The 72,089-nt window shown below is 45.1% G+C and overlaps 1 protein-coding gene across 1 annotated transcript; it reads left to right on the forward strand.

Annotated features, from left to right (window-relative positions):
* The first annotated feature begins 3,156 nt into the window (after positions 1–3,156).
* LOC139326240 (vomeronasal type-2 receptor 26-like) lies at positions 3,157–14,504 on the forward strand. The gene is made up of 5 exons (XM_070956397.1): positions 3,157–3,379; positions 3,572–3,684; positions 10,670–10,796; positions 11,854–12,710; positions 14,241–14,504. The coding sequence occupies exons 1-5, from the start codon at positions 3,157–3,159 to the stop codon at positions 14,502–14,504; spliced, it is 1,584 nt and encodes a 527-aa protein (XP_070812498.1).
* The last annotated feature ends 57,585 nt before the right edge of the window (positions 14,505–72,089 follow it).

Consider the following 72,089-nt stretch of genomic DNA (forward strand, 5'->3'; position numbering starts at 1 on the left):
ATCCCATCTCAAGACAATTTTTGGAATCTGGAGGAGATACAGCTTTTCGACTCCTTTCGCGCACTTCCACAACCAGAAAGGGCCCAAATTATAAAGCGCCTGTCTGCAGTTAAATCGAAGCTTTGGAGTCTTTCACTACCTGATAAGGATCCCCCTGGACCCCAGGGAGTCCACATCAATTTATCAGAGGCAGTTCCCTCGGCCCTCCCTCCAGAATGTCCAACTTGTAAACTTGAAGATCCAGGGCTACTCCAAACCCCGTCTGTTGATGTCACCGAATGCTTGCCAGGTAAGCAACCAATGAACGATAGAAGCATAAACTGGACTGCGTGTAGAGCCCTACAGCCTCATGAACAAGGCTCGCCTCCCTTCCACTTTTCTTTGCCTTTATCTCCCAAAAGGGTGACACTTCCATCGAATAACGGCTGTATTTTTTCGGATTTGAAGGGCTCTCTGGAAAAAATTAATTATACAGAATGACTAGCAAACCCGGCATCCCCCCTTTGCACACTTAGATGCCTTTCATGGAATATAGCAGGTTGGGGGAGAAAGTGCGGCACCACCGATTTTATTAACTATATTCAGTCATTTGATGTGGTCCTGCTTCAGGAGACCTGGGCATGCGATAAGATATCCCTTACAGGGTTTACGGCCATTTCTTTGGCTGCTACCAAACAATTCAAGTCGGGAAGACCTAAGGGTGGTTTAGCTTGTTTGGTCTCTACCTCCCTGAAAGTGGAGACAGTGGAGCTGCCCCCCAGTGGGTCCTTAGCTATGGCACTCCTAATTAAGAGAGGACACAGTAAAATGCTAGTGTTCAACGTTTACCTTCCCCCGACGGTGAGGCAAGCCGACACTAAGGCTCAATGGGGTGAACTGGAGAGCTATATTACCCATACAGAAACTAAATTTCCAGCGCCGTACATCTTTATAGGGGGTGACTTTAATGCCCGATTGGGAGGCCAAATTCCCCCACCAATTGAGGCACTCTACTCCCAAGAAATCTGCCAGGCCATAGGACACCAGATCTCAGCCAGGCATTCTAAGGATGAGCTAACAAATTTTGCCGGCGTTCAATTAGCCCTCTTAGCATCCCAACACAATATGACAATCCTTAACGGGAGTACCCCAGGCGATCTAGCGGGTGAATTTACTTTTAGCTCTTCACGGGGGAGTAGTGTTATTGATTTTGTGATGGTTTCCCAGCCACTAAGACAGGCAGTCCATGTTTTTTTTGTGGACTGCCTCACGGAGAGCGACCACTACCCCCTGGTCACAATCATTGGGCTCTTTACAAATATACATCTGCCTAAGGGCCCCCAAATACTGGATCCTTATGTGACCTCTTATGCAAGGAGGATCAAATGGTCTCCCAAGACTGAAAGAAAGTTCCACTCTCTTTTATCATCGCCGGAGTGTCTTAGCCTATACAATCAGGCCTTAACATGCAGTGACTCAGCGGCAATCTCGACCTTCGAATCATTAATTAACAGTATTCAAAGGGAACTAGGAGCTGATTGTAGGCCAAGTGGCCCATATCGTCCAAGAAGCAATCCCTGGTTCGATGAAGAATGTGTGCTGCTCAGGAACAAGATCAGACAGGTTTACCTGCTCTACCGTAATCGAGGGGATAAACGCCTACCTGAGGACTATTACCGCCTGAAGTGGGAGTATAAAGGACTAATTGTTAAGAAAAAGAGGGCTAAAGAAAAAGAGAAGTGGGACCTACTTCTCCTCTCTATTCATCAGAAGAACACCCGACTATTTTGGCAAATGGTCGCCTGTTCGCTGCCTGGTCATCAAGAACTCCCTCTCTGTTGTATTTCCAACAGAGATTGGGAAAGCCATTTTGGATCAATCTTCCAGGCTTCAATAGTCACGACCGGACTCGGACAACAACTGCCCCCTGCAATTCCGGACTGGCACCCCGTGACTCATGCTGAGATCAACGAGCTTATCTCTGAACTTAAATCAGGCAAAGCTCCTGGCCCTGATGCTATACCCCCTGATCTGTTAAAATCTAATCCCAAGTGGTGGTCTCCTCTTTTAGCAACACTCTTTACCCATATCAATATCTCTGGCAGGATTCCTACCTCCTGGAACCAAGCAATTATTGTCCCTATTTTTAAACGAGGAAATAGGAACAACCCAGCCGATTATCGTCCTATAAGTCTGCTCTCTATCATTGGGAAATTGTACGCTAAATATCTCCAACGCAGACTCCTCACCTGGGTCGAGGAGTCCAACATTATTGGTGCTGAACAGATTGGGTTTAAAGCAGGCTGTGCCACATTGGACCACTGCTTTGTCCTAGCGCACCTGGTTGACAAATATGCCACCATACCAGGTGGTAAACTTTTTACTGCTTTTATCGATCTAAAGGCAGCATTTGATTCAATCCCAAGGGAATTGTTGTGGACAAAATTGCTCAAAAGCTCCATCGACAGACGTCTGTTGTTCCTAATTAGATCCCTATATAATCAGACTTCTAGTCAGGTCAGGTGTAGTTTGCAGGGAGAACTCTCTAACCCTATCCCGATAAAGAGTGGAGTAAGGCAGGGCTGTCTCCTGGCTCCTCTTTTGTTTAACCTATTTTTATCTGATTTGGCCTCTTATATTGGATGTATTGAGTCTCACGCCCCAAAGCTGTCAACAACGAAGATCCCGCTTCTCCTTTATGCTGATGACGCGGTCCTCCTATCACTGACGAGGCTTGGCCTGAAAAGGCTTCTCTCTGCATTTGGGTCCTACTGTGCTGAGAATCACTTGTCCATTAACTACGACAAATCAAAAGTCTTGGTGTTCTCTAGTGCCCGGAAGTTACACAACTGGGCTATTAAGGGTAATGCTGTTAAGCAGGTTTCCCATTTTAAGTATTTAGGTATACATTTTCAGAACACTGGTGCTTGGACTAGACACCGAACCCAGGTGCTGAATTCAGCTTTTTGTAGCCATCAGCAGATTTTAAGATTTTTCTATACCCAAGGTGGCCAATTTATTCCTTCTGCTCTGCGTATTTACAAAGCCAAAACCTTGGCCCAAACTCTTTATGGAATTCCGATATGGATACAGGGCTTCAAGGAATGTATTGAAAGAACCCAGGCTGCTTTTTTAAGGAAACTTTTGGGTCTCCCTCCCTGTGTTGGCTTTGCTCCGATGTATCTGGAACTGGGCATTCGATCAGTCGAATGCATGGCGTGGATCAACACCTTTAAATGGTGGTTTCGGGCACTCTTTTTGGCAGCCCCTGGCAGCTACCTCTCCCTGGTGTTAGCTGACCCCTATACGTCTCAATGGGAGAGGGATCTGACGAAGAAACTCCACCTGTTAGGTTTTTCGGGGGATGCCATGGGAGACTATGGCCTTAAAGACGCCCAATGTAGGGTAGTCCAACGGCTTGTGGACATAGACTTACAATATCTGAGAGCTAGAGCCAATAAAACCTGCTCCCCTCTGGTCTTCAGCCAACTTAATAATTTTGGACTGAGGATGGCCTCATATTTCTATACTCTAACCATCCCTAAGTATAGAAGAGTCTTCTCCCTTGCTCGTTTTAACGTCTTGCCTTCAGCATTGCTGGACGGTCGATTCAAGAGGCTTCCAAGGGGCGAGCGGCTATGTCCCTGTGGTAGAGTGGAGGTTGAGACTGTGGAGCATGTCCTTTTACACTGCCCCATGTACAACGTAGCCAGGACTAATTTGATGTCTCTCTTAGAGACAGATTTCTGTGGGCCCAATGATAGTGATTTGGCCTTGTATTGTTTAGGGGATGGCTCCTCATACACTACCTCTCAGGTCTCAAAATTTTTTCTAAGAGCCGTAACCATTAGAGGAGAGCGCTGTGGTCCCTCTCAGCCGGGGCTTCCGGTGGCCGGCCGTTCGTGATGTTCTTTTTCCTATGTTTTTCTGTAGCTATGCTTGCATTTTGGTCTGTGACCGTAAATAAATTTATTATTATTATATGAGACTCTGTTGTTAGTCAAGTCCTAGTTGCTAAAAATCAGATATTTTTCTACTATTTTTCTACACCCTTCTGTGTGTGCTGATGATAAATATTGTTTCTGGAAACGTGATATTCCTTTCATTAAATTTTATTTTATTCAAAAAGGTAAAATACAAAGTTCAAAAAATAAAACTATTACAAAGACAAAACAAAATTAGATGAAACATTTTTTAAAAAAATTGTGCACTAAAAACAGATAAAACCACATACGCATATATTGTTCCCCAGTTTTATACTGATAGATGTACATTTCTCCCCCTTGCAAAATAGGCCCACAATTATAAACTTCTACCGATATATTTGCAACCACTTGACTTGTCATCTGTCTGCTGTAAATAAAAAATCTAGTTAACAGGCAATCAAAAACAAAATTAAATTTCAAATCTTCAAAACTGTCTGTTATCTGCTATTATATTTAACTCTCAGACAATTTGCAGGGACTTCTTATCTACCACAGATAAGAAGCTGCTGGGCCATAGCAGCTATACGGATTCTTGCTTCGGCTTCTGTCAATCCTGTCTCCAGGCGCAGAAGTGCATTTGAGACACAATGTGGCACCTGGAGAATTGATCTGGTGAATTTGGATTGAACTACTTCTAATGATGTAAAACATGAAGCTGAAGGTCCCAGCAACGTCCCATAAAGGAGCTGTGCTAGCGACTTGGGCACAAAAAGCTGAATAGCAGCAGGGACATAGTAGCCTCCCTTTGTGCGGAAACAATGAAGAATGGTGCTGGCTGATCTTTGGCCCAGGGCAGCTGCATGTTTCTTGAACCCTTGGCCTGAATGGCCACCCCCAGGGATTTGAAGGGGCTTCCCTGCTCTATTTTGTGGCCATTTAGATACCATGAATCAAGTTTTGGCCTTTTTGATCTTTGTTTTCTCATCATTTATGCCCAGTTGATTGTAATTGCAGTGCTGGAGAAGGGCTCGCAAGGCTCTTTTAAGGCCTTCTGGTGTCCTGGAGAGGATCACAGGGGCATCTGCATAGAGCAGGAGGGCGATGCTTCGGTCACCTATTTTTGGGGGGATGTGATTTGGTTTGTTTAGCCATTTTACCATGCCAGTTATGTAAAAGTTGAAAAGCAGGGGGGGCAAAATGCCCCCATTTAACCCCCTTTTGAGTTTTAACTGACTTCGAGAGGGACACCTGCATATCACACCTCACCTTGAGGGATGTTTTCGTATGTAGGGCAGGTAAGAGATGAAGAAGCCTGTGGTCAATTGAGGCAGCTTCCAGCTTCTCCCATAGCTTAGTCCTGGGAACCGTATCAAAGGCTGCCTTGAGATCTATAAAGCAGGCGTAGAATGATGCAGGTCTATTTGATATGTATTTTTCCATCAGTTGATGAAGAACTAAGCACTGATCGGTAGTGCCTCTCCCCTCTCTAAACCCGGCTCCCTCTTCAGCGACCAAATTCTCAAGAGCCAGCCACTCTCCATCTGGAGGCGTTTTCCATCAGGATGACCAGGGAGAAGATTAGCCTGATAACTTTCTTCTTGATCAACCCATGCTTTCTGGGAATCAACCTCTTGTTTTCCAAGAGTTTATGAATAAACCTTTTCCCCCCTCTCTTCATTTTATTTGTCATCTGCTCTAGAATGTTCCCTATAATTCACCAATTGTGTCAATTATATTTTCTCTATGCTTTGTCAGTATATGATGGACAAATAATGGCAGTATTTGTATCCTATTTAACCATATTTGGAGATGAGACAATTGTGGAAGAAAGATTCAATGTGGGATAAGAAATAAAGTTTTCTGTTTTTCAAATTCCTGGATGTTCCCTTTCTAGTTTCATCCCTTTCTGGAGAAGAATGAATTTTGGAATATTTCCAGCATTAAATTGTACTTGGACCAAAATGGAGAGATAACAGCAGATCTGGGCATCAATATCTTCTTGGTTCTCCCCAATGAGGATGCCAAGAAAGAGTTTTTGGCGTATTTTGACAGACAGAGACTTATTATCAACCAAGATGCTCTTTCACGGCTAAAGTTGCTCAATAAGGTAGGAGAAATTTTGGTGTCTTTTCTCTGATTTCCAAAGCCTGAAGTCCCATTTCAAATGGGCAAAGCAGGGGTGAAATGCTACCACTTCACTCTGGTTTGGGCAAACCGGTAGTAATAAAAACTATCAGTTGGGGCAAACCGGTAGTAAAACATACTTTTAAAAGGTAAAAAAAGCTGTGATCCTCAGAACCTTTTTTTTTTTTTTTACTTTTTAAAGCATTTTTTTTACTACGTATTTGCCTGAACGAGTATTTAAAAAAATGCTTTAAAAAGGAAAAAAAGAAAAAAACATTGGCCAAGCCCACCCAGTCACATGACCCCACCAAGCCATGCCCCAAGCCACGCCCACAGAACCAGTCACAACAATTTTTACATTTCACCACTGGGGCAAAGCCCAGAGTCTCCAGGGTGGTTGGCCTCCCATGCCAGGTGGTGTCATCTAATGGAAGCTCTTCAAGAGACGGGACCTAAGTGGAGTGGCTTTGCCATGTTTTATGGAAACCTTTCAAGATCTTACTGGTCAGAGGTTTCTTTCTTCATCATAGTTTTTTTTTTGAAAAAATAATATTTTTAAAACAAACAAAACATAAAAAAATCCATCATTCATTACAATTACAAACAGTGTGCCAATCGGTTATAATTCCCTTGTGCTTCATCCCCAGATTCATATTTTACTAATTATCTATTTTCTCATATTATCAACCCAATATGTATCTTTACATTATTAACCTCATTTGTTATCTAACAATAACAGTTATCCCAAAGAAAAAAACAAAATTATTTTCATTTATTATAACATACATTTTATATATCATATTTCAGTTCCATGTTTTATTATCCAGCCATTGATAAATCCCATATCATATAGTATTGTTTATCTTCTGGTTCTCTAATTTCAAATGTCAATTTGCACATTTCTGCACAGTCCATGATTTTCTTAATAACTTCATCTTGCGTTGGTATCCTATCCTAATAGCACTATGTGCTCCAAATAATAATCAAGATGACTTCTATAGAAAAGTGCATATGAAAATAATTGAATTGGAATAGGATAATGTCTGAATCACGGGAGACTTTAATGGTATAGTCGATGAGAAATTGGACTATAAATCGCATAAAATAATAAAACATAGCAGAAAGATACTTCCGAAATCTTTTTTTAAGATGATAGAGGAAATAAACTTAAAGGATGTGTGGAGAGACAGAAATGGGAAAAATAGACAATATACTTTCTATTCTGATAGACATTCATCTTGGTCTAGATTAGATATGATATGGACAACAATGGAATTGACTTTGAATATAGAACAAATTGAGATAGACGCAAATACTTGGGCAGACCATAATCCAGTGACAGTGAAATGGAAAGGACAGAGGAAAAGATCTAGATGGACTTTAAATAACACTGTATTGAAAGGAAAGGACTTTGTCAGAAAATGGGAAGAGAATTGGCTTTTTTTCCCAAAGAGAATAGGAAGGATACATCAATGCAAAATCTTTGGGACACGATGAAGGCTTATGTCAGAGGCTTGGTAATGGACTATACAAAGACAAGAAATATCAAGAGAAGACAAATTAATAAAATATTAGAGGATGATTATAAGAGATTTGAAAAAGAACTTCAGAAGTCTCCACAAAAAACAAGATATTAAAATGAAAATGGACACAATAAAACATAAAATGGAATTAATGGAGAAAGAACAGCTAGCCCAAAAAATTAGAAGCACTAAACAGAATTATTTTGAGAATGGTAATAAACCAGGTAGATGGTTAGCTTACAAATTGAAAAAAGAGAGAGAATCAAGGAAAATAATACAACTAATGGATGACCAAGGACAAAGTAAATTTGGGGATAAGGAGAAAGGGAAAATTATTCAAGATTATTATCGACTTTTGTTCGAGCAGGAAAATATAGAGGAGGAGAAAGTGGTACTCCACTCCAAAAGGCAAACTTACCTCAGATCCCTATTGAGGAGATGCTAGAGGGAAATATAACTATGATGAAACTGACTGAAGCAATTAAAAGACAAAAAAATGGGAAGGCACCAGGGTCAGATGGATTACCAGCAGAATATTATAAGACGCTACAGGAATCCCTGAGCCTCCCACTCTTAGAAGTTATGAATGAAGTTATGACAAAGAAGGAAATACCCAAGTCATGGTCAGAGGCATACACCACATTGATCCCAAAGGAGGATACCGACCCGCAACAAATCAAAAATTATAGACCCATATCCCTGTTAAATTCAGATTATAAGCTTTTTGCTTCAATACTGACAGAAAGACTTAAAAGATATTTAAATAACTTCATACATTCGGACCAAAATGGGTTTCTGCCAAAGAGGCAAATTAGAGACAACATGAGAATAATCTTGGACACTTTGGAATATTATGAGGCCCACCCCAAAAAACAAATGGCATTGATTTTTCTGAATGCACAAAAAGCTTTTGATAATGTGAACTGGTGATTTATGTTGCTTCAAATGGAACAGATGGGCTTTGGCAAGAAATTTACTCAAGCAGTAGAAGCTATATATTATAAACAAACGGCAAAGGTAATGATAAATGGAGAATTGACTGATTCTATTGAGATAAGAAAAGGTACTAGACAAGGTTGCCCATTGTCCCCTCTGCTGTTTGTATTAACATTAGAAGTACTAAATAGAAGTATTAGAGAAGATAAAGATATAAAAGGAATGAAAATTTGAAAGGAAGAATATAAATTGCAATTTATATTTGCAGATGACCTGGTTTTTATTCTTGAAGACACATTAACATCAATATCTACATTGATAGATAAAATTGGAGAGTTTGGGGAAGTAGCAGGTTTGAAAATTAATAAAGATAAAATGAAGATTTTGACAAAAAACATGCTAATAAAACTAAAAGAAGAACTGATGGAAATATCAAAGATGCAGGTCACAAATAAAGTTAAATATTTGGGAATATATCTGACAGCAAGATGTAGTACAGTTAAAGAGAATAATTATAATAAACTTAAGCAACAGATCGGAGCAGACTTGGCAAAATGGGAAAATTTACATTTATCATTGATTGGGAGGACTATCAACTATCAAAATGAATATTTTCCCTAGAATTTTATATTTGTTCCAGACAATTCCAATTAGATTGGGGAAAGATAATAATAACTTTATTTGCGGTCACAGACCAAAATACAAATATAATTACAAAAGAACGCGGGGAAAGTAACATCATAAACAGTTGGCCACCAGAAGATTGGGGAAAGATTATTTTGAAGAATTGAATAAAATAATGTTAAAATATATTTGGCAGGGAAAAAAGGTGAGGATAAAATCAAGATTGTTACAAGATGTTAGAATGAGGGGGGTTTACCTAATTGGGAACTTTACTATCAAGTGACAAGTTTGATTTGGATTAAAGAATGGATTATGTTAAGAAATACTAGATTATTGAATTTAGAGGGACATGATTTGTTATTGGGGTGGCATGCCTTTTTATGGTATAAGGGAAGAAAAGCACAGGGGTATTTTAGAAGACATCACATAAGAGAGGCTTTGTTATTAAATTGGGAGAAGATTAAAAAACAACAATATTTGAAAATCCCAATCTGGGTATCAACAATTGAAGCATTTTCACATTCAGTAACATTTAGAAGGGAACAAATTGTTAGATATAGTGAATTGACGGATGAAAAGAGTGAACTTAAATCGAATCAAGAATTGGAAGTACAAGGTTTTAAGATGAATTGGTTTTCTTATTTGCAAATACATGCTAGATATGATGAAGATTGCAAGATAGAAGGTATTCATAACACTTTGACCAATTTAGATAAAATTCTAACAGGTTCTGATGATTATGTAATTAAAAAATTGTATGGTTATTTACTAGAGGTGAAATTGGAAGAAGAAGAAGTTAAAGAAACAATGATCACATTGGGGGGGATTTTGGTTATGGAATTGATTTAGAGAAATGGCAAAAATTGTGGTCTCAAAATTATAAAATGACAATGTCAACAGCATATAAAGAAAAATTGTATAAGATGTCTTACAGGTGGCATCTTCCCCCAACAAGAATAGCCAGAATGTTCAAGGACAAATCTGAGAAATGTTGGAAATGTCATCAGATACCGTAGAAGCAAAAAGATATTGGACTAAAATTCACATGTGGTTGGAAAAAATGATAAAGAAACATATAGACTTTAAACCAGAGTTTTTTATTAGGAATGGTGGCAGAAACATATAACAGGGAAGTGAGATATTTGATTGTAAATGTACTGAAAGCAGCTAGAATTGTATTTGCTAAAAATTGTTCATCATAGTTTTACTCTACATTATAAAATCTAATGGAATAAAAGCTTCCGAAAATTTTTACAGTAAATTTTATTTTAATAAGAATATATCATAATACTTAAAAAAAATCAATTCCATCTCTCTAGACTTTATTAAATAGAAAATTACTTTAATGTAATGTTAAATTCCAAAAGCAAAAGGGAGGAACTAAATGAAGAATCTGCCAGTTGTTTTACCTCCTGCATCTGTTTAGAAGTAGTCAGAGATTTCATATTTACCTCAGTGAAGACCAGAGGCTACTTGTCTCCATCCATTTCTACCTCCATTTTCCATGAATGGAGAGTCTTAACGTATTTTCTTTGGCATTCCTTTTCTTCTGCTCAGTCCCTGCCTCAGTCCAAATGTGTGGAAAGTTGCCATCCTGGATTTGTCAAGAGGGCTCGAGAAGGAGAGCCAGTTTGCTGCTATGACTGCATTCCTTGTCCGGAGGGGACCTTCTCCACTCAGGAAGGTGGGTCACACTGAGGAAAACGGGAGGCTTTGTGGAACTGGATCCATCCAGAACCTTTTCATGAAAGTGCAAGTTAAAAGACAGATTGAAACTCACCTGTTGTTGTTGTTTTTTTTAACCTGCACAATTTCTTATCTAAACGGAAGTAAATCAAAAAGACTTGGAAGGAGGGGCTGGGAAAGAGATGGGAGGAGGGGGTGGCAGACTGGACAAGCTTTACTAACAGCAGAGGAAATATCTCTTCTGCTTTTTAGTTTGGATGAGTGCTGCTAAGTTCACCTTTCTAGGAACATCTGAGTCAGGGGTGAAATGCAACATTTTTCCCTACCGGTTTTGTGGGCGTGGCTTGGTGGGCGTGGCAGGGGAAGGATATTGCAAAATCTCCATTGCCAACCCACTCTGGGACCAGCCAAAGATGGTATTTGCCAGTCCTTCAAACTACTCAAAACTTCCGCTATCGGTTCTCCAGAACCTGCTGGATTTCACCCCAGTTCTTAGTTCTTTGAAACTTGGAAGGGACCTTGGAGGTCTTCTAGTCCTACCCCCGGTTCAAGCAGGAGAAGACCATTTCAGACAAGTGACTGTCCAGTCTCTTCTTAAAAACCTCCAATGTTGAAGCACCCAAAACTTCTGGAGGCCAGCTGTTCCACTGGTTAATTATTCTCACTGATAGGAAGTTTCTCCTTAATTCCAGGTTACTTCCAGATGTTACAAGATACTACAGCTATCCTCCAAGTCCAGGATATTAAATGCCATGTGGCAGGACTCAGGATGTTTGCCTAAAACGATTATATGATTCATTATTAACCTCTAATAATATAGGTTCCTATGAAGATTCTACATGTTACACTGGAAATAATTAACACCCTAGGACTTCGCTCAATTTAATATATCTGGCTACATTTTTTAAAAAAATCATTCTTATACTCTTTTTAATGAAATCTTTAATAAATACTTCTTGGAAAATGCTGCTGGTATCAGCTGTTATCAAAAGAAGGCATTTCTAGTAAGATAAAAGGACAGAATATTAAGGAAAGTTGCTTTTTTGTTTTCTCAGATACAAAAAAATGCACCAAGTGCCCAGATGATAAATACCCAAATGAGGCCAGAGTCCAATGTATCCCCAAAGTTATAACCTTCCTGTCTTATGAAGAACTTCTGTGCATCATCCTGGTCTCTTTTGCCCTTCTCTTCTTCCTAACCACGGGTCTTGTTTTAATCATCTTCATTAAATACCGAGAAACTCCCCTTGTCAAAGCCAACAACAGGGACCTCTCTTACGTCCTCCTGGTCTCCCTCCTGCTTTGCTTCTTGTCTCCTTCTCTCTTTATTGGTCAACCAAGGAAAACCACCTGCCTTCTCCGACAAACGGTCTTCAGCATCATCTTCTCAGTTGCCGTTTCTTCTCTCTTGGCCAAAACCATCACGGTGGTGCTGGCCTTCCTGGCCACAAAACCAGGAAACCGAGTGAAGAGATGGTTGGGGAAGAGCTTGGCCAACTCCATCATCTTCTCTTGTTCTGGAGTTCAAATTATCATCTGCTCCACCTGGCTGGGAGTTTCTCCCCCCTTCCCTGACTCTGACCTCCACTCCCAGCCTGGAGAGATCATCCTGCAATGCAACGAAGGTGCCGTTGTCATGTTCTACGTCACCCTCAGCTACATGGGCTTCCTGGCTGCCATCTGCTTCATGGTGGCTTTCCTGGCCAGGAACCTGCCTGGGGCCTTCAACGAAGCCAAGCTGATCACCTTCAGCATGCTGGTCTTCTGCAGTGTCTGGGTGACTTTTGTGCCCACCTACCTGAGCACCAAAGGGAAATCCATGGTGGCTGTGCAGGTCTTCTCCATCCTGGCCTCCAGTGCTGGTCTGCTGGGCTGCATCTTCATCCCCAAGTGCTACATTATCCTTCTGAGGCCAGACCTCAACATAAAGGAGCAGCTCACAGCCAGAATCAATGTGAAAACATGAGATGTAATCTATTAGAATATTTAAAGAATGGTAAAAGTTCCTTTTATTTGAAAGAAGGCAGTAATTATTCCAATTTAAATAGTATGTTTTGAAATGGGAAATGGTTGAATGACTGGAATTATTGCATTATTCATCCCAATAAATCTAGCTAAACAGAAATCTGTGAAAGTCATTCAGAGGAATTTAATATTTTGCAGCTCCCAAGAACATCTTATAATTTGAGCAATATTATTGGGCTCCTGGGAGAGCCAAGACGGGAGTGGGTGAGGCGGAAGCTCCGGCCAACAGGGCGAGGACCCAGAAAGCGAAAGCGAGGAAAGAAAGAGAAGTAGGAAGGAGAGAAAAAGGAGGGGATGGGGAGGAGCAGCCCCCCCTTCTTAACTGGCTTCCAGAGGTCCGCCGAGCAAGGCTGTGGGGGGAGATTGGGGCCTTTGCAAGGCGTGGGGTTCCCTCTGGAGCGCAACTGAAGACAAAGTGGCCCCAAAAAGCTGTGACGTCAGCCGAGCAGCTCCGCCTGGTCTTCCCCTGAATTGATGGGATCCTTCTTCTGGTGGCTGCGGAAGCACCCCTCCCTCCTTTCTTGCCCCCAGGGCTGCGCTCCCTTGGCTGCCCTCCATGGCTCCCTCTGGAGTGAGAGTCGGTCTTCCGTGTCCCCTTTGGCTCTCCCGGGCCCCCATCTTCCCCCATGGGGAGTCCAGGCCGTCTTTGCCACTCAAGGCATTTCCGTCTGATTCTTCTGTGCTGCACTTGAAGGCGGTCGGGTCCGACTCGGCAGTTGCTCCTGGGCGCTTCCCTAGCTGGGCAGAGCCAGACCTCCTGGGAAGCCATGGCGCCCTGCCTGGAGCTTGGGGGAGGGGAGGGGGGCTGCTAACTCTCCCTGCACGGAGGCTGCCTGAGGCAGCCCAGTGGTCCAAGAAGCAGCCTAGGAATGGAGAGATTCCGGGTTCGAATCCCACCAGCTGGGGGGCTCTGGGCCAATCCCTGATCCCAGAGATTAACCGTCCGCCTTTGCCCCCCTGCGGTCAAGACACAACCCTCCCCACTAACGGACTAGCAAGAGTAATGGGTGAATCCCGCCGTCTTCCCTTCTCTGGATCTGGATCTTCCCAATCCCGGACTGAAAGTTTCCCTCTGGGAGGGGAAGAAGGGGGGCAGAAGGCACCACCCAGGTGGGGCTTCCTTTGCCACAATGCAGGTGAGGAGCCACACCAGCAACACACACACACACACACACACACAGACCGACCTTCACGCCCTTGCCCCGTGCTGCCTACCCCCCCCCCAGGTGCTCTTGGGAGAGGAGCCGCAGAAGGCAGCCTCCACCTGCGTCACCCCTTCGACCTCCCAGCCACGGAGGAGACGCCACGCTCTGCCGCCAATCAACTACACACAAACACACACACACCCAGCATATTCTCAGAATTGGCGAGTAGGAAAAGGCGCTTCCTTTTAAGAGTCTCATCAAACTGCCGGCAGCGCCTCAAGGAAGATCCCGAAAGGCTGGAGGGAGAGGCGGGGCTGCTGTCGGAAAGGGGGGGCAGCCGCTGGATCTCCCCGGACGCCAACATTGGAAGGAGAAGAGCCGGAGGCCTGGGGAGCCGGGCAGGGACCCTCAGAGAGAGGGGGGGCGGGCTCCCCCGTCCTGTGCCCGGCCTTCCAAGCGACGGGGAGCTGCTTCCTCTCCCTCCGGACCCTCGCAGCCTCCGGGCACCGGAGGATCGTCTGAATGGCCTTCCTTGACCCACCAGGCCTCCTGGGGATGGAGGGCTGTGCGGGGGGGGGCGAAGGAGGGGTTGGGGGTCTCCCTGCTCCTCTTTGCTCCCTCCCTGAGACCCTGAGACCGAGGCCACGTGATCCTGCGCGGCAGCCTCCCCTCCTCAATTCGCTCACCCGATGGCCCCAACCGCCGCTGGCACCAAGGAGGAGCCGCGGGGTCCCTGGTCAGCCAGGAGCTCCCCAAGGGACCGGAGGCAGGGAAGGTCTGGAAGGGGAGGAACCGGGCCCAACTCAGCCCGGAGAAAAGGAACATTCCCCCCCCCCGTCCTTTATTCTCCCTGGCAAGGCAGGCGGAGCCCCCCCCCCCTCCTCCAGAGGTTGCTGCCTACAGTTGGGGAGAGGAGAAGGACAACTTCCCCAGACGCAGGAGATCGGGGCGGGCGGCGGGGGGGGTCCGAGAGCCCCTGGGCATCTTCAGCCCAACAAAGGGGCAGAAGGGGGTCGGTCGGAGCCCTTTGGCTGCCCTTCCACCGACTCCTCAGCGGGCAGCTGCCTGGCAGAAGGAGTGCCGGGTCGGAAAAAGAGGGGGGAGGACCGACTTATGGGGGGGGGGGATAAGGGAAGTCTTTGAGATAAGGGGAAGGGGAGAGAGGTCAAGTCTGCAGCGGCATTAAAAGCACCGCCGAGTCAGGCAAAAATAAAAGGGGGGCTTTGACACCTCCCCCCCCGCCCCATTCCGAGAGATGCGGCTGCTCCTCTCCTCCCCGAAGTGCCGGCAGCCAAGCGCGCAGCCAGCGCTGTTTCTCCCCGGCCCATCGCGTCGCAACCTGGAAGGGAGAGAAACCCCCCAGGCTCCCCGGAGCCCCGAGCTGGAGACCCACGGGGGCCGTCCAGCTCCTCCCGAGAACGGCCAGGCTGCCTGGAGCTTCTTTCCTCGGCTTAAGCCCGTCCGCTTCTCCCCCGCAGCTCCCGGGACAGCCCTGCCCGCCTCCCGCAGCCTCTGGGAGACGGAGCCCCTGCTCGGCCCGGGAGGGAAGCGCCGCAGAGCCTCGATCCGCGCAACCCAGATGAGAGGAAGCCCCTCCAGGCGCTCTGGCTCCGACCAGCCCCGAGGAGGGCATCCGCAGGCAAGGCAGCGGGAGGGGGGGGAGGCTCAGGTAGCCCGCCTGCCGGGGGTGGCACTGCCTGACCTGGGCGTGGCGCGAGGGAGCGGGGCAGGACGGGCTTGAGTGACAGCTGTCTGTCAAGGCGAGGCCGGGCAGCTGCAGAAGGAGCCTTTTGTGTTGGGGGGGAATCAAAGCGCCAATCACTCCTCGAGTTTTAATCCCACCTGCCAACTAAAAGCCCCAGGGGGCTGGGAGTTCTAGTCCTACCTTAGGCAGGGAAGCCGGCTGGGTGAGTTGGGGGCCACTGTCCAGGTAGACATGATTGCAGGTCAGGTGGCTTTATCACCAGGGGTTGGTGAGTTCTAGTCCCATCTTCAGCAGGGAAGCTGGCTGTGTTTCTTTGGGCTGCTCCCCAGGAGACTCGGAGTTCCAGTCCTGACTCAGTACCTATTGATTGATTGAACTTTGGAAAAAAAATCTTTTCTCAGATTAATTTGGGATACCAGAATTGGGGATTCCTAGAGTGTGAGATGGCTGTGTGGTGTGATGGAGGAAAGTGAAATTAGGGGAAAAGACCAGTTCCATGTTGGGAAAAGCTATAAATCTCTCTGCCTTCTGCTTGTGGGAGAACCAGAGGGATCTGTGTGGTCACTGTGAATCTTAGACTGATCTTGGTCTGAGCCATCAGAGCTGCTTTTAACCTGCTTAAAATGGAGTTTTCAAAGGGATTCATTTGCAATCAGAAGCCATTCCGAAACCTCAAATTCATTGCTAATTAATCAGCAATCTCTGTGTTTGGAAAGCAGAATACCTTCCGTGGATTCAGATTCCTGGTAACCTAGATGCTCCCACCCTTATTTGCCCGTTCTTGGTCCTGGATAAATACGCAGTATTGAACCTTCTTGCCAAAGTCCAGACCATTTGGTTAAATGATGCGGCTGCCTTTAGGCAGGATCCCCTCAACCTCCTCCAGAGAAAGTCCCCTTTTGCTGGAAATCTTGTCCAGCCCTTCACAGACAAGACAAGCTCAGAAGAGCAGCAGAGAAATGCTTTAGGTACAAATTGTAGAGTGGGAAATGAAAGGATCTAAATATCATTGGATGTTGCTATTTTAATTCTCTGGATGACGAAAGAAAAAAAAATAGAGTGGGAAGTTCTTAGAGGTAGAAAACTAAGTAAAAACAACTCCAAAGTGAAATCCCAGAAGGCATTTGCAGTCAACACTTTCTGCAAAAAGGGTTTTATCAGGAAATCAGCACATGAAGATTTGCTTCCCGGCTGAGAGAAAGTCAAACATGGCATTTCAGCTCATTCTGGCATTCCAGTGGTTCTCGTGGAGGTTAACATGCAACATGCTTGAGGTTGGTTCCCACAGCTTCCCTCTTATCTCTTTTCTTACTCTCTCTTTCTCTCTCCCACATATAGACACTTTTAGCCCTCTGTCAGTAGGAACAATGGCTCAAATGATTTTTCTATACAGTGTCAGGTTCATTGACCTTCTCAGAGTTCTCTTCAGCAAGATTTATTGAGATGAAAGGGAAGGGAACTGCAAGAAACATATACACATATTTTTTTCTTTAATTCCTGCATAGTACCTAAGTGGAAATAAAATCTTTTTTCAAATAAAAGAAACTTTAACAACACTTGAAATATCACAATGGTGTTATATCTCATGTTTTTACATTTGTTCTGGTTGTGAGCTGCTCCTTTGTGTTGAGGTCTGGCCTCAGAAGGATGATGTAGCACTTGGGGATGAAGATGCAGCCCAGCAGACCAGCACTGGAGGCCAGGATGGAGAAGACCTGCACAGCCACCATGGATTTCCCTTTGGTGCTCAGGTAGGTGGGCACAAAAGTCACCCAGACACTGCAGAAGACCAGCATGCTGAAGGTGATCAGCTTGGCTTCGTTGAAGGCCCCAGGCAGGTTCCTGGCCAGGAAAGCCACCGTGAAGCAGATGGCAGCCAGGAAGCCCATGTAGCTGAGGGTGACGTAGAACATGACAACGGCCCCTTCGTTGCATTGCAGGATGATCTCTCCAGGCTGGGAGTGGAGGTCAGAGTCAGGGAAGGGGGCAGAAACTCCCAGCCAGATGGAGCAGATGAGAATTTGGATAGCGGAACAAGAGAGGATGATGGAGTTGGTGAAGACTCTCCTTCCAGGTCACATCCAGTTCCTTGTAGGGACAACAGATTTGGCTCTGAATCATTCTCTTCAACTCCCTGATAAAAATAAAGAAAAGCCCATTAAAATGCAAGAATGAAGAGCCTTGATAGTACAGGGGTTTAGTGCACCCTGTTATTAACACAGCTGCCTGCAATTTCTGCTGGTTCGAATCTCTCCAAGGCTCAAGGTTGACTCAGCCTTCCATCCTTTCTAAGGTAGGTGAAATGAGGACCCAGTTTGTGGGGGCAATAAGCTGACTTTGTATAAAATATACAAAAGAATGAAGGCTATTGCTTAACGCATTGTAAGCCGCCCTGAGTCTCCGGAGAAGGGTGGCACATAAATCAAATAAAAAAAAAAAAAAGAATGAGAGATCTGTCTATGTAAATGGTGCATTTTTGGCATTGGGTTCCTACACAGGGGATGGGGTTGGACTAGATGACCATGAAGGTGCCTTTCAAAGCTTACATTCTATGATTCTCTGAATGCCTGCAATACAGGTAGTCCTTGACTTATGACCATTCATTTAGCAAGGTTGAAAGTTATAAGAAAACTGAGAAACGCAACTTAGAAGGCAGATCCTCACAGTGTCCCTGTTTAGGCCTGGAGACTAAACCACAGGAAGAATGGCTGCAGGTTTTGGGTTTGGCTAGTCTGAAGAAAAGAAGAATTAGGGGTGACGTGATAGCAGTATTTCAATATCTGGGAGGCTGCCACAAAGAAGACGGGGTCAAATTATTCTCCAGAGCACCAGAGGGCAGGAGAAGAAACAACGGATGGAAACTGAACAAAGAGAGAAGCAGCTTGGAATTACGGAGAAACTTCCCAACAGGGAGGACAAGTGACCCGTGGAACTGCTTGCCTCCAGAAGTTGTGGCTGCTTCATCCCTGGAGGTTTTTCAGAAGAAACTAGACAGCCACTTGTCTGAGATCATTTAGGTTCTCCTGCTTGAGCAGAGGGCTGGACTAGAAGACCTCCAAGGTCCCTTCCAGCTCTATTCTATTCTATTCTATTCTATTCTATTCTATTCTATTCTATTCTATTCTATTCTATTCTATTCTGGAGGTGGAGGCCTCAGACACAGCCGGTCGCCCATTTTCTGGGCTGCTCTCTCATCAGCCCCCAGGAAGATCAAGACCGTTAAGACAGGACGACCCCTGAGAATTTTATGAGTTGGTACATTCTAATGGTTCTCTGACTACCCAGAATCCCCCTGTCCAAGTGGTTCAGACCGAAGCGGCAGCAAAAACCCTCAGCTAATAAAAAAGTAAACACCGTTGCCATGACTACATCTCCAGGCATCCACCTTGAGATTATCAAAGAGAATAGAATTAGAATTAGAATAGAATAGAAAATGCGGAATAGAATAGAATAGAATAGAAAATACGGAATGGAATGGAATAGAATAGAATAGAATAGAATAGAATAGAATAGAATAGAATAGAATAGAATAGAATAGAATAGAAAAGAATAGAATAGAAAAGAAAATATGGACTAGAATAGAATAGAATAGAATAGAATAGAATAGAATAGAATAGAAAATGCGGAATAGAATAGAATAGAATAGAATAGAAAATGCAGAATAGAATAGAATAGAATAGAATAGAATAGAATAGAATAGAATAGAATAGAAAATATGGACTAGAATAGAATAGAATAGAATAGAATAGAATAGAATAGAATAGAATAGAAAATATGGACTAGAATAGAATAGAATAGAATAGAATAGAATAGAATAGAATAGAATAGAATAGAATAGAATAGAATAGAATAGAAAATGCAGAATAGAATAGAATAGAAAATATGGACTAGAATAGAATAGAATAGAATAGAATAGAATAGAATAGAATAGAATAGAATAGAATAACAGAGTTGGAAGGAATAGAATGGAATAGAATAGAATAGGAATAATAGAAAAGTAAATACAGAATAGGATAGGACAGGATAACTTTATTGTCACTTTAAATGTACACTAATCAGCATACATTAAAATGGAATTTTGTTGCATAGAGCTCTCAAAGGGCTGCCACCGCCAATATACACTACATAACCATGACGAAATAAATAAATAAATAAATAAATAAATAAATAAATAAATAAATAAATATTATGCACATACACACCTATATTATCTGACACAGAGAAACATCACAGTCTCGTTCGGATGTGTACATGTACCTGGTGAGAAAAAGGCATCCTGCGTTTGCCAGGCGGAGGGCATCGGGAGTAAAGCCCCTACAGAATCGGGGAGTCCTGCTGGAAATCCTTGGAAACCCCCTCCCAGAGGGGAGCCGGAGTGGGTGGGTGGGGTCTCCAACAATGCTTCGATATCGATATCCAATTTATATTGTAAGCCGCCCTGAGTCTCCGGAGAAGGGCAGCACATAAATCAAACAAATAAATATACAACCCCTTTGGCCACTTTGGTCATTAAGTGAGTCCGGCTTCTCCCGTTGACTTGGATTGTCAGAGGCTGGCTGGGAAAGCTGGCTGGGAAACCTCTGGACCAAAAAGACTTTGGAATCCGATCTTTCCCTAAATGATGGACCGGACCGGATCTCTCCTTCCCAGCTGCCCCGCCTGCCTCCAATGTCCCACCTCACCAAATAAATCTCCAAGGAAATTGAGTGAAGCGAGTCCGTTTTATGAGAGGAGTGGGCTAGAGGATCCAGGAGGGAAAGGGGGGAAGGAGGGGAGAGGGTGGACTGAGAGGGAGATGAGTGATCCACTTGATCCCTTTAACCTTGGAGAGAGAGATTGAAAGGTCCTCTCTTGGGTCTGCAATAAACCACTGCAGCCTTCATAGTTTGTTTATTTTTATTTATTTTTTATTCATTTTGTTTTATTTATTTGTCAAGCAGGTATTAGATAACAGATATAAGTATAAACATGATTATGAATGCAGGAAATGGATACGAATAAATGGGGGCAGTAGGACAAGGACGGAAGGCACGTTGGGGTGCTTATGCACGCCCCTTACAGACCTCTTAGGGGGGGTCATAATATTATAATATTATGATATTGTACTGTATTGTATAATATTATACTATTACAATGATATTGTAATATCATAATATTACAATATTAGCACTTTGTGGAACATTCTGTGGGCTCCGTTCTCCTGGGAGCCTTGGGGGGCCTCCCCTCCATCTTCCACCCCCCCATTTCCCCTTTTCCTTCCAGACCTCTCAGGGTCTCTGTGTTAGTGCGTGTGAGGCTCCCTATGGAAAGGTCCACCGTTGCTGGAGGGGGCAGCCTGGCATCTGCCCACAGCTGGATCAGAGATGATGACATCACAGCACGTGTCATAAGACCTTGGCCGGCTGTCCTGCCTCATTCTCAACTGCTACCACTGCAGGGATGGCAGGCAATTTTTTTTACCGGTTCAATAAAAAGGTCCAGCGGAGAAATAAAGGTAGGATACAATCAGTGGTGGGATTCAGAAAATTTAACCAACGGTTCTGTGCCCTAATGACCATTTTAAGTATAAAAAACGTTTCTTAAGTCTTATTTTGGGGGAATGTCTTACTTTAGAGCAGGTGGGGGGTGGGGCCTGTGGATAATGAGAAGGAAGGAAGGAAGAAGGAAGGAAGGAAGGAAGGAAGGAAGGAAGGAAGGAAGGAAGGAAGGGAGGGAGGGAGCGAGGGAGGGAGGGAGGAAGGAAGGAAGGAGGAAGAAAGGAAGGAAGGAGGGAGGGAGGGAGGGAGGGAGGGAGATTCTGACAGAATCGGGGTTGAAATCAGAAGGGGCTGACCAGGGGTGGGTTCTAAATTTTTTTACTACCAGTTCCGTGGGCGTGGCTTATTTTGTGGGTGTGGCTTGATGGTCATGTGACAATTCTTTAGGATTTAGCAGAGGCTTTTAACTGGTAGACCAGTAGCCCAGCCCAGACCCCCTTGGGATCAACCTGCAGCCCCCCCTGCCTCCTCAGGCGGTGGAGCGTGGGGGGGGGGAAGCTTTTCAAGAAGTCACAAGGTGGGCTGAGAGCTAAGATTTGGTCCAGAACCAACCCCAACAGGAAGGTCTTTTATTTGCTCCTTGTACTCCTTGGCTTTGCATTTTTAACAGGTAATAAATTAAATTTCTGATGATGCAAAAATAGCTCATAACTCACCTTTCTAGACAGCTCTTCTCATGTCTAAAAGCAAGATACTCTTCTCCATCTTTTCTCTGGAGGACCATTTAATCCAGAGCCTTTTAATTCCAGAAGTCCAAGTTTAAAGAATGGACTTCTGGAATTAAAGCTCCATTTTTTAGCTAAAACTTAATTCACACCTGTTAGTTTTGCTTGAGCAGTGTGAACAATTGACAGTGGGATCCTCCAAAGCAGGGGTGGGTTCTAATTTTTTTTACTACCGGTTCTGTGGGCGTGGCTTATTTTGTGGGTGTGGCTTGGAGGTCATGTGACTGGGTGGGCATGGCTAGCTGGTCATGTGACCAGGTGGCCATGGCTCTGTGTATAGGGACTACTCAGAGGGCTGAAAAAAGTCATTTCTGACAGGTCCTCACACTTTTGACCAGTCTTCGCACTTATGACCAGTCATCATTTATGCCCATTGTAGCATTCTTAACAACCGTGTCACTCATTTCACAACTGCTTCTCTTCACTATGGTGACAAGATAGGGCAAAAACATAACATGTAAGGACAGTTGTAAGTTCGAGGACTGGTCAAAAGTGCAAGGACCAGTCAAAAATAACTTTTTCAGCCCTCTGAGTAGTCCATATGCACAAAACGATACAGCAATAGAGAAGGATGAAGGAAGGAGAAGAGAGATGGAAGAAGGAAGGAGAGAGAGGGAAGGAAGAGAAGGGAGGAAGGAAGGGAAGGGAAATTAGAGTAGGAGCGAGGGTAAGAGAGGGAGGAAGAGAGGAGGAGAAGGAGAAAGGAAGAGGAAGTAGGGAGGAGAAGAAGGGCAGGAAGAGAAAGTAAGAAGGAAAGAAAAGAGAGAGGTGGTAGGTTTGAGGAGAAAGATTGTTGTACAATAAAAAAGATGAAATGGAAGAAAGGCAACCCAAACAAATATAAAGATATTAAAATAAAGAATGAATTGTTAAACTTTAAAGAATAAAAAAGAACAAATATGAATAAATAGCAATAATTAGAAACACACATACAAACATACAATGTATTTTCTTTGAACAGAGTATTTGGCCGGTTCACAAATTTAAACAGTGTTTAGTCATTTCAATTAAATTTACAATTTCTATATTTCCTTTTTTGCCATATTTATTCCTTATCTATTTTTTTAAAAAACCAATATTACCCTTCATCCTCCTCTCTAATCTTAATCAAATTCAATTTTCCCCTTCTATTCTATATTATACCCCTTCCCATTGTCATCTATTTTTATATCCATCCTCACATTGGTTAATTATGTAATATTACAGTTGTTTAATACAAATTCAACATTTTAATATAAATCAATTAGTTATATAACTATCTTTTTTGTATATTAATCAATATGAACATGAATATTCCAATTATTTCCATGCAATCCAATTTCTTACAAATCAATTAATTATATTTACCAATAATAAACCAGATAATTTCCCCCATATATTCCTCCAAGCCACAACTTAACAATTTCTGCTTTCAACACAATATACAATTATTACAATTCCCTAGTTAAATAGAGTTTTCTTTCTTTTGTGTTTTAAAATCTTGAACTGTCCTCTTTTGCCCTAAATTTCCCATTGTTTGCACCTACTTTTTTTGGTGAGGAAAAAGAAAAGAACTCTGCCTCTGCCTAATTTTCCAACGTTGCAGCAAACAGCAAAGCCAACCGCCTGCTTTACTTTCAGTTTCGTTTTCAGCTTCATTTGCACAAGGAGAAAAAAAATCTGCTCCAGCAATTTAGCTCTTTGCAGCAACAGAGCCCTCTGCAAAACATCTGAGAGCAAATCAGCTGAGAGTTGGGAGGCCGATCTAATCAATGGGCTAATTAGCCTATGCTGAAGATGAAAGGAGTTGTTTTTTCTTGCTGTTTGCTTGCAAGGATAACTGCACAGGCCAAAGGGTGGGGGCTACCCTCCTTGCCTCTTACCGCCCCCCTAAGGCATCCCACCGCCCCCCAGGGAGCAGTACTGCCCACTTTGGGAACCACTGGTCTACTCATTTGTTTTAACACTGATCAGCTGTAGGGCGGCCTTTTGAAGCCCCACAGCAAGAGTTTAAACAGTTTTTTCCCTTCTAGCCGATCAGCTGGGACTCAGGAGGCAGCAATAGATTGGGGATGGAGCCAAATAAAAGTAAGAATAATGTGGGGGGGGGAGAGGAGGGGCGGGGGGGCAGAGTCGGTTCCATGAGTCATATCGTCACCACTACCAGCTCGGTGGAACTGGGCCCAACCGGGAGGAACCCACCACTGCTGCAGATCCTCTCCACCTCTTCCTGGATTAGCGGAGAGCTTCCTGTCACTTCCCATCGGATTGGGGGGTTTCTGTGACCCCCAAGTCATCCCTGGCTGTGGGGTGCACCTCCCCTCTTCTCATCCAGCGCCACCTGATCCCCAAACTCTTCCTCCGGCAGAAATCTTCCTCTGGGAAAGGAGGAGCATCCATCCCAGCCAGATGCTTCCAGCCCCAGAAGAGGAAGGGGGGGTCTGAATTGGGGGGAGGAAGCGTTGATCTCGGACTTTGGAGGTGGGAAGGGCCAGAACCAGCAGCAGCACCAATGAGAATTCTCTCTGCTTGAGTGTCATCAGTCTCCGGGCAGAGTCCTTGGGGGCTTCACCTGAAGGAGGAGAGCCAGTTCTGCAGAGAGAGAGAGAAGCGGAGAAAGTGGGAGGGAGATCTTGGCCTGAAGAACCTAGCGGAACTCTCTCCTGCATTGGGTGAAGTCAAGGGAAAGTCTGCCCGGAGACCGATGACGCTAAAGAAGGGAGAATTCCCATTGGTCCCGCTGTTCTTTCTGGACCCTCCCAATTCCGAAGTTGGAGGCAGCCCCATTCTGGGCCAGGCAGCCTTTCTGCGGTCCCTTCGCTTTGCGGAGAGAGGGAACCGGTGGGAAATTCCACTGCCTGAGCCGAAAGGGTCTACGGCAGGGGTGAAATGCTCCCGGTTTGGATCGGATTGCCTGATCCGGTAGTGATGGAGGCGGGTGGTTCGGAGAACCGGTAGCAAAAATCCCTGCCCCCCCCCCCCCCACATGCCCAACTGAACCATGCAATCCTCAGAGGCTTTTTTTCTTTTAAATGCCTCTGACGATCCAAGCTGAGTTGCCTGATCGTCAGAGGCATTTAAAAGAAAAAAAGCCTCTGTCGATCAGGCCACTCAGCTGGGATCGTCAGAGCCCTTTGAAAGGATTTTTTACAACCACTTCGCCGAAGAGGTTGTAGAAAAAATGGTTTTAAAAGTTTTTTAAAAATCGCCACGCCCACCCAATCACATTACCCCACCACCACCAAGCCACGCCCACAGAACCGGTAGTAACAAATTTTAGATTTCAGCCCTGGTCTACGTGATCTTGAGACAGATCGTTTTCTCAGGGGGTGGGGGGGACCCTCAGGAGGGGAAGGGCCAGGCGGGGCCAGGCGAGGGAGGCCAGGAGGCGGGGCCAGGTCGAGGCAATGTCAATAAGTTTCTGTTTTTAAAGCAGTCTATTTGTTTTCCAGTGGTTCCAGAGGAGCAGCCCATCCTGTGGAAACGGGGACCGACGGAGGTACGTCATATTTATTTCTTTAATTGTTTCTCAACACGTACCCAATGGGACCCAAACCCTGGAAGTCAAAATGGCTCTTTTGGGTGAGGGGGCCTGGATTAACCGGGCTTGAGGGTTTTTCCTGGGCTCAGGCCCAACGTCCTCATGGCCTCCATTGCTTTTCAGCAGACGAATTCACGGGCCGGCAACCTGCCCCCTATCAACGAAGGTCCTCCCCCTCAGCGGTCCTTTACCACCCGCCCCCCCAAGGTAAGCAGTCTAAATCTTCTGGGGCAGGGGTGGGTTCTAATTTTTTTTACTCCTGGTTCTGTGGGTGTGGCTTATTTTGTGGGTGTGGCTTGGTGGGGGGTTAATGTGACTGGGTGGGCGTGGCCACCTTTTTTTTTAACTTTTAAAAGCATTTTTTTCTACAACCTTAAGAGGTTGCAGAAAAAAAAATGCTTTGAAAAGCCTCTGATGATCAGGCAACTCAGCTGGGATTGCCAGAGGCTTTTAAAGGCATTTTTTCCCCTACAACCTCTTCGGCCGAAGAGCTTGTAGGAAAAATGCTTTTCAAAGCCTCTGACGATATATATATTTCATGGCTGTTATTTTAACTTTTCCAGACTCCTGCAACATCTGGGGGGCGACCGCTGAGGAATCCGAGGGAGAAGAGTGGCACGTAAGTCTACATTTTACCTAAAGAATATAAAATATAACATTTATTTTTTAAAGGAATCCTTTGTTGAAACACCTTTGGCTTTTATGAGAGCATCTAGTCTTTTGGCCTTAGAGCCCATCTTGCCGTGGAAATCTTTACTCTTCCTTCAAAAGGGCTCCAAAATTGGAACATTGGGCGCTATCTAACAAAATGAAATTCAAGGGTGAAAAAAGTGAGGTTCTACATTTAGCCAAGAAAAACAAAATGCACAGGGACAGTATATGGGGCACCTTGCTCAACAGGAGTAACTCTCAGAGGGATCTTGGAGTCCTAGTGGACAACCGTTTAAACAGGAGCCAGGCGTGTGCAGCAGCTGCCAAAAAAGCCAACCCAGTTCCAGGCTGCACCAACAGAGGGATAGAATCAAGACCACGTGAAGTGTTAATGCCACTTTTTAAGGCCTTGGTAAGGCCACACTTGGAATATTGCATCCAGTTTTGGTCGCCACGATGTAAAAAGGATGTGGAGACTCTAGAAAGAGTGCAGAGAAGAGCAACAAAGATGATGAGGGGACTGGAGGCTAAAACATAATGGATTTTTCACATATTTAATGACTACTATTTAACATCAGTTTTTTCCCTTCAAAGATTTCAGTTTGTTTTTTGACTTGAATTGTACATCTTATATGTTATGTTAAAGGAGGAAGTACTCTGAGGTGATTTATCTTGGTCTGATTTTTTTATTTTACATTTCCAAAACCTGGCCTTTTAATAGGGGTGCGTAGACTTTCTTTGCTAAATGCTGAAGTAAAACCTTAAGTAATCCAACTCTTGTAAACAACTCTTATCAACACATTTAGCCTTAATATTTAAGTCACTCATCAAATCCCTTAAGACTACCCTGGAGGTGTATCTAAAGTCCCTCAAACTGTACCCATTGGCCATTTTTACGGAGCCTTTCTAAAAGACCCAATAAATGGTGAAAGGATTGTTAGTAGAAATAGCAAGACTGAATTTATACACCGACACAAACATAAAGGTATTTTTAATATTTTTCAATGGAAGAAAATGTTTGATGAGTCAAGTAAAAAACTTAAGGGTCTAATTTCTCTCTGGTTTTCCTATTTACAGCAACAGAAAGCAGAAGTCGTTCTCCCTGAATGAGGAGCTCCTGCGTCAAAATGCCCAGCTTTCAAAGAAGAACGCAGAACTCTGCAGGGAGATGGAGGAGAAACTGCGGAGGTGAGAAACCCTGACTTTCTCTTCCAGGATTTCCTCTTCAATTCTCCTTAGCTCCCTACCCTGGACACACATTACACAACGTTCTGCGTTGAATTACGCTGCCTGGATGGGTAGGAGACTTTATGAATCTCTTGCCTGGGACTTTTCCTGGCCAAATCCTCTGAATTTAGGAGGTCCCTGCTTTGATCTCCTCCTCTGCTGCTCCCTGACCTCAGTTCTCGGCTCCCCCTCGGCTCTCCCCAGTTCAGTCTTCTCCCCCTTCTGTCCCCATTAGAAAGTTTGGAAATTGTTTTGAATTGGTTGGTGCCTTTTCTGGTATGAAAGCCAAAAAAGGGAAAAAAAAAGGTTTTAAGATCTGAAGATTCCTTTGTGGTACTTATAGATTATGAAATGCTAAATACTGAAAGTAAAAATGCATTCATTTGCACTTAAATAATGTTGTGAAGACTGAAGAAGTGAATCAAATCCCTTCAGAATATGGTGGCGATGTAGACAGGATCTACCGATTTGTCAGTTTTCCTGAGCATTTCTGAAGTGCCTAATAAATCATTGACATAATTCCTGCTTTGGTTCCTGTGAGAAGAACTTGGCACTGTAGCTGTGGCAACAGAAATGGCAAAACTCAAGTAATTAAAAAGTAAGGCTGGGTAAAACAAAGGAAGTGCCAGGCATTTTAGTTAGTTTTCATTTTAAAAGGGTTTGATGATTCAAGGGAAGACCTGAGGGGGCTCATTTCCCTCTTGTCTTCCTATTTTACAGAATCCAGATGTTGGAACTCCAAAACCTCCATCTCCACTGCAGGGTCCTGAAGGAAGTTGGGAAGAGCCAGGAGCTCCTCGGGGAGAACCAAGAGTTGCGGGAACAACTGGAGAGGGAAGAAATACTGTGTTTCCCAGAAAATACGACCTTCCCCGAAAATAAGTCCTAGCCTGATTTTTTGGGGTGGGCCTAATGTAAGTGAAGGGATGGGCATGGCCAGCACAGGATGCTCAGCGGAGAACGGAGCTTGAAAGCAGGTTAGTGAAGGGATGTCGCTGCCTTGGGGGGATGCGGGGTGAGGGACCCGTGTGTGTGTGTGTGTGTGTGTGTGTGTGTGTGTGTGTGTGTGAGAGAGAGAGAGAGAGAGAGAGAGAGAGAGAGAGAGAGAGAGAGAGAGAGAGAGAACATCACCACCAGCCCTCCAAGGTTGGATCAGATCGGTCTCTCTCCCTCTCTCCTTCTCTCTTGCAATGGCGGAGCTTCAGTGGCTGGCCGGTGGGGCGCTTCTCACTCATCCTGCCTACAGGCCCAGCTACTGCTGAGCACATCTCGGCTGCGGCATGCCCCGTACTGGCCGCCAAGCAGCTGCCCCTGTTGCTGCTGGTGTCACGGGGCCTCTTCGCCCTCCTGGCAGCTCTGCTCTCAGCAGCCCTGCTGGGCTGCCAGTCTGCCAGGGTCCCTTTTGGAGCAGCCGCCGGTGGAGCTGTGCTGCCTTTGTTGCCTTGCCCACTGCTGCCTTTGGGCTGCTGAATGCTGTCCTGCCTGCCTATTTGGTGCTGCAGGCATCGGGCTTACAGCCATGCTGAGCCTGGCTCACTTCGGGCCCTGATGGGAGCTGTAGCTCTCTTCTCATCTCTGCATGGAGTAGCTCCAGTGGAAGGTAGTGGAGGCTGCTGGGCCCAAAGACCGCCAGGCTCAGCATAGCTGTATGCCCGGAGCCTGTAGATTGAGGCTGCAAAAGTGGCCGTGCTCCTTGGAGCTGCTGGTAGCAACCCACCCGCAGATCAGCTGCTTCACAGAGTAAGCTGCTGGTAAGACAGTTAGGCAAGGAGGTGTGGGGGGCAACTCATCCCTGCCTCCCAGTACTGGGGGGGGGGAATAAGACCCCCCCAAAAAAAGAAGCCCTAGCCGTTTTTTGGGGGTGTCAAAAGGAAATAGGTGTATATGTGTGTGTGTATATGTTTATGTATATAAGATAGAAGCAAATGCAGGGTAAAAATAATTAAGAACTTAATTATGCTTGGTGATGGAAGCAAAAAAACTTAGAAGGCTAATTTCTCTCCGGTCTTCTAAACTTACAGAACAGAAACAATCATAGGTGTGATGGGGAACGAGAGCCTGGAACTCCAGCGTAAAATTGAGAGCCTCGTAAGTGAGAAAAGGGCTTTGATCGAAGAAAAGGAGAATATCAGAAAGGACTTCACGGAGCGACTGAGGAGGTGAGAGACGGACTTTCTCAGACCATCCATGGCAGAGATGGAGAAAGCAGAGATTTCCTGATCTCTACTTACATTCAAAACTTCATTTCTTTGATCGAGCAAGATAAAATAACATTAGAGCCAAAACATGATTCCAGGATGAAGAATCTGCCCTTAAGGGATGGAAGAAGAGCTGAAAATTAGAAGATTAGAAAGCTTACTACTAAAATTTATTGTACTACAATAAAATCCCTAATTTTGTAAAATAAAGTTCCAAAAGAAGAAAAAACCCTTAGTATGTATATTATTACTGTTGTTGTTCTTAGGCACAAAATTACCCGTATTCGTACATATACTATCAATTCCAATTGAGATAGGCCAAACTTTGGTCTGTACCATTGTTAGCAAATATAAGTTTGGTCAAGACAAGTAGTTCCTCTTCTCTGGTTGGTAAAAACAGCTGTATTGACAAGAAAGTATTTTTATCTAGCTGACCCAGACAGACGTATCCTGTTATTCATCTTAACATCCTGCCCATGTAATACTGTGATAACATATGTTACTCCCTTCTCCTAATTATCAATACCAAAGGTCTGTAGCAAGCGTTTTCTAGTTCCCTATCTTACCATATATGTCAAAGGTAACACCCTTGCTTATGTACACGTATTCAGAAGTATAAATGCTTGTTCTTGCGAATCCTTCGGGGTTCAAACATTTTGATATGCTTTTGCTGTTTGAACCTGCGCAAATAAAGCTTTCCTACATTGAAGAGCTTGGCCTGGTCCTGTCTTTCCTACAACACAATGGATGAAGATTTACATAAAATGACAGTTGATGTTTGAGGACTGTGATGGCGAACCTTTTGGGCAGGGAGTGCAGCCCCTCCGCCACCCCAGCTGCCCCAAAATATGGGTGTCTTTCCAGAGTGAGATTTTCCTGGCATCAAAGCAGTTGTTGTCGTTGTAAGTAAGTAAGTAAGTAAGAATCTTTGGCTGCTTCTCCGCATTGACGTCTCCCAGGAATGCCCCAGATCCCCTCCTCCTTCCTGGCCATCCTGGGCTTTCTCTGTGGGTCTGGGCTTTGGTTTCCCCCCTGAGTACCCCATGCATGGAAAGAGGTGGCTGAGCAACATGGGATATGGGCTTCTGCCTTCCCAGGTCTCTGAAGATGGAAGTTGGATTTTGCAGATCATCTTTCCATCTGCAACACGAGGGTCCTGAGCTCCCCTTCCCTCCCTCCCTCCCTCCCCACATGGGGTGAGAGGCAGCCTTGATTTCTCCATCTCTTTTCACTTGGCTATTTTTTCTAACCTCTCTGTGTTTCTGTCTCTCTGTGTGTTTTTTCAACTATACAGAGTTCCGATAACTACTTTTTCATTAAAGTTTAGTCTCTTCATCTCTTTTCATTTTTTTTTTCCTAGTTAGTTTTTTTTCCCTAAAGTCGATTTTGTTCTAGGAGTCTGGTCACACAATTGCATCAGCTCTTTTGTGCGATGCCCTTGAGCATTAACTTTCAAATAAAGTAAATTTTGGTTCCAACTCAGCTGGCAGCTATTTCAGATCTGTGACATGCTCCGGCATTAACTGGCCTCTGGGATTTTCTCTTTCATCACTATGCAAACAAATCTCAGATTTATTTGTTTCTTCAGCCACAGGTGCCGTGTATTCCCTCTGGGGCCAATTTGAAGCATGGAGACTCCAAACCTCTCAATTCTAGATGACCGATTTAATTCCATCTCTGCCCCTGTTATTATGAATCACATGGAGATTATTTCCCTTTCATTTCCCTCCAGAGAATTTCTTGACAATCTCCAAGTCCAAGAACTACTTGAATTATCCAGGGATCCCTCCTGAGAGGGAGAATTATGATAAAAGTTTCAGCTCTGATGTTTGGCCGAATCCTCCAGGGGAGACTTTGGGCAGAGAAATATGGAGGTTTGGGACAGGCAGAGTCTGTCCTCTTGAATCTATGTCTCTCTCCTTTCCAGGTGAAGCTGAGTGTTTCTCTGTGTTGAGAAAAAGCAACTGGATGTTCCACCTTGTGAGAGTTTTTTTGATTCTTCTAATTCTTCTTTAGAAACAGGAAATGGATTCATTGATTCATCCCATGAATTATGGACCTCCTGCTTCTGCTTCTGATGCTGCTTTTGTCCCATCCAGTCTCTGGGAAGCTGAGAATGAAATGCCCGCTGAGTTTGGAGAACCAGGATGGAAAACCATGGAGCTACTACAGACCAGGAGACCATCTGATCAGTATAGTCACCAATGGAAAGGAAAGATTGCATGCAAAGTTGCTTTTCAACGTGGCTCCTTCTCTTCAGTTTGTTTTCCATGATCCGTAAGTCATTCAGGGTGATGGAGTTGCACTCCCTCCATTCTAACACTCTCCTTCTTTTCTCTTTTTTATTTTTCATTTATTCCTATATTGGGGAATATGTCTAATTTCCTGAATGATTTTGATTTCCATGGCCTCTCTCTTTTGTCTGATTTTGTGAAAGAGACTCAAAAAGGGGTCTGAAAAAAAGCTGAAAAGGCTGCAGATTATTTTCCTCTCTGTTCAATCCTTAATTTATCACTTGAATAATGAATTTAAAGTAGTGGTGGAATCAGTTGTAGTTGCTGTATTTCAGCCCATTTCCATATTTGTGTAACTGATCTTTGCTTTTGGATCAATGTTGGTTGAAGGCTCAGTAGGCTTGTGGAGGATTATATATATTATATATAACAAAAGTATTTGTTGTGGCTGTTGATTATAATAACTTTTTTTTTCCAATAGGACTTCTGACAATTTTTTTTATTGCTTACTATTCATTTTCAACATTCAACTGGCCAACAAGAACTCTCATCTCTTCCACAACCTCACACTTGGCTACAACATCCATAACAACTATTTGAGCCCTTTCCACACTTCAGAGGCCTTGCTGGACATTCTCTCCACTGGAGAAGCCAATGTCCCCAACTACGGCTGTGGAAGGAAGGAGAACCTTCTGGCTCTTCTTGATGCAGCTGACAGGGAGATCTCCATCCAGATATCAACATTAGGAGGCACCTACAAAGTCCCACAGGTTTGTGTGTGTGTTTCTCCTTCTGGTAAAGTGAGGGGTGGGTGGTGGTGGATGAGCAATAGATCCAATATCTTCTCCATGGAATTCATCTGCTGCTTTTCAGAATATTAGTGAACATGTCAATATTTTACCCCATTATGTTCATGTTGAGATTAATCATAAAAGGCCTGAAATGCAAGCAATACATTCCCTGGAGAAGACATTCTACCAACTATTTAACTGATCAAAAAATATCCCTGGTTGTTGGGGCCTCTGTTGGCATCTTCAGTTTCACTGATAAATAATCCCTGCTCTCCAGTTGGATTGAAGTTGGCAATAGTAGCATTTTATCCATCTAAAATGTGGAATAAAAATTACTCTAGCAACTATAGGCCAAATAGATATTGTGGCTAAAATTTATGCCATGATCCTCTTAGTTAAAGCTGAGAAAAATTCATTCCTTGCAGAAGGTTTTAGGTAGAGTTAAATGCTATATAGATTTTGTAAGAAATAATGCATGTTAATAAACTAATATTGGCAACAAGTTTGTCTTGAAATATCTAATCTATATCAGTGAGGTAAAACAAGGTTTGCAGGCTTTCAAGATTTTAGTGCAGCATTTGACTCAATAAACAGAAAATTATGATGGAGAAAATGGATGGCCCTCAAAATGGAGCTCAGCCTGTAGGCCCTGTGTGGAAATTGGGATCGTAGAAACACCCAGGAGCATAGAAGAGTCCAAAGGCAGATGCATGAATAAATGTGATAAATGTATTTATTCATATAACAAAGCATATTAACTATATACAAAGGCTGTCTTAATATCCATTAGGATAGGGGGCACACAGCGTGTGTGACCACCCCTATCAAAGATCATGTCTCATGGAGAACAAACGTAAAAAGAGAGCATGGTGGAAAGGTTAGAGGGGGTTTTATACTCAGTGTAAGCCCCTCCTTTCCACATAGGGGTGGAGGCACTTTCTGCCTCCACTAGTGTCTGTATGATACATGTGCCAATGGCTTGTAAATACTTGACAGTTCCCCTCCTTGCGAGCCAATGGCATGCAAACATACAAATGCAATGCACAACAGATTTTACCCTGTGAGACATAACTTTTTACACAGATCTTTGTGCCTATCCGCTGGTAGAGGTTTTGTGAAAAAATCAGCTGTTTGATATTTGGTCTGACAATGTGATAAAGATATAAACCCCATCTCTACTAGTTGCCTAACATTTTGATAGCGGATATCAATATGTCTGGACCTTTTCCCCACTGCATAGGCTTTGGCAATGCCTATGGCCCCGGTGTTGTCTTCTATAATTTGGATGGGCAAAGTCGGTGGTGTCCAGATTCTAGAAATTAAGGCATCAAACCATATCAGATCGTTCTCTGCCTCTGATAGGCATGCATATTCGGCCTCAGTGGTGGACCCCGAAACAAATTTCTGTTGCCCCACATGCCAATGGATGGGTGCCTCATTTAATAGTACCAAGAAGCCTGAAGTACTCCTATGTGTCTTGGTATCTACGGCCCAGTCCGCATCCACGAAGCATTTTAATTGGGCCTTGTCTCTATTCTCAGGTTCCAAGCGAAGCACGTAATCTGCTGTGGTCTTGAGATACCTTAATAGCTTTTTAATGGCCAACCAGTGGAACTGGGTAGGATTGTCTGGATAGCAGGTTTACAGCCAGGGCAATATCTGGACGGCTCCAGTTACTTATATATAGTAATGAGCCGACCACTGACCTAAATAGAGTATTATTTTGGAACTCTGGGCTATCCTTGTGTGCCAATCCATAATAGTCGGTCTGCATTGGGATAGCCGTTGGCTTGCTATCTTCCATTTTACATTTCACCAAGAGTTCCTCTATCTTCTCCTTTTGGGAGAGAGCAAAACCTTTTGGTGTAGTGATGATTTGTATGCCTAGGTACTTGTCCACATATCCTAAAGACTTTAGAGTGAACTTTTTTTGTAGGGTCCTGGCAAATATAATACATCCCCCCTTGTCAGGCCCTATATATAAAAGGTCATCAACATACACTAGGACTTTCTCGAGCCCCCCTTCGGTATCCCTTGTGAAGGTACATTTATCAGCTGGAGATGGATGGAAACCCAGTGATTTGAGAGTTTTAGTCAGGCATTTGTACCACAGTCTGCCTGATGGTTTGAGGCCGTACAAACTTTTCTTCAGAAGCCAGGTGTGGCCTTCCTGCTGCTGGAATCCGGGGGCACCTCTGACGTAAATTTCTTGTTTTAGATGTGCATGTAAATAAGCAGTTTGCACATTGAATTGAAAAATGTGTTCCCCATGTGCTGCTGCGGTGACCAAAGCAGTCCTCACACTTTCCGCTCTCACGGTGGGGCAGTATGTTTCATCAAAGTCCTGCAAGTAGCGCTGTGCGTAGCCTTGTGCTACCAGCCGGGCCTTATAGAGGAGTTTGTTGTTGGGCATTGGCTTGACCTTGTAGACCAAACGGGTGCCAATTGCTTTCCTCTTTTTGGGGACTTCCATGGGGATGAAAACTTTTAATTTTTTGAGACTGTCCATTTCCCGCTCCATTGCCACCCTCCACCTGTGCTGTTCTTCCTCGGGAAGCTGGAGGACATCTATGTACATTTTAGGGGCCATGGTAACGCTGTTGACTGACGCAACACAGCCAATGTCCAACCTTTTGGGTGGCACCCCTTTATTGGAGCGTTTTGATCATCTGGGAAATTGCCACTCACCATCATCATTGTCATCCAGAGCATCAGTGTCAGAATTGGAGCTGCCGGAGGTATCTTTCCAATCAAAATGGGGCGGGCCTCTGTCCCAGGCGCTGCGAAGATATGGTCGTTTAGGTGAGGCAGGAGGTGTGAAGTCACCTAGGGAGTCCTTTTCTGAATCGTCAGAGTCAGGTAGGGATTCATCACCATCCGGATCTTCGCTGGTCTGTTGTTTGGAGTTTGTTGGTTCATCCTCTTCAGGTGGTGCTGGTTGTTCAGTGTCGCTTCTAATAGGGGAATAACCAGGTTCCTTGGAATGAATTTTTGACCAATTTGACCCCTCCTCAAAGGAAGCTGATCTAGAGACAATGACAAGGTTATTTTTGTGTACAAACCTAGAGGCCTTGCTGCTGGTTGCATAACCTATAAATCTGAGCCTCCTTGATGCCTTACCCCCCTTTCTTCTGAGGTGCTTGGGAATATGGACCCAGGCATAGGAATCAAAAATTCTCAGGTGTGAGAGGCTAGGTTTCCTTCCATGGACTAGGAAGTATGGGGTTTGGTCAATGGCACTACTCCACATCCTGTTGACTAGATAATTAGCCATTTTGACCGCTTCTGCCCCAAAAACTTGGCTCATGTCAGCATCTGCAAGTAGGCAGTTCATGACATTCTGCAGCACGCCATTTCTCCTTTCTACAATGCCATTCTCCGAAGGCATTTGAGGCGATGATTTAAAATGGAGGATACCTCTCTCCTTCATCCACTTTTCAAAAGTCTTGGATGTAAACTCAGTCCCCCTATCGCTCTGCACCTGAGCGATGCACACCTTGTGTTGCATTTGGATCTGGTTGTAAAGATATTTGAAGTTGGTAAAGACTTCAGTTTTGTCCTTTAAAATAAATACATGGCCATAACGAGAGTAATCATCTACTACTGTTAAAAAATAACGCCCCCTACCAAGGGAGGACCAACCAAATCCATGTGTACCAGCTGATAAGGGTACCTTGCACGACGGGAAGAGACCTTAGGTATAGCAGCAGTTTTAGATTTTGCTGCCTTACAGATGGCACATTCCAAATAGGTATTACAATTCTTTATTTTAAGCCCATCAGAAAAATCTTGCATTTTCTTAATAACTGGGAAGCTGGCATGGCTGAGCCTGCAGTGTAATATATGAGCACAATCCAAATGTAAAGGTTTACCCATGCATACTTTGTCAACCTTATGTATCTTACCATTACAAGCCTTGGTCTGTTCAGTAATGAGAGTAGGCACTGGATTAATGGTCACCTTAGAGTTCCTCAGGGTTGGCTGAGGAGTTGTGACCTTAATGGGCTCAGCCTTAATGGCTTTGGATGTCCTAGGAGCTGTTTTAAAAGCTTCATTGGTTTTAGGTCCAGGGTCCTTGAGTTTGGACAACCTGGGGGCTGGCACAGAAGCTTTCTGCTCTATCTGGGCGTTAGCCCCCTGAGCCCTCTTGTTAGGTGTCTTGTGCCTTTTGACCTTTGCTTTTGGGGAGAAATAAGGCAAATTGTTGATTTTTACAATATCGCCAACAACACCCCCATTTTTGAAAACATAACCTCCACCCTTCTCAAAAACCAGTTTTACTTTTTTATCCTCAGTCAATTTTAAGATGCTTAAAAGGTTGTTCTTGATTGAGGGAACATACAGTGCCCCTGTGGCATCTCCTATACCAGGCACATTGATCACGCCTTCCCCAGTTACCTCTGCCTTGTTCCCAGTGGCAACTTTTACTGAGGACTTGAGTGGGTGTAAAACCTTAAATCATTGCTTCGTGTTGGCTATATGCGTTGATGCACCTGAATCAAGAAGCCACAGCCCCTCAGCATCCTGTACCTGGGAGGTGGGATTGTCACCTGTGACACTACAGAATTGGTATCCTTTATGACCACCTCCCCCTCTTCCACGGCCTCTTTTATTTTTATTGTGCTTAAGTCCAGCTGTGTGGGCCCTAGAGCAAGGGCACTCCCCTTTAAAGTGACCTTGTATGCCACAGTCAAAGCAGGTGGGAAGGGTATTAATCCTTTCACTTGTGTCCTGGTGCCTCCTCTGAGGCCTAGGCCTGTGGTATGCCTCCTTCATTTCTTGTTGTTCCTCATCTCTGCGCCTTAAATCTTCCTCAATAAAGTGGACAGAAAAGTATTCTATATTTCTTTGTTCCCTAGAAACCCCTTCTAGAGAAATAATAAAGGGACTCCAGGATTTGTCTAGGGAGTTCAACATCACACTAATTAAAGTGGATTCAGAAACAGGCTCCCCCCTCTGTATAAACTCATCCCTCATGGCTTTAAGCGTTGCCAAATGTTCCCCCATTTTGACACCAGGTTTGAGTTTATAGTTGTGGAAAATTCTTGACAATCTGCTGGTTGCAGCCATATTGTCACTATGGAACAAATTATATAGGGCAGTCCAAACTTCCTGAGCTGTGAGGCCGTCTGAAAGACTGGCATACAGAGCTGTGTCTATAGAACTTAACAGGGTTGTGTAAGCTCTTTTATGCAGGAACTCGATTTCAGGGCTCCAAGGTAAAGGAGGTGGTCTTTTGATCATGTCCAGGGTATTTTCTCTTAAGAGAATTATCTGAATCTCTTTACACCATTTTTTAAAATTCTGACCACTTAAATGTAATTTTTCAAAATTATTTGGCAAAGTTACAAAATTATTGCCATTAAACTGCATGGGGAGTCGTTCAAATGGCTGAAAAGAGCCTGTTGTGAATGGCATTGGGATCCCTAAGCCTGGGATCGATTGCTTAGGTCTGGCTCCTTCTTGTAGTCCTTCCGTAGTTTGAAGCAACTGGGCACGTGCAGGAAATGGAGCATGCTCCATAAGTTCCAGGGCAGCAACCAGGGCCTCTATGGCCTCTTTGATGTTTGCCTTGGCAGGCGGGGCCTGGCAAGGGGCTTGTGGGTTCGAAGTGGTCCTCTGGGCCGCTGGAATGCTGAACTGACTGGCTGGCGTTGTAGGCCTGGGCTGTGGAGCTGGGGATGGCCTGGCTCATGGTTCTGGCAAAGTGCCCAGGAGAGCCGCCATCTTGGAGGAAGTTGCCTACGGAAGTGGCCTGGCGGCCATTTTGTTTGGCGGGAAACGGGGGGGAGTCTCTCTGGTGGCAGGCGCCATCTTGGAGAGATCAGGCAGGGGAGTCCTTACTGGGATGGCAGGCATCTCTGGTGCTGCCTTCTCAGGCCTCTTTCTGGCTGCTGCCCTTGTCTTCAGGAGGAAGGTGAGCGCTGCTCGGCACTCCTCTTCTGACATCTCAGCCACTTGCCTGTCCATGCTTTCATCTTGTCCTTCTGCCCCCTCTTCATCAGTGCTGAAGAAGCCTTCTCCAACATTGCCTGGCTCAGCCCCTGGGATCTTGTGCTGCATCTGGGTGGCTTCTGGCTGCCAGGGTGTAGCTGGATGGAAACCCCCTTCAATGTTTTCCATCATTGATTCAGACTGGGGCTGCTGTGAAGTTCTCCTCCGTTGAAGGCCTCTGGTCACAACAGGGGAGCTTCTCTCACAGGTTATTTTGGAGGGCATCTTGCCTTTTCAGCAGCTCCTGGAGTGGAGTTCTGCTACCATTCCCTCTGCTACCATTCTGTGAAAATTGGGATCGTAGAAACACCCAGGAGCATAGAAGAGTCCAAAGGCAGATGCATGAATAAATGTGATAAATGTATTTATTCATATAACAAAGCATATTAACTATATACAAAGGCTGTCTTAATATCCATTAGGGTAGGGGGCACACAGCGTGTGTGACTACCCCTATCAAAGATCATGTCTCATGGAGAACAAACGTAAAAGAGAGCATGGTGGAAAGGTTAGAGGGGGTTTTATACTCAGTGTAAGCCCCTCCTCTCCACATAGGGGTGGGGGCACTTTCTGCCTCCACTAGTGTCTGTATGATATATGTGCCAATGGCTTGCGAATACTTGACAGTTCCCCTCCTTGCGAGCCAATGACATGCAAACATACAAATGCAATGCACAACAGATTTTACCCTGTGAGACATAACTTTTTACACAGATCTTTGTGCCTATCTGCTGGTAGAGGTTTTGTGAAAATATCAGCTGTTTGATATTTGGTCTGACAATGTGATAAAGATATAAACCCCATCTCTACTAGTTGCCTAACATTTTGATAGCGGATATCGATATGTCTGGACCTTTTTCCCACCGCATAGGCTTTGGCAATGCCTATGGCCCCGGTGTTGTCTTCTATAATTTGGATGGGCAAAGTCGGTGGTGTCCAGATGCTAGAAATTAAGGCATCAAACCATATCAGATCGTTCCCTGCCTCTGATAAGCATGCATATTCGGCCTCAGCGGTGGAGCACGAAACAAATTTCTGTTGCCCCACATGCCAATGGATGGGTGCCTCATTTAATAGTACCAAGAAGCCCGAAGTACTCCTACGTGTCTTGGTATCTCCGGCCCAGTCCGCATCCGCGAAGCATTTTAATTGGGCCTTGTCTCTATTCTCAGGTTCCAAGCGAAGCACGTAATCTGCTGTGGTCTTGAGATACCTTAATAGCTTTTTAATGGCTAACCAGTGGAACTGGGTAGGATGTTCCACTTGTCTAGATAGCAGGTTTACGGCCAGGGCAATATCTGGACGGCTCCAGTTACTTATATATAGTAATGAGCCAATCACTGACCTAAATAGAGTATTATTTTGGAACTCTGGGCTATCCTTGTGTGCCAATCCATAATAGTCGGTCTGCATTGGGATAGCCGTTGGCTTGCTATCTTCCATTTTACATTTCACCAAGAGTTCCTCTATCTTTTCCTTTTGGGAGAGAGCAAAACCTTTTGGTGTAGTGATGATTTGTACACCTAGGTACTTGTCCACATATCCTAAAGACTTTAGAGTGAACTTTTTTTGTAGGGTCCTGGCAAATATAATACTTCCCCCCTTGTCAGGCCCTATATATAAAAGATCATCGACATACACTAGGACTTTCTCCAGCCCCCCTTTGGTATCCCTTGTGAAGGTACATTTATCAGCTGGAGATGGATGGAAACCCAGTGATTTGAGAGTTTTAGTCAGGCATTTGTACCACAGTCTGCCTGATTGTTTGAGGCCGTACAAACTTTTCTTCAGAAGCCAGGTGTGGCCTTCCTGCCGTTGAAATCCGGGGGCACCTCTGACGTAAATTTCTTGTTTTAGATGTGCGTGTAAATAAGCAGTTTGCACATCAAATTGAAAAATGTGTTCCCCATGTGCTGCTGCGGTGACCAAAGCAGCCCTCACACTTTCCGCTCTCACGGTGGGGGAGTATGTTTCATCAAAGTCCTGCAAGTAGCGCTGTGCGTAGCCTTGTGCTACCAGCCGGGCCTTATAGAGGAGTTTGTTGTTGGGCATTGGCTTGACCTTGTAGACCCAACGGGTGCCAATTGCTTTCCTCTTTTTGGGGACTTCCATGGGGATGAAGACTTTCAATTTTTTGAGACTGTCCATTTCCCGCTCCATTGCCACCCTCCACCTGCGCTGTTCTTCCTCGGGAAGTTGGAGGACATCTGAGTACGTTTTAGGGGCCATGGTAACGCTGTTGACCGAGGCAACACAGCCAATGTCCAACCTTTTGGGTGGCACCCCTTTATTGGAGCGTTTTGACCGTCTGGGAAATTGCCACTCACCATCATCATTGTCATCCGGAGCATCGGTGTCAGAATTGGAGCTGCCGGAAATATCTTTCCAATCAAAATGGGGCGGGCCTCTGTCCCAGGCGCTGCGAAGATATGGTCGTTTAGGTGAGGCAGGAGGTGTGAAGTCACCCAGGGATTCCTTGTCTGAATCGTCAGAGTCAGGTAGGGATTCATCACCATCTGGATCTTCGCTGGTCAGTTGCTTGGAGTTTGTTGGTTCATCCTCTTCAGGTGGTGCTGCTTGTTCAGTGTCGCTTCTAATAGGGGAATAACCGGGTTCATTGGAATGAATTTTTGACCAATTTGACCCCTCCTCAAAGGAAGCTGATCTAGAGACAATGACAAGGTTATTTTTGTGTACAAACCTAGAGGCCTTGCTGCCGGTTGCATAACCTATAAATCTGAGCCTCCTTGATGCCTTGCCCCCCTTTCTTCTGAGGTGCTTGGGAATATGGACCCAGGCATAGGAACCAAAAATTCTCAAGTGTGAGAGACTAGGTTTCCTTCCATGGACCAGGAAGTATGGGGTTTGGTTAATGGCACTACTCCACGTCCTGTTGACTAGATAATTAGCCATTTTGACCGCTTCTGCCCAAAAAACTTGGCTCATGTCAGCATCTGCAAGTAGGCAGTTCATGACATTCTGCAGCACTCCATTTCTCCTTTCTACAATGCCATTCTCGGACGGAGTTCGAGGGGATGATTTAAAATGGAGGATACCTCTCTCCTTCATCCACTTTTCAAAAATCTTGGATGTAAACTCAGTCCCCCTATCACTCTGCACCTGAGCGATGCACACCTTGTGTTGCGTTTGGATCTGGTTGTAAAGATATTTGAAGTTGGTAAAGACTTCAGTTTTGTCCTTTAAAATAAATACATGGCCATAACGAGAGTAATCATCTACTACCGTTAAAAAATAACGCCCCCTACCAAGGGAGGGTCTAAAAGGACCAACCAAATCCATGTGTACCAGCTGATAAGGGTACCTTGCACGACGGGAAGAGACCTTAGGTATAGCAGCAGTTTTAGATTTTGCTGCCTTACAGATGGCACATTCCAAATAGGTATTACAATTCTTTATCTTAAGCCCATCAGAAAAATCTTGCATTTTCTTAATAACCGGGAAGCTGGCATGGCCAAGCCTGCGGTGTAATATATGAGCACAATCCAAATGTAAAGGTTTACCCATGCATACTTTGTCAACCTTATGTATTTTACCATTACAAGCTTTGGTCTGTTCAGTAATGAGAGTAGGCACTGGATTAATGGTCACCTTAGAGTTCCTCAGGATTGGCTGAGGAGTTGTGACCTTAATGGGCTCAGTCTTAATGGCTTTGGATGTCCTAGGAGCTGGTTTAAAAGCTTCGTTGGTTTTAGGTCCAGGGTCCTTGAGTTTCGACAACCTGGGGGCTGGCACAGAAGCTTTCTGCTCTATCTGGGCGTTAGCTCCCTGAGCCCTCTTGTTAGGTTTCTTGTGCCTTTTGACCTGTGCTTTTGGGGAAAAATAAGGCAAATTGTTGATTTTTACAATATCGCCAACAACACTCCCATTTTCGGAAACATAACCTCCACCCTTCTCAAAAACCAGTTTTACATTTTTATCCTCAGTCAATTTTAAGATGCTTAAAAGGTTGTTCTTGATTGAGGGAACATACAGTGCCTCTGTGACATCTCCTATACCAGGCACATTGATCACGCCTTCCCCAGTTACCTCTGCCTTGTCCCCAGTGGCAACTTTTACTAAGGACTTGAGTGGGTGTAAAACCTTAAATCGTTGCTTCGTGTTGGCTATATGCGTTGATGCACCTGAATCAAGAAGCCACAGCCCCTCAGCATCCTTTACCTGGGAGGTGTGATTGTCACTAGTGACACTACAGTATTGGTATCCTTTATGACCACCTCCCCCTCTTCCACGGCCTCTTTTATTTTTACTGTGCTTAAGTCCAGCCGTGTTGGCCCTAGAGCGAGGGCACTCCCTTTTAAAGTGACCTTGTATGCCACAGTCAAAGCAGGTGGGAAGGGTATTAATCCTTTCACTTGTGTCCTGGCGCCTCCTCTGAGGCCTAGGCCTGTGATATGCCTCCTTCATTTCTTGTTGTTCCTCATCTCTGCGTCTTAAATCTTCCTCAATAAAGCGGCCAGAAAAGTATTCTATATTTCTTTGTTCCCTAGAAACCCCTTCTAGAGAAATAATAAAGGGACTCCAGGATTTGTCTAGGGAGTTCAACATCACACTAATTAAAGTGGATTCAGAAACAGGCTCCCCCCTCTGTATAAGCTCATCCCTCATGGCTTTAAGCGTTGCCAAATGTTCCCCCATTTTGACACCAGGTTTGAGTTTATAGTTGTGGAAAATTCTTGACAATCTGCTGGTTGCAGCCATATTGTCACTATGGAACAAATTATATAGGGCAGTCCAAACTTCCTGAGCTGTGAGGCCGTCTGAAAGACTGGCATACAGAGCTGTGTCTATAGAACTTAACAGAGTTGTGTAAGCTCTTTTATGCAGGAACTCAATTTCAGGGCTCCAAGGTAAAGGGGGTGGTCTTTTGATCATATCCAGAGTATTTTCTCTTAAGAGAATTATCTGAATCTCTTTACACCATTTTTTAAAATTCTGACCACTTAAATGTAATTTTTCAAAATTATTTGGCAAAGTTACAAAATTATTGCCATTAAACTGCATGGGGAGTTGTTCAAATGACTGAAGAGATCCTGTTGTGAATGGCATTGGGATCCCTAAGCCTGGGATCGATTGCTTAGGTCTGGCTCCTTTTTGTAGTCCTTCTGTAGTTTGAAGCAACTGGGCACGTGCAGGAAATGGAGCATGCTCCAAAGCCTTTTCTTGTTGGAGCTCCGATCTCCCTCTCTGAGCTCTGAAGTCAGGTCTGGCTGGAGCCTCAGAATAGGCCCGGACATCAGCGATGTGGTGGGGAAGCCTTGGAGGAGTGGGAAGAAGGCCTGGAGATCTTTCTGGAGACTGGAGGCCCATCAGATGAGGTCCATGGGCTGGATAGGCCTGGAAATGTCTCTGGATCTCCTCTTCTCCATCAGAGGAGCAGGATTGCAGCTCCGGATCATCCCAGCAGGGCTGGAAAGGTGCGGAGGCCTCAGCCTGGGCCTCCCTGGAGCATTCAGTGAATGGTGAGCGCCTCTGCAGTGGGGGGTGGGAGGCTGCAGGTCCATCTGGGTTCCTCCGGGGGTGGGAGGTTGGATTTGGGGCCCTCCTTGAGTGGGCAGCTGGGTCTGGGGCCTCGGGGGGGCCAGTGGGTGGTTGCTCCATTAGTTGCAGGGCAGCGACCAGGGCCTCTATGGCCTCTTTGATGTTTGCCATGGCAGGCGGGGCCTGGCAAGGGCCTTGTGGGCTCGGAGTGGTCCTCTGGGCCGCTGGAAGGCTGAACTGACTGGCTGGCGTTGTAGGCCTGGGCTGTGGAGCTGGGGAGGGCCTGGCTCGTGCTTCTGGCAAAGTGCCCAGGGGAGCAGCCATCTTGGAGGAAGTTGCCTCCGGAAGTGGCCTGGCGGCCATTTTGTTTGGCGGGAAACTGGGTGGGGGGGCAGTCTCTCTGGCGGCAGGCGCCATCTTGGAGAGATCAGGCAGGGGAGTCCTTACCGGGATGGCAGGCATCTCTGGTGCTGCCTCCTCAGGCCTCTTTCTGGCTGCTGCCCTTGTCTTCAGGAGGCAGGCGAGCGCTGCTCTGCACTCCTCTTCTGACATCTCAGCCACTTGCCTGTCCAGGCTTTCATCTGGTCCTTCTGCCCCCTCTTCGTCAGTGCTGAAGAAGCCTTCTCCAGCATCGCTTGGCTCGGCCCCTGGGATCTCTTGCTGCATCTGGGTGGCCTCTGGCTGCCAGGGTGTAGCAGGATGGAAACCCCCTTCAATGTTTTCCATCGTTGATTCAGTCTGGGGCTGCTGTGAAGTTCTCCTCCGTTGAAGGCCTCTGGTCACAACAGGGGAGCTTCTCTCACAAGTTATTTTGGAGGGCATCTTGCCTTTTCAACAGCTCCTGGAGTGGAGTTCTGCTACCATTCCCTCTGCTACCATTCTGTGGAAATTGGGATCGTAGAAAACACCCAGGAGCATAGAAGAGTCCAAAGGCAGATGCATGAATAAATGTGATAAATGTATTTATTCATATAACAAAACATATTAACTATATACAAAGGCTGTCTTAATATCCATTAGGGTAGGGGGCACACAGCGTGTGTGACTACCCCTATCAAAGATCATGTCTCATGGAGAACAAACGTAAAAGAGAGCATGGTGGAAAGGTTAGAGGGGGTTTTATACTCAGTGTAAGCCCCTCCTCTCCACATAGGGGTGGGGGCACTTTCTGCCTCCACTAGTGTCTGTATGATATATGTGCCAATGGCTTGCGAATACTTGACAGTCTCTCTGGTGGCAGGCGCCATCTTGGAGAGATCAGGCAGGGGAGTCCTTACTGGGATGGCAGGCATCTCTGGTGCTGCCTTCTCAGGCCTCTTTCTGGCTGCTGCCCTTGTCTTCAGGAGGAAGGTGAGCGCTGCTCGGCACTCCTCTTCTGACATCTCAGCCACTTGCCTGTCCATGCTTTCATCTTGTCCTTCTGCCCCCTCTTCATCAGTGCTGAAGAAGCCTTCTCCAACATTGCCTGGCTCAGCCCCTGGGATCTTGTGCTGCATCTGGGTGGCTTCTGGCTGCCAGGGTGTAGCTGGATGGAAACCCCCTTCAATGTTTTCCATCATTGATTCAGACTGGGGCTGCTGTGAAGTTCTCCTCCGTTGAAGGCCTCTGGTCACAACAGGGGAGCTTCTCTCACAGGTTATTTTGGAGGGCATCTTGCCTTTTCAGCAGCTCCTGGAGTGGAGTTCTGCTACCATTCCCTCTGCTACCATTCTGTGAAAATTGGGATCGTAGAAACACCCAGGAGCATAGAAGAGTCCAAAGGCAGATGCATGAATAAATGTGATAAATGTATTTATTCATATAACAAAGCATATTAACTATATACAAAGGCTGTCTTAATATTCATTAGGATAGGGGGCACACAGCGTGTGTGACTACCCTGATCAAAGATCATGTCTCATGGAGAACAAACATAAAAAGAGAGCATGGTGGAAAGGTTAGAGGGGGTTTTATACTCAGTGTAAGCCCCTCCTTTCCACATAGGGGTGGGGGCACTTTCTGCCTCCACTAGTGTCTGTACGACACATGTGCCAATGGCTTGTAAATACTTGACACCCTGATCCAAGCCCTTGTTTGAGAGGGAGGTTTGGGCTCAATGGAGCCATGAGAAGAAGGATCTATGCTTACCAAGGGGGAAGGGAAAGATGCATATTTGAACCCTTATTATTCAGTGTAGATATGAATGACTTACTAGGAGTAATGAAGGATAAAAAAAACAGATCATAAATAAATGTTATTTCATTCTTTGACAAAAATGACTAAATTAGTGAACCAGTGAAAATGCAGTGCATGTAGTATACAGTACTTGGATTTCAGAAAGGCTTTGACAAAGTAAACCACAACCTATTTCTCAGGAAGCTGAAAATATGTGGGATGGACAGCATCACCCCCAGATGGAGTCAGCCTGTGGTCCTCAATGGAACTACGTCTGCATGGAGGGAAACGAGCAGTGGGGGACCCCAAGGTTCCATTTTAGGCCCAGTACTCTTCAACATCTTCATGAATGATTTGGATGAGGGGAGAAATGGGGAAATCATCAAATTTGAAGACAACACTAAAGTGGCAGGAATAGCCAACTCCCCAGAAGATAGGCTGAAGATCCAGATGGATCTAGGTAGACTTGAACCCTGGGCCTATCTAACAAAACGAAATTGAATGTAGAGAAAAGTAAGGTTTTATACTTAGGCTAGAAAAACCAAATGTCCACTTACAGATGAGGTGAAACCTGCCTGACATTAAGCAAGATCTGAGGCAGAGGGGAGGGGGATTGGGGGCGGGGGAAACCTTCATGGATGCAGGAGCAGAAAGAAAGCCTTATGATCGCCCAGGCTATGCAACTTCCAAGAGATGCGGATGAAAACCGCCGAAGCTGGGACAGGTATGTTTACCCAACTGGGAAGGGGGGAGACCACCCCGGGGATGAACCAGAGACCACTGCTTGTGGGGGAGAGGAAGAGCAAGTTGGGAAGGAACATCTCAAGCCTCCAGAGCTCAGGAGAGAGATGCAGCAGCCCAAGGGGCCCCAGCAGTACAGGCTCCACCCCAGAGGCAGAGAAAGCCCAAGATTCCCCCCATCTCAGAAAAGTTCGGAGGAGATCCGAAGACCTTGGGGTTTTTCCTGACCCAAGTGTGGAACCATATTCAGGACTGGGGGGAGGACTTCTTGTCGGATGCGGCACGAGTGAGGTGCGTTACCAAAGCCCTAGAGGGAGTAGCAGCTGAATGGATGGTGGACCTTCACAATGACAACTCCCCCCTGCTGAGAAATTACAACCAATTTATGGGAGCCCTCAGAATGCGTTTTGAGGACCCCTTGGCCGAGCGAAAGGTGAGAATCAGAATGAAGGGCATTCGCCAGGGCTGGAGATCGGTGGCGGAGTACACCCAGGAATTCCGCGAGCTGGCACCCTTCATGAGAGGGTGGTCAGAAGTGGCCCTATTAGAGAGTTATAAAGATGGGTTGAATGAGGACATCTACAAAGATTGCCGGGCGTGGGGGGTCCCCGAAGATCTGCAGAGCTCGTATGTGGCGGCAGCAGACGTGGAGATCGACCTGGCCCGAAGCCGGATCCGTGGTGGCCGCACTTGGGATCAGCCATTCTCCTCATTCCACAAGGGGGCGCCAAAGGCAGCAGTGGGGAAGACAGGGCCCAAGCCAAAATCTTTTTTTTTTTAATAATCTTTATTAATTATTTACAAATAAAAAAACATAAACAACACAATACATAGAGACAACCACAAAAAAGGACTGACTGGGGGTCATAACATCCCCCAGATACCTATTCATAGTTACATCCTGGTAAATCTTTTTGTTCAGATAACATTGACTATTTTGAATACCAGATGCTATCAAATTATAACTAAGTATTTAATACTCTATTGTTTACTCTGTTTGTCCTCTTCTTTAACCATGTATACCAGCGTTCCCAATTACTGTAATATATGGATTCTTTTCTCTCTCTCAAATTAAATACGTTAATTTGTTCAATTAGGCACAATTCAATATCTTATTTATTATAAGTTGATCTGATAGTGTGTTTGTATTTTTCCATTGCTGGGCAAGTGCCATTCTCGCTGCTGTTGTAATATGGATAAATAAGTGCCAATCTTGTTTGTCCATGTCTTTTTGTTTGATTCCGAGTAAGTAAGCATCTGGAGTTAGGGGAAACTTTGCACCTGTAATCTCATTCATCCATTTTTGAATCTTTTCCCAAAATTTCCTGATCTGAGGGCAGGTCCACCACTGGTGAAAAAAAGTACCCCTGGCCGAATTACACTTCCAATATTTGTCCGAAGATCCAGGGAACATTTTAGCTATTCCAGCTGGTGGGAGGTACCACCTATAAATCATTTTGTAAAAGTTCTCCTTAAATGCCGCTGATAGTGTCAATTTCATTGATCTATTCCATATTCCCTGCCATTCTTCAAGTTGCATCGGTTTTCCTAAGTTTCTCCCCCAGGCTATCATCGTATCCTTTACTATCTCCTTGGCTATAAAGCTTGATAGTAAAAGATTATAGGTCTTAGATATAAATTGTCAGCATTGCAAACTGCATTTGCTTCAATGCTGCCATAGGAGGAGAAGAAGGGGGCATTTGACTTTTCACCTACTTATTTTCTCTAGAGGCAACATCTCCTGGGAGAGGGGACATTCCTTTGAGCTGAGATAGTAGAGCACTGACAGAGTGACTTGGAAGATGGCCAATGGAAAGCACAGACGGGGAAAAAGGAAAGGGAGGGTTTCGCGCCAGGAAATTAGTCTTGGCACCAAATGAGTTAGGGAAAGATCGTTGTGCTCAATAAATGATGATTTTTATCAAAGATTGTACATTTGAAATGCGATTTATTTATTTATTTATTTATTTATTTATTTATTTAATTAAATTTCTATACCGCCCTACTCCCGAAGGACTCAGGGCGGTGAACAGCAATGAAGTAAAACACATAAATACAAAAAATTTAAAATCGAATAAAATGAATTAAATAATTTGGCTGAATTTAAAATACCCAGTAATTTAAAACAAATTAAAATTTACACTTAAAAGGGAGAAGATTTAGGCCAGGCCAGCTTGATTTTGCTGCTTTTATCGCCACTAGGTAATTCCTAATATGAGATCTTACCAGTGTCCGGTCCGATTCAGAACGACTAGCCCTCCAACTGCTCTCTAGGCGTCTTTTCCGGCACTTCATCTCCCTCAGCTCCTCAGTGAACCAAGGAGCCAGGCGAGATCGGCGATGTTGAGACAACATCGGCAGCCTGACACTTCGCTTTACTGAGGGGACCTTGCAAACCATGTCTGAACGAAGCAGAGAGCTGGGAGAAACCGATTGCTGGGGAGAGACAGAAACCGCCACCCAGTCAGATGCCTGTTTCGTGCACCCCATCAGAGAGGATGAGATAACCCTGGAGAATCCTGAAAAGCCCCGCTGGTCAATTGGCATCAGGAAGAAAGATGGCTGGGATGAGAGAACCAGAGGAGTCACCCTCAACCATGGCAACCGAAAACCGGGGTGGAAACTGGAACTAGAAGCCCTTGCTGACCAGGGGGGACTGACCAAAACTCCACTAAGGGAGGACTATCTGAAGAGGCATATAACCCAATTGGTGATGGAAACTTTGGAAAATCTCAATATCCGAAGGGGGCCAGAAGAACAACCAAAGGGCGCGGAAAGGGCAGCAGTCGCGGATGATGCCACAGGAGGCACCCCTCTCCTGGAGCCTACCTATCGAGCACATGGCGCAGCAACAGTGGGAGAAAACCCAGAAAACCCTCCCCCCCCCAGGCAGCACGCACACCAGCGCCCATTCCCAACCAGCCCCGACTCCCGCAACTGGAAAGAGAAACTCCCCCCCCTTGGAGTGAAGTTTGATGGGAACCGCAACAATTAGGATTCTTTGTGGCACATGTGCTAACTTACATGCAAGAGTACGGGTGTGATTTCCAAACCCAAGGATCCCGAGTGCAAGTTGTGACCCTAGCCCTAGAGGGTGCTGCCGCCAAATGGATGGTGACCCTACATAATGCCAACGCACCAGAACTGCGGAATTTCGACCATTTCATGATGGCCCTGTGAGTCGGTTCGAGGACCCACTGGCAGATTGCAAAGCACGCGACCGCATTAAGGTGGTGAGGCAGGGGCGACGGCCAGTAGCAGAGTATACTGAAGAATTCCGGGACCTCGCGTGTCGTGTGCACTGGCCGGAAGATATTTTGGTGAGCTGCTTCAAGGACAGGCTGAGTGATGATCTATAAAATGCCTGCGTGGCCCGAGGTGCACTGAATCACCTACATGAATGGTATGTCACCTCCAAAGAAGCTGAGATCGATATGGCCAGAAACCAGTATTAAGGGGGGAGAGCATGGAAGAAATCCCCACCCCAATGGAAGCAAGATCCCCATAAATCACAAACCGCATTTTTTCCGAGATCTTCAGCCTGTTTCAAGTGTGGAAAAGAGGGGCACCGAGCTGCAGAGTGTCGTTCGCAAACACCAGCCCGGAACCACCCACTGGGGAGAGCCCTGCAAAACCGGGTCGGCGTGGGAAGGAGACTGTCCTGAGGAGCAAGGAGACCGTAGAATTCCCATCCCCTCCCCTCTTTGGGGAGGAAACCCTGGCATCTGAACAGGAGGAATCACACTCGTTCGGAAGCGATCCAGATGATCAACCACTGGTAAGCAAACCAATTAAACCGCTTACCCTCCCCTTAAGACTATTTATCCCAAACCAGAACAGGGAGATAAATATCCCCACCCTAGTGGACTCAGGGTGCACCCGTTGTTTGATCAGCCCATCCCTAGTAGGGAAGTTAGGGATTAATGTAAAAAAGCTGAAAAAACCCATCGCTTTCTGCCAACTAGATGGGTCAATAGCAGGAGGGGAGCCAGCTTCTTTTGCTACCGAGCCTCTACATATAGGCATCAGAAGCCACAAGGAAATGCTTACTTTTATAGTGGCACCTGGCATGGAATGGCCGTTGGTTCTGGGCCTTGCATGGCTGAAAAAATGGAACCCAAAAATCAATTGGAAACAAGGCATCATAAAATTTCAGAGGAATGTGACTTTTGCTGAGAATCCACATAAAGGAACTGAGGGGGCAGAGAACTGAGAAACAGCCATGCCTGGTCACGCCATACCAACTGAGGGCATACCCATAGAATACAAGGATTTGGCTGAGGTTTTTAGCGAAAAAGCCTCAGATGAGCTCCCCCCCCCCACTGCACCACTGACTGCAATAGAAATCTTACCTGGTGCAAAACTCCCTAAACCCAAGATGTACAGCATGTCACCGAGGGAGTTGGAAGAGCTGAGAACATTTATTGAGAAAAACCTAGCAAGGGATTTCATCAAGCCAGCCCAGCCAAAAATTGCAGCTCCAGTGCTCTTTAGAGAGAAAAAAGATGGCTCAAAACGTCTCTGCGTTGACTTTCGGACCCTAAATGTGATCAGTGTGGAGAACATGTATCCCCTCCCCTTTATGAAAGATATGCTAGCACACCTCGCTAAAGGGAAATTTTTTTCAAAGCTGGACTTAAGGGAGGCTTACTACCATGTCAGAATTAAGGAGGGGGATGAGTGGAAAACAGCATTTAACACCCCCCTCGGCTGCTACCAATTCAAGGTGCTCCCCTTTGGGTTGCAAGGAGCTCCTGCAGTGTTTATGCAGTTAATAAATGAAGTGCTGCATCAGCATTTATATAAAGGGGTCCTGGTCTATTTGGACGACATTTTAATCTATACCGAGACCAAAGCAGAACATGTAAAACTAGTCAGGGTGGTTTTAAACAAACTCCGCGCTGCCAAACTTTATGCCAAACTTTCCAAATGTGAATTCCACCAAGAGAAGATTGACTATTTGGGATACCGCATTTCACACCAGGGGGTTGAGATGGATCCTCTAAAAGTGCAGGCTGTACTTGATTGGGAGCCTCCATGCATGCATAAACAGCTACAGAGCTTCTTGGGTTTTGCCAACTTTTACCGCCAGTTTATCCCTGCTTTCACTCAGATTGCCCTCCCCATCACCAAGCTCTTAAAAACAAAGGGGGAGGACAATCCTAAACCAAAGCAGCCATTGAACTGGACTATGGAATGCCAGGCGGCATTTGAAAAACTTAAACGGCTGTTCTCAGCAGAACCAATTCTAAAACACCCAGACACAGAGAAACCATTTGTCATACAAGCAGATGCCAGCGATGTGGCAATAGGAGCGGTCCTGCTTCAGAAGAATGAGCAAGACCAACTACAACCCTGTGCTTACACATCCAAAAAGTTGAATGAGACTGAGCAAAGGTGGGCTATTTGGGAGAAAGAGGCGCATGCAGTTCGTTGGGCATTGTTAACCTGGCGGCACTTCCTAGAAGGCAGTAAGACCCCTTTTGAAGTCTGGACTGATCATAAAAATCTAGAAGCCCTAAAGACCCCAAGGAAACTCTCCCCAAAACAAGTACGATGGGCTCAGTACTTTAAACGGTTTGATTTTACTCTAAAATACCTCCCGGGGGGGGGGACTTTCTGGCGGATGCGCTATCCAGAAAACCGCAATACATTCGTGCAAGGTCAGACGTAATCAAACCTATAGTACAAAACAGTCAACTAGCCACTAAAGTAGTCACCAGATCCCAGGAAAAACAAGAAACATGACAGACAATGACATCACCCAAAATTTTAAACAAGCATTGGCCACTGATGAATGGTTTTTGAACAACAAATCCAGCTGTCTGATGAAAGAAGGCTTGGCTTGGGTGGGGGGGGGAAGTTGTATGTCCCTGCCAGCCAAAGACTATGCTTAATGGTACGGTGCCATGACTCCAAATTAGCTGGACATTTTGGGTTTGTGAAAACTTTACACCTGATTAAAAGACAATTTTGGTGGCCATCGCTAAAAAAGGACATAGAAAGCTATGTAGCTAGCTGCCCCATTTGTGCAGCAGCAAAAAGACGTCAGGGGAAATCCCCAGGTCTATTGCAGAAGGTAGCTGAACCTGCAGCGCCTTGGAGAGAGATCGCTATGGATTTCATTGTAGAATTGCCAAACAGTGAGGGAAATACGGTCATTTGGGTGGTGACAGACCTATTTTCAAAACAGGCACATTTTATACCCTGCCAAAAGATCCCAACTGCTAAAAGTTTAGCCAAATTATTCCTAATGCACATTTATCGACTTCATGGGGCTCCACAAAGGATCATCTCTGACAGAGGGGTTCAATTCACCTCCAACTTTTGGAGGACATTTTTGGGCTTACTTGGTACTGGCCAGGGGTTGAGCACATCTTTTCATCCGTGTACTAATGGTAATTCTGAAATTTTGAACTTGGTGCTAGAACAATATTTAAGATGTTTCATTAATTTTCAACAGGATAACTGGACCAAACTTTTGCCTTTTGCTGAAGTTGCGTTTAATAATGCTGTACATTCAAGCACTGGTTTTACCCCTTTTAGAGTAGCAACAGGCCAGGATTTCAGCCCCATGCCTGAACTGAACCATCTGCGCATGCGCCAAGATGGCGGCGGTAAGAAGATCGCGTTGCAAGTAAGCTGAAGATCGGACAATGGGGGGGCCTTTGGGGGATGGCATGAACATCGCCACCCCCAGCCCCAGTTAGGGGACCCCACCCAGACGGGGAAGATCTTTTTCTTCCCCCGAAACACCTGTGGCTGGGTATGCGGAGCTCCGGGAGTGCCAGGAGCACCGGGGGAGAGACGGCCTAGCCTCCGGATCAACAGGAGCCTCCCGGTGTCAGAGGAAGTGGCGGCCAGGGCGGCGGCTGCGATGGCGGCTGCGATGGCAGCGCAGGGACCTGGCGACCCCCTCGGATCCCCCCCAAACATTTTGGAGACCTGGGGGTGTGGAGGAGGGGGAAGATTCTGCTGGGATCCTGGTGAGGCTGATGCGGTGGCTGGCGGCGGCGGGCAATGGTGGCCGTAACCAAGACGCCGGATCAACAGGAGCCTCCCGGTGTTGGAGAAAGCGGTGGCCAGGGCGGCGGCGGCGACGCCGGCTGCGATGGCGGCTGTGACAGTAGCGCAGGGACCTGGCGACCCCCTCGGATCCCCCCCAAACATTTTGGAGACTTGGGGATGTGGATGGGGGGAAAAGATTCTCCTGGGATCCTGGTGTGGCTGGCGCGGTGGCCAGCGGCGGTGGGCAATGGCGGCCGCAACTGTGATGTCGATAGGAGGAACTGGAGGTAGAGGCTCGTGGTGGAGGCAGAGGCCAACAGAGGCTGATAGAGGCTGACAGAGGAAGTCTGTGTGGGAACTCTACCTCAGAAGGTTTGGGCTGGGAAACAGGACTTTAACACCGGTCCTGCATTGACTCTGGAGACCTGAGATTGAAGCCATGAAGGTTGGAGGGTGGAAGAGATATGGGGTCGGGGGGGCTGGAGGTCGACCGGTTTCTGGTCCCCTTGGATGTTCCCCCCCTTGCCCTCCCCCTCTCCCTCTCCCGCCCTGATTATGTGGCAAATACTGCAGCGTGTGACGGGTGTATCATCGACCTGGCCTTTGGGAGAAAAAAAAAGGACTGTCATCCACCCCCCTGCCTCCGGACAATCTGTCTTTCTCCCCCGGGGGAGTGGTACCTGCTGAATGGCATATCTTTTTACAACTTGACCCCTAGTGGGAGAAGATGTAGGACAGCCGTTATGAGATCAGTGAGGGAATAGCCATGTCAGATGGGCCAGGTCATCAATTTTTTACATCAGCCAGGCAGCCGCCATGAGAGGACGGCTTGGACATTGCCCTCAGGACTATGTGGAACTGCCTGGAGACTCCTCCTACTGCTGTGAGAGGGCAGTGGAATCCACTGGAAATAATGGACTGTTACACTACCATAGATCATCGGTCCCCTTGCCATCCTTCACTTACCGCCCAACTGAATGACATATACCGCAGCTGAACTCTTGGCACTGTGAGACTCCCCCCTCTCGCAGGCCTGGCCCTCCTCGCTATCGAGGGCCCACCTTAAGGACAGGTTTTGGAACCCTGAGAGGTGGCATGATGCAACAAAGGGGTTGAGGAGTCTCATGAGGAGATTTTTAGGGGGAATTTTAAGGGGGGGGTGGTTATGTGGGGTTGGGGGAAACCCCACAGGAGGGGGGCGGTGACCAGGCGGAGGGCGATGCGGGAGGTGCGAAATTGGGGACTAAGGAGGGCTTGACCATCGGTACTGTGAGTGGGAGGGGCAGGTATGGTGGGAGTAGGGGGCCACATCGTGTCTCCGAGGCGCTCACTTGCTGGTTACAAGCGGTGGTGCAACCCGACCCCCAGTGCTCCTCTCGGGATCTGGGTTGCACGGATCCCCGGGACCCAGGCCTGAGGCTGTTGTTGTGTATTGCCAGGTCCGTGACCAATAAAGCCCCCCTCATTTGTGATCTGGTTCGGGAGGGGGTGCAGACCTGGCAGGTGTCACGGAGACCTGGTTGGGCCCGGAGAGGGGGTTCCCCCTCGTTGAGATGTGCCCACCAGGTTTCTGGGCTTTCCACCAGCCAAGGGCTCAGGGAAGGGGTGGAAGGGGTGGGGGAGTAGCGGTTATTATAAAAGAGGATCTTGTTCCAAGGGAGGCCACTGTACCTCAGATAGCCGGTTGTTAGTCCCTCCTTGTGAAGTGGGGCTGTGGTGGGCAATTGGGTCTGCTGCTTACGTACCTGGCTCCCTGCCACATGGCAGCGACCCTGCCTGAGCTGCTCGACGTAATAGCCGGGGTGGCGGTGGAGACTCCCAGTTGATGGTGATGGGAGACTTCAATCTGCCATCTGTCGGCGAGACGTCTGCAGTGGCTCAGGAGTTCATGGCTTCCATGACGGCCATGGACTTAACTCAAGTAAGTCATGGCCCCACTCACACGGGGGGAAACACTCTGCATCTGATTTTTATCTCTGGTCAGTGGTTGAATGACCTAGATATAGGGGAAATAGGAATAGAACCCTTGTCATGGTCGGATCATTCTCTCCTTTGGCTTGATTTTCATACTGCTACACCCTGCCGCAGGGAGGCAGAACCAATGAAATGGTTCTGCCCCAGGCGCCTGATGGATCCAGATGGATTCCAGATGGAGCTTGGGCCATTCCCGGAGGTGATGGCACATGACTCGGCTGAAGACCTGGTGGCCTCCTGGGATAGGGAGGTGGCTGGGGCTTTGGACTGCATCGTGCCTTTGCGGCCGCTGATTTGGTGTCGCGCTCACTTAGCTCCTTGGTTTACTGAGGAGCTGAGGGAGATGAAGCGCCGGAAAAGACGCCTAGAGAGTGGTTGGAGGACCAGCCGTTCCGAATCCGACCGGACACAGGTGAGGTCTTATATCAAGACCTACCTAGTGGCGATCAGGGTGGCAAAGTCTAGGTACTTCTCCACTCTGATTGCATCAGCAGATAACCGCCTGGCCACCCTGTTCAGGGTGACCCACTTCCTTTTTTTTAATATATACTTTATTGATTTTTTAAAAAAGGTTTTTTTAAAAAAAGAAAATATCAAATCTCAGGTAACATCTGAGGTATCGTGCGATTACATATATACAGTATATACACAACAAGTATCTTCAAATCTATCATTATTAGAAATAGGCATATCCTTATAGTCTTGTTCTATTATTCCACCATTTATACCACCTTTCCCATACTGCCTTAAATTTTGAATTCTCATCATCTTTGAGCATACTGGTTAATTTTGCCATTTCTGCACATTCCAATATTTTATTTATTATTGTCATCTCTGGAGGTATTTGTTTTTCTTTCCAGTATTTTGCAAAAATTAATCTGGCCGCTGTTATAATATGTATAATTAATTGTATCTTGTCCTTAGAGAGTCCATCTCCCATCATTCCTAGTAAGAAAATTTCTGGAGATAATTTTATATCTTCTTCCACTATTTCCCGCAGCCAAGTTCGTATTTTTGTCCAGAACTTTTTTGTCTCTGAGCAGGACCACCACATATGAAAGAAGGTGCCAACCTCCTTTCCACACTTCCAACAAATTCCTGAGGCGTTAGGAAATATTTTTGCTAATCTAGATGGAGCTAAATACCATCTGTGAAATATTTTGTAGTGGTTCTCCCTATAAGTTGCCTTTCTCTGTTCAAGGAAACAGGGTGACCCACTTCCTACTCCAACAGGGAACTCGGAAAGACCCCTTGCAGGGCAGGGCCGAGGATTTTGTGCAATATCTGCACGATAAAATCACTCAGATTAGGGATGGCCTGGACTCCGACTGGGTGGTTTCAGACGGGGTGTGGGAGGGCGGTCTTGAGAACGTTATCTGGGAGGAGTTTGACTCTGTTGCTCCCGAGGACATGGACAGGGTTCTGAGTGGGTTTAGCACCGCTACATGTTTGTTGGACCCGTGTCCCTCCTCGCTGGTACTGGCCTCCCGGGAGGTTACACGAGGCTGGCTCCAGGGGATTACTAACGCTTCTTTGAGTGAGGGCTCTTTTCCTGCCACCTTGAAAGTGGCGGTGGTGAGGCCTCTCCTCAAGAAGCCCTCTCTGGACCCAGTTGTTTTGGCAAACTACCGTCCAGTCTCCAACTTTCGCTTTGTGGCGAAGGTTGTTGAGAGTGTGGTGGGGCGACAGCTCCCTCGGTACCTGGATGAAACTGTCTATCTAGACCCGTTTCAGTCGTGTTTCAGACCTGGGTACAGCACGGAAACGGCATTGGTCGCGCTGGTGGATGATCTCTGGAGGGCTCGGGACAGAGGTTGCTCCTCTGTCCTAGTCCTATTAGATCTCTCAGCGGCTTTTGATACCATCAACCATGGTATCTTACTGCGCCGACTGGGGGAGTTGGGGGTTGGAGGCACCGTTTTATGGTGGTTCTCCTCCTACCTCTCTGACCGGTCACAGTTTGTGTTGACAGGAGGGCAGAGGTCGACTTCAAGGCGCCTCACTTGTGGGGTGCCACAAGGGTCAGTCCTCTCGCCACTCCTGTTCAACATATATATGAAGCCGCTGGGTGAGATCATCCGTGGTTTTGGGGTGAGCTTCCATCAGTACGCTGATGATACTCAGCTGTACATTTCCACCCCGGACCATCCCAGTGATGCCTTGGAAGTGATGTCCCGGTGTCTGGAAGCCGTACGGATCTGGATGGGCAGCAACAGGCTCAGGCTCAACCCCTCCCAAGACCGAGTGGCTGTGGTTTCCGGCGTCCCGATATAGTCAGATGACACCATCACTGACTATTGGGGGGTGAACATCTGTCCCCCAAGGAGAGGGCTCGCAACTTGGGAGTCCTCCTGGACACTAGGCTGTTCTTAGAAGACCATGTGATGGCCGTGGCCAGGGGGGCTTTTTATCAGGTTCACCTGATACGCCAGTTGCATCCCTTCCTGGATCGGGACTCCTTATGCACATTCACTCAGGCCCTTGTTACATCCCGCCTGGACTACTGTAATGCTCTCTACATGGGGCTCCCCTTGAAGAGTACCCGGAAGCTCCAACTGGTCCAGAATGCAGTCGCGCGGGTGGTTATGGGAGCGAGGTGGCACTCCCAAGTGACCCCCCTCCTGTGCGAGCTGCACTGGCTGCGGTGGTCTTCCGGGTACGATTCAAGGTGTTGGTGACCACCTTTAAAGCGCTCCATGGCATAGGACCAGGATACCTTTGAGACCGCCTACTGCCGCCAATTGCCTTCCACCGGCCAGTACGCTCCCACAGAGAGGGACTCCTCAGGGTGCCGTCGGCCAGGCAGTGCTGGCTGGTGACCCCCAGGGGGAGAGCCTTCTCTGTGGGAGCACCAGCCCTGTGGAATGAGCTACCCCCAGAGATCCGGAGGATTCCGGACCTGCGCATGTTCCGGCGGGCCCTCAAGACGCTGTTTTTCCATCAAGCCGGGCTAGCCTAACTTCCTCAATTTTGAATTGATTTTAATTTTTATTTCAATTTGTCTTGTTCTGGGGGATTTTATATATGATTTTAAATTGTTTTAGGCCAAAATGAATTTAATCTATTTTAATATTGTTTTTAATATTCATATTGTTTTGTTTTTATTAGATTGGCTGTACACCGCCCTGAGTCCTTTGGGAGAAGGGCGGTATTTAAATTAAATTAAATTATTAAATTAAATTAAAAAATTAAATTAAATTAAATTAAATTAAATTAAATTAATTAAATTAAATTAAATTAAAAAATTAAATTAAATTAAATTAAATTAAATTAAATTAAATTAAATTTAAATTAAATTATTAAATTAAATTAAATTAAATTAAATTAAATAATTAAATTAAATAATTAAATTAAATTAAATTAAATTAAATTAAATTAAATTAAATTAAATTAAATTAAATTAAATTAAATAATTAAATTAAATTAAATTAAATTAAATTAAATTAAATTAAATTAAATTAAATTAAATTAAATTAAATTAAATTAAATTAAATTAAATTAAATTAAATTAAATTAAATTAAATTAAATTAAATTAAATTAAATTAAATTAAACAACCCACGGAAGAACCAACCATCCCATCACTTAAGGAGTGTATGGATAATTTGCAAAACACGTGGCCAGTGGTTAGATTAGCCTTACAAGAAGCTAGAGAAGCTTTTAAGATTCAAGCTGACAAGAAAAGGATGGAACCCAAACCTTTTCACATTGGAGACACAGTATACTTATCTACAAAATTCTTGAAATCATTACAACCTTCAAAGAAACTAGGGCCAAAGTTCATTGGACCTTTCCCCATCACTAGAATCATCAATCCAGTAGCAGTTGAGCTACTTCTTCCAAAGACACTCAGGCAGATCCACCCAGTATTCCATATCAGTTTACTCAAATGAAAAGTAACCTCATCCCTCAGACCACCTGCATCTACACCACCTGTTCCCATCATGATTGAACATGAACAACACTTTGAGTTCAAGGGAATCCCTGATTCTAGGATCCACAGAGGGAAAATCCAATACTTAAGTTGCTTGGAAACATTTGCCATCAGCACACAATGAATGGGTCACTAAACACCATGTTAGGGCTCCAATTTTACTGAGAAAATTTCACTCCCAATATCCTAACAACCCTTGTTAATATACTATCATGAAATATTGTGTATATTTGTTTTACAGGTGGATCCTTTTGGTTTCTAAGGAGGGTAGCATGTCAGATCCCTAAAAGTGATACTGCCATTCAATTGGAAGAAGGGGGAGACTTGGATTCAATTTACTAGCATGGCCTGTGTCATCAGATATTTTACAACCAATATCCTGGCGCCAAAGATCCCTGAGATCCCCTTCACCTGGAGGAATTTTTATGATAGCCATGTGGGTTGTCTCACTTTAAAGTAAATGGTGGGAATGCATGTTTGTTCAAGTTCTCAGAGAAGCTAGCAAAGAAAACATTTTTACACTTGTGTATTGGCTAAAATCTACATTCTGACTTAAAGGGAGGGGTCTCTACTGCTTTAATCCTACTTGTCTTGCCTAAGGGTATTCAGATCGTGCTTTATCTGGATGGCTGTCACTTCTTCTTAATAAAAGAAATCCTTTTGAACAAACACGTTTCAAGAGTTCTTACTTTCTGAAGTTAGAAGGAGAGGCGATCCTTACACAAGGAGAGAAACAACCTAGAACTAAGGAGAAATTTCCTAATGGTGAGGAATGGAACATCTACCCTTCAGAAATTGTGGGTGGTCCATCACTGGAGGCTTCGAAGAAGAGACTGGACAGCCACTTGTCTGGAATAGTATAGATAGATACAGATTAAGAGAGTTGGAAGGGACCTTGTAGGTCATCTAGTCCAAGCAGACCCTACACCATTTCTGACAGATGACGGTCCAGTCTCTTCTCGAAAGCTTCCAGTGATGGAGCTCCCACAACTTCTGAAAGCAACTTTATTTCTTTATTTCCAGGTTGAATCTCTCCTTGTTCAGTTTCCATCCATTATTCCTTGTCCGGCCTTTGGGTGCTTTGGAAAATAGCTTGACCCCCTCCTCTCTGTGGCAGCCCCTCAAATATTGGAAGACTGCTATCATGTCTCCCCTGGTCCTTCTCTTCACTAGACCAGCCATGCCCAGTTCCTGCAACCGTTCATTGTATGTTTTAGCCTCCAGTCCCCTCATCCTCTTGGTTGCTCTTCTCTGCACTTTTTCCAGAGTCTCAACATCTTTTTTATAGTGTGGTGACCAAAACTGGATGCAGGATTCTAGGTGTGGTCTTACTAAGGCTCTATAGGGTGGTATTAGTACCTCTCTTGATCTTCATTGTATCCCTCTGTTAATGCAATATAGGATTGCATTGGCTTTTTTGGCTGCCGCTGCAAACTCTTGACTCATATTTGATTGGTTGTCCACTAAGACTCCAGGATCCCTCTCACAGTTACTGCTATTATGCCTGGTTTCCTGCTTGAACAGGGGGTTGGACTAGAAGACCTCCAAGGTCCCTTCCAACCCTTTTATTTTGTTATATGTTCTGTTATAGGTACACATGTTTAGCCTGCTAAAGACTTATTGGAACACACTGATTGCACTGATAATATGATATTATCACATTTAAATATTGGATTGTATACCCTGTGAAGAAGACTTGATTTCTTTTGTCATAATAATTACCTGATAATTAATAAATCAAGTTCAAAAGTGATGGTTTTTGGAAAACAACATCATAGCCATAGATGCCTATTTGAGGGTAATCCAGTAGAGCAAGTAACACCTTTCCTTACCTGGGGTTGTTTTCTCTGAGCCTGAATCTTGGCTCCCTCATCATCCAAGGAGCTCCATTAGAGAAAGGGCAGGAGTGAAAATGGTGCTTAAATGAAAACCTCACAGCTCTCCAGCTTCCTCAGCCCCAATTATTAAAGTATCGGAGGCCCAGTTTTCCCCCATGTTCTTCCATCAATCTGATGTTTGGGGCTTCAGAGAGAAACCACCAGCAGAACCAACCCAATCTCAGCCTCTGAGGAGGATCTTGGGGTGGATAAAAGGACTCCGGCTGCTGCCCTCAGAGCTGATTTGGGAATTTACACAATTTCTGTTTTGTCTAAATTCAGAAAATATGGGCATTGGCATAAAATGTAATCTATGGAAACTGGCAGACTCTGAAAATTGTGGCTGTTGGAACAGACAAAACTTCAATTAAAGACCAAACTTGGATTATGCAACTGACAAATCTTATTAGGCTTTGAGGTCTGCCTGTTTCTTGTAGAAAACTGGAGAAAGAAGTTAAAAAATTTCCTCCAGAAAGAATCTGGGATATAGAAGCAAAAAAAGATGCAGCAATTCTGGAAAATTATAATAGGCCCTTTATTGGAATAGAATACTCCAGTTTGCACGTGTTAATGTAATTGTGATATTAATAATAATAATAATAATTTTATTTCTATACCGCCCTTCTCCCGAAGGACTCAGGGCGGTGTACAGCCTATTTAAAAACAGAATAAACATCAATTTAAAATAATTTAAAAGTATTAAATAAATTTGGCTTAATTTAAAACCCCAAAAATTTAAAACATCCAATTTAAAATTATGTTGCTAACCCAGCCTGGCGGAACAATAGGGTCTTGAGTGCGCAGTGAAATACCCGGAGGTCAGAAATCTTACGAATTTCCGGGCGCAGTTCGTTCCACAGGGCTGGGGCTCCCAATTTATCCCCCTGATAAATTGTAGAGGTGATACAGTAATATGATTTACATTTTTATTGTTTTTTAATTTGCTTATTATTTTCCATTATTATGATACAATCTTGCTAATATTCTGTCTTTAATATTTTAAACAATGTCTGATTAACAAACTATTCTAACACATTCAGGAGAACCAGGTTGGATTTATTAAAATCTAATATTTTGGATTTGATCTGACCCCAAATATAACACAGCATTCTTCATTGCTTTTTCAGATCAGTCATACAATTGCTTCAGAGGCTCTGAGTGATAAAAGCAAATTCCCCTTTTTCCACCGGATGAATCCCAAAGAAGGGATCCAGTACCCAGCAATTGTCCACCTGCTCCTCCATTTCAGATGGACCCTGATTGGCCTCTTTGCTTCAGACACAGAAAATGGAGAGAAATTCATGAGGATTTTTCCTCCTGTGCTTGTCAGGAGTGGAATTTGTGTTGTTATATCACAACTGTTCTCAACAACTGGATACACAGCATCCCTCAGGGATTCCCTCTCTAAGTGGAGACAAGTCAACGTCTTTGTTCACTTCATAGAAAATGTTTCCATTTGGGACAGAATTCTTCCTTTCCATTTAACATTTATGCGTCTGCCAGGACCCATTGAAGGGAAAGTCTGGATCCTCACAAGTTTTGTAGATTATACATTAAACAAGCATAGACTTCTCAAAAACATCCATAATATTTTGAACTTTCGTTATCTGTTAAAAGAAAGGCCAAAGGATTCTGCCTTTGAACCCCATTTCTTTGTGGAAGAAAAGTTTCAAGATCTTTATTTCCGCTGTTCTCTTTCAAAGAACGTCTTTTCTGTCAAAGGCCGCAGAAGATGCACCCAGAAAGCCCCACAGGAGACCCAGGAGAAAAGGACCAGGATCCGGGCCCCAAATCACTATTACTTTTACAGTATCATTCAGACTCTGGTCCAGGCCTTGAAAGCTGCTTATTCCTCCAGATCGAGATGGGGAAGGAAGGAGGGAGAAAAGAGTTTGGGGTCTCGAAGGCTGCAGCCATGGCAGGTATGGGATCCCTATATGGATCCATTGATCTTAGATCCTTTGGATGAGGAATTCAGAGGAGAAGGAAGGGGAACCAACTCAACAGATCTGTCCAATTCAATTGCTCAGGGAATAATGGTTCTAAAGAGTAGATACCATGGCATTTTAATATTAAACTCTGCTCATTTGAAAATGCTGTATTTTTTCTTAAATAAATTCTTGTATTTGTGGGTTTGTGATGAGGATGGTGGAATTTCCCCTTTGTTCCGTCCCCACTGCAGATGGGTCTGTTTGCAGCTCAACAGGCAGCTAACCCCCCCTATTCTCCTCCAGTGAAAGGGAGCCTGGGGTGCGTCTGGATGTTTCATTGGGAGAAAAGGGCACGGAGAAACTGAGGAAGTGCAAAGAGTGAGAATCAAATATAATGTGGGGCTACAGCAACAACAGCACAATAGATACATGTTATGGCATGACAACCTTCATACATTTGGAGGAGACCCTGAGACCATCTAGCCCAACCCCTCCTCTCCGCAGGAATCCCAGTTAAAGCTTCTCTGACTGATGACTGCTCAGTCTTTGCATTCAGACAATCCATGAAGAGGAGATTGAACTTCTCTGCTTCACTGGCTCAGCTCTAAAACAGCAAATTCTCCTCCACTCGTGGTGCCTGCAAGGGGACCTGGTCCTTGAGTTGGGGTCTCCCTAAACCAGAACATTCACTTCCTGAGATTCTTATGGCTACATTTGCCTTCTTTCCATGAACATCTCCCGGCTGACTCAGATTCTGTTTCCAGTTTTCAGATCATGTTCACAAACATGCATATCAAGTTTGGTATCCCTCCTCCTTCTTCCAGTCCATCATTCATGTTCTTATATGAGACTCTATTGTTAGTCAAGTCCTAGTTGCTGAAAACTAGATATTTTTCTACTGCTTTTTACTCATGCACTTTTCTCTGTGTGGAAATCATAAACATTTTTCTGGAAACTTGATATTCCTCTTATTAAATTTTATTTTATTCAAAAGGTAAAATGCAAGTTTTGGAAAATAAAACTATTACAAAGACAAAAAAAAAACTAGACAAAACATTTTTTAAAAATTGTGCATTAAAAACAGACAAAAACATGCATATTGTCCCCCCAGTTGAATACAATACAGCAATAATAGTTTCTCCCCCTTTCAAAATAGGCCCAAAATTATAAACTTCTACACACATATTTGCAACCACTTGACTTGTCAGCTATCTGCTGTATATAAAAAACATATTTAACAGGCAATCCAACAATAAAGTTAAATTTAAAAACTTCAAAATTGTCTGTTATCTGCTATTATATTTAACTCACAGACAATTTACAGGGGCTTCTTATCTACCCCAGACCACCACAATCATTATCTCTGATCCATCCAGAATCTGTCCAGGGTTAAACACCTTTGTTTGAGTCTTAATAATAATGCATTTCTTTAAAATTTTAATTAGGATCTTTTCCAACAACTGCTTTCCATTTCCCAAAGTCACAGGACCTCCTGTAAATTGAAACTTGTTTTCCTGTTAAATATGACAAGTCCATTCCCTCAATCTTCCTGAAAGAATCCATTTCTTCAGCCATCCGTTCTGCCCACTTTGAGTCTTCAGGGTCCATGGCCTCTCCAGCCATCTCCAAGCAGCCTGCCTTCAAACCAGACTCCTCCATTCGGGATGCCAGCAGCAAATTTAGTTCCAGTCCATCCATCCAATCCATACGATTCAACAATTGTTGCTTGCTTCTGATTATCGTCTTTAAGTTGATTTAAAACCATTGTTATTTTATCAAACTTTTTAAATGAAGTTTCAATTAAGGCTTGTAAATTGAAAGACTTTATAGTCTTTAAATCACATCAAATTAGCTTACTCTTTTTCCCTTTTTCTTTTCTGTTTTGTTTGAAAAGGCCTTCGGGCTATTCAATAAACTATACTATACTAAAAATCACATCAAATTAGCTTACTCGAAGATCGTTTTAATTACTGTATTAATGTCAACATAGAAAAATTGATGACCAATGGCAAATTGTTATCCATCACCTTCAGGTTTCATAGGAAAGATGAAAAAGGGTTAACAATTATTTGAGTATCATTTTGAAGACGTTTTTATTCACTTAGTTATCATACAATCCACCCATCAGGTTTCTAATCACATCACACGATTGTTTGTGAGTCCTTTACTGAAATCCAGTTATATCACCAGAGTTCCCATAATCTATTTAGAAAGTGCAAATGTGTGAGAATGACTTTTGGGATGTGGGGAACAGAGGTTGCCTAGGGAAGGATCAGAGAAGAGGGAGAATCCTGCAGTTGCATAATGGGAGAGAAAGAAACTCAGAAAGGATCCTGGGTAACTCTTCAAGCTGAGAAAAAAGTTGGTGGGAGATTTGTTCTTTCAGATCTGCAAAATTTTGTTAATGTCGCATTACAATCAAGTAGAATTAGGACATCTGGAGGTGTTCTCCATCCGGATGACCAGGGATAAGATTAGCCTGACAACTTTCTTCTTGATCAACCCATGCTTTCTGGGAATCAACCTCTTGTGTTCAAAGAGTTTATGAATCAACTTCTTTTCTCTCTGATCATTTTATTTGTCATCTGCTCTAGAATGTTGCTTATAATTGACAAATTTTGTCAATTATCTCTATATTTTGTCAGTATATGATTGACAAATCTTTCTCAAACTTTTTCATTCACTTCTGAAGATAATGGCAGTATTTGTGTCCTAATTAAGCATATTTGGAGATTAGACAATTGTAGAAGAAAGATTCAATGTGGCATAAGAAAAAAAGTTTTCTGCTGTTCAAATTCCTGGATGTTCCCATTCTAGTTTCATCCATTTCTGGAGAAGAACGAGTTTTTCAATATTTCTGAGAGAAAACTGTACTTGGACCAAAATGGAGAGATAACAGCAGATCTGATGTTTGACAGCATCTTCGTTCTCCCTGAGGGTCCCAAGCTAGGGACTCTGGGGTATTTTGTAAGACAGAGATTTTTTATCAACCAAGATGTTCTTTCACGGCTAAAGTTGCTCAATAAGGTGAGAGAAATTTTGGTGTCTTTTCTCCGTTTTCCAAAGCCAGTGGTACCATTTCAAGTGGGCAAAGCCTAGAGTCTCCAGGGTGGTTGGCCTCCCGTGCCAGGTGGTGTCATCTCATGGAAGCTCTTCAAGAGACGGGACTTAAGTGGAGTAGCTTTGCCATGTTTTATGGAAACCTTTCAAGATCTTACTGGTCAGAGGGTTTTTTCTTCATCATAGTTTTATTCTACATTAAAAAATCTAATGGAATAAAAGTTTCCTAAAATTTTTACAGTAAACTTTATTCTCAATTTTAATAAGAATATGTCATCATGCTTAAATATTTTTTTCTATTCCATCCCTCAAGACTTTATTAAATAGAAAAGTACTTTATTGTAATGTTAAATTCCAAAAGCAAAAGGGAGGAACTAAAGGAAGAATCTGCCAGTTGTTTTACCTCCTGCATCTCTTTAGAAGTAGTCAGAGATTTCATATTTACTCAGTGAAGACCAGAGGCTACTTGTCTCCATCTATTTCTACCTCCACTTTCCATGGATGGAGCGTCCTAACATATTTTCTTTTCTTTCCTTGTTTTTCTGCTCAGTCCCTGCCTCAGTCCAAATGTGTGGAAAGTTGCCATCCTGGATTTGTCAAGAGGGCTCGAGAAGGAGAGCCAGTTTGCTGCTATGACTGCGTTCCTTGTCCGGAGGGGACCTTCTCCACTCAGGAAGGTGGGTGACACTGAGGAAAATGGGAGGCTTTCTGGAACTGGATCCAAATTAAAAAACAGATTGAAGCTCACCTGGTTTTTTATTTTTAACCTGCACAATTTCTTATCTAAACGGAAGTAAATCAAAAAGACTTGGAAGGAGGGGCTGGGAAGAGATGAAAGGAGGGGCTGGGAAAGAGATGGGAGGAGGGGGTGGCAGACTGGGCAAGCTTTACTAACCGCAGAGGAATTATCTCTCCTGCTTTTTAGTCTGGATATGTGCTGCTAAGTTTACCTTTCTAGGAACCTCTGAGATCTTTGAAACTAGATGAATTGTTTCAGGTCCACCTTCTGAAAGACGTTGCAATTCATTGTTTATTGGCCTCCCTTGAGGATCACTGAGAAGGTGTCACTGGGCCATAATCTGGTGCTGTGGATAGTTATGGGGGGAACTCATTACACATATAGTCTGCCAGTCATATAGATCAATCAATCAATCAACCAACCAATCAATCAATCAATCAATCAATCAGAATAGAGCTAGAAGGAACCTTAGAGGTCTTTTAGTCCTACCCCCTCCTCAAGCAGGAGACCTTATACCATTTCAGACAAGTGACTGTCCATTCTCTTCTTAAAAACCTCCAATGTTGAAGCACCCAAAACTTCTGGAGGCCAACTGTTCCACTGGTGAATTGTTCTCACTGATAGGAAGTTCCTCCTTAATTCCAGGTTGCTTCTAGGTGTTACAAGATGCTGTAGGTTTCCTCTAAGTCCAGGACATTAACTGCCATGTGGCAGGACTCAGGATGTTTGCCTAAAACGATTATATGATTCATTATTATCCTCTAATAATATAAGTTCCTATGAACATTCTACACATTACACTGGAAATAATTAACATCCTAGGACTTCCCTCAACTTCATATACCTAGCTACATTTTTAAAGAAAAAAAAATATCCTTCTTATGCTCTTTTTAATGAAATAGTTAAGAAATACTTCTTGGAAAATGTCTGTGGTATCAGCTGTTATCCAAAGAAGGTTTTCTTGCAGGAGAAAAGGACAGAATATTAAAGAAATATTGCTTTTTTGCTTTCTCAGATACCGAAAAATGCACCAAGTGCCCAGATTATAAATACCCAAATGAAGCCAGAGTCCAATGTATCCCCAAAGTCATAACCTTCCTGTCTTATGAAGAACATTTGGGCATTATCCTGGTCTCTTTTGCTCTACTCTTGTTCCTAACCACAGATCTTGTTTTAATCATCTTCACTAAATACCGAGAAACTCCCCTTGTCAAAGCCAACAACCGGGACCTCTCCTACATCCTCCTGGTCTCCCTCCTGCTTTCCTTCTTGTCTCCTTCTCTCTTCATTGGTCAACCAAGGAAAGCCACCTGCCTTCTCCGACAAACGGTTTTCAGCATCATCTTCTCAGTTGCTGTTTCTTCTCTCTTGGCCAAAACCATCACGGTGGTGCTGGCCTTCCTGGCCACAAAACCAGGAAACCGAGTGAAGAGATGGTTGGGGAAGAGCTTGGCCAACTCCATCATCCTTTCTTCTTCTGCTGTCCAAATTCTCATCTGCTCCACCTGGCTGGGAGTTTCTGCCCCCTTCCCTGACTCTGACCTCCACTCCCAGCCTGGAGAGATCATCCTGCAATGCAACGAAGGGGCCGTTGTCATGTTCTACGTCACCCTCAGCTACATGGGCTTCCTGGCTGCCATCTGCTTCACGGTGGCTTTCCTGGCCAGGAACCTGCCTGGGGCCTTCAACGAAGCCAAGCTGATCACCTTCAGCATGCTGGTCTTCTGCAGTGTCTGGGTGACTTTTGTGCCCACCTACCTGAGCACCAAAGGGAAATCCATGGTGGCTGTGCAGGTCTTCTCCATCCTGGCCTCCAGTGCTGGTCTGCTGGGCTGCATCTTCATCCCCAAGTGCTACATTATCCTTCTGAGGCCAGACCTCAACACAAAGGAGCATCTTACGGGCAGAATAAATGTAAAAACATGAGATATAACACCATTGTGATATTGGAAGAATTTGAAAGATATTCTTTCCATTTAGATAGTACGCAGGAGTCAAAGAAAATCATATGTATATGTTTCAAATTTGGAAATTTTTGAATTCTTCACAAAGGAGCAGCTTACAGCCAGAAGAAATGTGTAAATGTGAGACTGAGGAATTTCAACTTTTAACATTTTCCACAGTCCAAACATAGAAAATGGTCCAAGCTCTTCTCCATGTATGAGTGAGCCAACTATTTTTCTTGAAATAAATAAAGGATGTGTGGAAGATTGTGAGGAGACAAATTTCTTGGAGAAATGGGAGCATGTTAGCAAGAGAAAAATATAGAAGGAACGTATGGAGCAACATTTATGCCCTCATTTCTCAGTACATTTCACCCAAACTGCTGTGGCAACGCAACTGAGATGTTTCTTTTTGTTTACACAATAACTCTTTCTTGAAGGTAGCAACAATACAAGGCTGGGGAGGTAACTTGAGTCTCGCTAATTCTGAATATTCATGCTTACATCATCTATTAAAAGTAATATGCATATGTATGATTGTCCTTTTCTCCTCCTTTCCTGGAATGTATAAATATGAGTGCATCCTTTTGTCTGTAAATATTTCCTCCCACTATTTTCTGGAGGGAAATTCCTCCAGTGGACACTGAATAAATAACAACTGCAGTGAGCCTGGATTATTGGTTTTTTGGCTCCTGTGTTTGATTCCACAGAAACTGGTGTCAGGAGTGGGATTCACAATCTTCCATCTGCCACCAGGGACAACAGATGGGGCAGCCCTATAGGGTGAGGCAGTGGTGGGTTCCTCCCGGTTCGGTCCGGTTCGGCTGTGCCGGTAGCGGTGACGATATAATGTCACCGAACTGGTTCTCCCCCCCCCCCGCCCTCCCACCCACCCCACCTACATTATTCTTACCTTTTATTTGGTCCCACCCCCAATCTATTGCTGCCTCCTGAGTCCCAGCTGATGGCTAGAGGGAACCACCAGGGACAACAGATGGGGCAGCCCTATAGGGTGAGTGTTGAACCCATATTGACCATTGAGGAGTGTGTGTGAGGCCACAATCTGTGTTTAAGTGTCTCTTGTGGCTGGAAAGGTTTGTGGTCCCTTCCGTCCCAATTTCTCAGCCGCCCTGGCCCTGCTGTGAGCTCAGCCGAGCGATGTCTGGAGGTATCCAGGAACTGAGGGGGAATTTGGCTTTGAGAAGTGAGTGGGACCCTCTGTGTAGAAAAGATAGCATCGAAACTTGACAGGAGACTCTGAGGCTTGGTTCAAACTCCCTTTTTCCTGTTGTCTGAATGGAGGAATTCAGCTGATCCTAGGCAGGGAGGGAAGTGGATGATGGGGCTCCAGGAGACTCTGAGTGGGGAAGGAATCTTTCCCAAAGAAACAGGTAAACCTGCTGTGTCCCAGGGCTGGAAGAGGATCCAATGCCCCACTGCTGCCCCCAAAGGCTGTGAAAAAAGGGAGAGTGTGAAATTGGAAGGGATGATTTAAAAAAATACCTCTTCCTCCTTGTGAGAAGAGAAATTCCTGTATCTGCAGAAGGCTGTGACAGAATCCATGCAAACAGAAGCAGGAAAGTCACTTTTATTTTTGTTAGATTTTCCCCCAGGGTTTTATTATTTTTTTCAAATAACTAAAGGAGGTAAACATGCCCAACTCTTCTTCCTCTTCCTCTTTTCCCCACAACAATCACCCTGTGAGGTGGGCTTGTCTGAAAGAGAGTGTCTGTCCCGAGGTCAGCAAAGAGGCTTTCAGGGCTAAGGCAGGACTTGAACTCAGGATCTCTTGCAACTTGACCTGATGCCTTAACCATTGTCACTGTTAAGGCAGGGTGGATTTTGGGCAAAGGCCCTGCTGATCACCACTGCCGCCTCGTCTTGCAGCAGGACCCCAAGTTATCCCCCCCCCCCGGGTCTTTCTGGGGTAGAGCAGCCCCATCCGAGAGCAAAGGAGAGAAACTCCTGGACACAGAGAGCCCCTCCCCCCATCCCAGCCCCTCCCTCTTCCCAAGGTTCAGCTAAGACTCACTGCCTGTAGGGGGCAGCATAGAGTCTGGCCCTGAAGTCCTAGCTGGGCCCTGGGAATTGAAATGGGGGCCTCCAGGTGATTGGCTCAAAGCCAGTGGTGGGATTCAGTCAGTTCACATCTGTTCACCCAAACCGGTAGCTAACCACGCCCAACCACGCCCCTTGCCCCTCCCAGCCATTCTCCTCGGATGAGGCTGATATGTCTGACAATGGCTTTGCCATGTTGCCCCCGAGCTGAGCCTTTGGCCGAATGGGCAGGTCTGGAGCGGGTCTCCCTCCCATGGTATGCCACCTCCCGCGTTTAATTTTGGGGCCACCCGGGTGAGGGCACCCCCCCCACCCCCTACCCGAACGGTGATCCCTGCCACCATCATGCAAGCTAGCCAGCCAGTCAGCCCAGCCCAAACCCACAAGGGAAGGAATGATCGCCCTCCCCCACGGTCAGGTTGTGGGGGTGCCTGGCCTCCCAGCTGCCCCCCCTCGCCCTCTGGAAGGGCAGCAGCAGCAGCTCCGTCGTCCCAGAAACGCTGCACAGCCTCTGCGGCCTCGTGTTGCGCTTCCCGGCTGCCTGGGGAGGGAGGGGGAAGAAAGAGGCCAGCCGGCTCTTCAGAAGCATCACTGGCTCTGCCCTCCTGCCTCCGCTCTTGCA

This window comes from Pituophis catenifer, unplaced genomic scaffold (genome assembly GCF_029215685.1).
Source record: "Pituophis catenifer annectens isolate HBS135680 unplaced genomic scaffold, rPitCat1.0.hap2 SCAF_19, whole genome shotgun sequence".
Taxonomy (NCBI): Eukaryota; Metazoa; Chordata; class Lepidosauria; order Squamata; family Colubridae; genus Pituophis; species Pituophis catenifer.

Excerpts from the sequence above, each read along its gene's own strand:
- LOC139326240 (XM_070956397.1), top strand. The coding sequence starts at position 3,157 with ATGTATCTGGAACTGGGCATTCGATCAGTCGAATGCATGGCGTGGATC. Across the intron at positions 10,797-11,853 it reads GACCTTCTCCACTCAGGAAG|ATACAAAAAAATGCACCAAG; the intron begins GTGGGTCACACT and ends TTGTTTTCTCAG. Across the intron at positions 12,711-14,240 it reads GCTACATTATCCTTCTGAGG|CGCCTCAAGGAAGATCCCGA; the intron begins CCAGACCTCAAC and ends AACTGCCGGCAG.